The sequence below is a fragment of the Taudactylus pleione genome, unplaced genomic scaffold (genome assembly GCF_031769625.1).
Source record: "Taudactylus pleione unplaced genomic scaffold, aTauple2 ptg000518l, whole genome shotgun sequence".
NCBI classification, from domain to species: domain Eukaryota; kingdom Metazoa; phylum Chordata; class Amphibia; order Anura; family Myobatrachidae; genus Taudactylus; species Taudactylus pleione.
Window position 1 is genome coordinate 370,404 of NW_028284920.1, and position 59,917 is coordinate 430,320.

At 44.5% G+C, this 59,917-nt stretch overlaps 1 protein-coding gene across 1 annotated transcript; it reads left to right on the forward strand.

Annotated features, from left to right (window-relative positions):
* Nucleotides 1-6,792: 6,792 nt before the first annotated feature.
* On the forward strand, nt 6,793-28,373 carry CISD1 (CDGSH iron sulfur domain 1). Its single transcript, XM_088450382.1, has 3 exons — nt 6,793-6,920; nt 15,226-15,428; nt 27,877-28,373. Exons 1-3 carry the CDS (start codon nt 6,896-6,898, stop codon nt 27,964-27,966), a joined length of 318 nt encoding a protein of 105 aa, XP_088306508.1. The 5' UTR covers nt 6,793-6,895; the 3' UTR covers nt 27,967-28,373.
* Nucleotides 28,374-59,917: the final 31,544 nt, after the last annotated feature.

The window sequence follows — 59,917 nt, forward strand, 5'->3', positions numbered from 1 at the left end:
CAGAGCGGCCAGGAGGTCCCTTTGAGAATGGCGGCTGCCTGAAAATTACCGGCAGCCATCCAGTGGGCGTTTCTGACTGGTCACATCAGATGCGACTATGTCAAGGAAAGCCCTCTGCTAAAGTACCAACCAATCAGCTCCAAACTGCCATTTTACAGGTTTTGTTTGAAAAATTACAGTTAGGAGTTGCATGGTTGGTACTTTACTTCTATGCACTTTATCACTCTCCAATGCTTAGTACATATCCCCCATAGTGAGATCAGCTTCTAAAGGGGAATACACACTAGATGATGTGCTGAAAGATATTGGTGAAAGATATTGGGTGCATACACTGAACGATATCGTTAACGATATTGTTCAGTGACATCATCCTGCCACATCTCTGAACAGGCACTTTCTGACGATATCGTCAGATTGGTCTGTATATTTGCACAACAGCAAACATCGGTAACGACCCGCAGGAGCGCGCATCGTTGGTCGTTCATTGCATACACACTGGATGATATGAACAATATATCATTGAACAGTATCGTTATCGTCCATATCTTTCAAAAAAAATTGTCTAGTGTGTATGCGGCTTAACTATCATTTCAAAGACTGTGCGAGATAAATGACTGGTAGAAGCTGATTGGTTGCTTTGGGCAACCTCCACTTTATCTCTCTCCAAGGCTTGATACATTTACCCCTATATAATGGTCAGAATGGAATACATTTGAGCAGATTAACTCATTGTGGTGTCAGTGGATACAGCATTGAGCTCATTGAGCTGGACTCAAATTGCTTTACTGTTTTCAAATAAGTACAAAATATACAGAGCAATTACATTTATTGTCTGCTTCTGTATACTGCTTCTGTATAGTGCTTCTGTATACTGCTTCTGTATAGTGCTTCTGTATACTTCCAGAAAGGGCATTTCTAGCACTGTGCAGAGAAAAGAGTTTCAATCTGTGATTCATACGGTTGAACTTTAAAGGATTGTAGGTAGACTCTTAGGGCCCGATTCAGACCCGCTTGCTAGGAAGTGTTTGCACGCAGCCAGAAAATGTTTGCATTGTGCGCATGCGTACGCATCGCAATGCGCGTGCGTGAACCAGTGCGAGCGATCGGGAAGCGTACACTCGCTGCGCATAGACTGCCCTGTGCAATGAGTGACAGGAGAAACCGTTTGTGGGTGGTGACAGGGGCACGCCACTAGAAACGAGGGAGTGGAGGTGCGAATGCAGGCGTGCCTGAGTGTCCTAACGCCGTTTCAGAGGCGTGCATAATTAACAGGCAGCGTCATAGGACACATCTCTTGGTTGTATTTCACACTGAAGTGCTCGCAGTAGGGTATAGTCAACCACAAGCACTGCATTCACTTCCGATGGTACTCGATGTACCGATGGTTGCATACACATCTTGGAGATGACGTGCGCAAGTGGGCGTCTTAAGACAGGCTGGTGGGCATATGCATACACAGAGTGATCGCACGCCAAGACATAGTGAGCATGCTAATGCCTTGCCGTGTGATCGCCTGCCATGCTGGGAGTGTGCCGGATTTGCATATGCTGGGTGTGTGCGAACACATCTAGCGAGCGGATCTGAATCGAGCCCTGGGTACCTAAAATATCCCTCACCCAGATTCTTAATAATCTGTTAAGTAAGGACCTTTAGTAGCCCTTTACTTTAAGTTATATAGTAAATAAAAACCTAGGTAAGAAAAAATAAAACATGTATTGTTAAAATCACCACTAGTATACATCTTAAAAGAGTGTAAGTTAAAGTTTATTACTAATTTGGAGTTCTCCTTTGAATGTATTGTATGCATTATTTTAGAAACATTGAAATATAAATATAATATTAGAGATGTGCACTGACCCCCTTGTTTTGGTTTTGGATCTGGATTCATCTTCGTGTTTTGCTTTTGCAAAACCACCCTCAAATGTTTTGGTTTTGGATCTGGATTTTTATTTAAAAAAAAAATAGAAAAAAAAGTTTTCAAAAACAGCTAAAATCATGTAATTTATGTAATCCAAAACCCGAAATTCCAATTTAAAATCCGAATTCCGAACTGAAAAAAAACCTGCAACTTGGATTTACCCGCATCTCCTAATGAGATCAGAACCGCGACTCAGGGTTTATCCGGATTCACGAAATTCGGGTAGATTCGGATTTCTGGAGAACCAAACCGCACAATTCTAAAGTATAACCAGTTGCAGTGCAACCTGCAGAACTGAAAAGCTAAGATCAGCATAGGACATAGGACATGCACTGTAGAATTGTGGTACAAGAAGTGGGGAAACAGCATAGCTAGGAAACAGAGCCCAGGGCCATAACTAAGGGGGTGAGACGTGCCACCACACAGGGCAGGGGGCACTGCTCGGGCCTGTTAATTTTCAAATTTCTGTTTATAACCATTCTCACTTGTAGCTTCCTTTTCTTTTATCCCCGGCATCTCCTGGCCGCCCCTATCACCTCCCTGGCCAACTCCCCATCCATCTGGCCATCTCTCCAAGCACCTTCAGTCACATTCTCTTTAATTTAACACACACATTTCAAAATACTATCAAACTCGGACTCAAACCTATCACTTCTCACATGGAAGTCAGACACCATACACATGGAGTTATCTGCCCCACAATTTCTGATGGCAGCACAGTACAAAGCCACCGATTCCAGTGGCTGTGTACCTCGAGTACCTTTGCCAGAACTGGTTAGTTATTATACTGCATAATTATTGTATCATCACTGCAACCATTAGATTCACACTGTGTTTAGCAGTGACACCTGGATAACAGTGGTACAACAAGATCAGTACCCTTCATCATCGTACGGGACAAATAACATTTGTCAAGTCCCTTCCCCATAAAGCCACCCCCCTGTCCCTATTTCAAAAATGGGGAGGGGGCACTAATGCTCTTTCTGTCCTAGTGCACCAAAAAGTCTAGTTACGTCTTTGACAGAGCCATAACCACAGGTTGGCCAGGATGGCACTTGCCAGGGGCTGTGGCCAAGGAAAGGGGTGCCACAAGAGTCATAATTTATCATTACATTAGATCAATTAGCTTTACATGCCACCAATGGGCAGATTGTCGCGATACCAAACCGTCCTCCTCAGCTTCATTTCAATCTCAGGCTACAACCCCTCCGATATTCCCTTGCTAGTTATGTCCCCTCAGCTCCTGGCTCCACCTTCTCCTTCCCTCACTGACTGTGAGGAGAGACCTTATGGGAACTTCTCTGGCAGGAAATACTGGTCTGTTGCAGTCATGTATCTGTGTCGGAGATGAACAGGCTAGTGTGCATCTCAGTTTGAGATCTTTGTGCAATCAAGAAGAAGGGTGTCCTGGACCTTTCTACAGAACTTGTGGCAGCCAGCCAGCCTGAGCCATCCTTGGGTGATGAGACAGCACCTCCTCTGTAGCATTGACAAATGTAGAAAAATACAAATAAAAAAACCACTATTTTGTAGCCTGGAAATTCAAGACAAGACATGTACTGATGATACCACTTACTAGAGCAGCACGGCTAATAACAATATTCAGAATACTTGTATGCAGAGGAATTAAGCTACATCTAGGCTGCTAACAAACAAAAATCTACTTACTATTAAGAATATTTTCTGACCTTGATATAAGTAAATGTACTAATCATCTATGGGATAATTAAACGCATGCTACTAAGGTATCTACATCACCAGTGGGGTATATCCAGGGGCAGACTGGGCCAGGTGAGAGGAGATCTGCAGTTACTGCCCTCAGTATACTCCCCTGTCACCCTGTGTTTCCCTACTACTTCTAATTAGCTGTCACCTGTGTCCACACTACCAGCGCTGCAATGTCCCCTTAGCGCATGACATCATGCCATAGGGCGGGCCACCAGTGACCAGAACAACAGCTCTGCCCGGAACATCCTCAGGAAGTTTTTTCGGGGGGGGGGGGGCAGCAGTTATGGCTGCAGACTGCTTTAGAACCAAAAACCAGACTGAGTTTTCAACCCAATAATTGTAATTTCTTATCACCACTATTCACAACAATAAGAAATTAAATTCCGCCTGAATGTATCAATATTCAAAGCAGAGACAGGGGCTCCGGAACGACTCTATCACTGCAATTTGTTCAGAGTGAAGTGACTGCGTAACCTTAGTGATATAATAACTTTTTCAAAGACTGGGTTCTGAAGCAGATATGAAATAGACTAATAAAGATAACTTTATTTACAAAAGGAAGCACAATGCTTAGATACAGAAATTATATAAATGAAAAGGGATACAGATTACATAGACAAAGGTGTCTTGCAATTTCAAAATAAAAAGGAAAACACCCACACAGAATTACACTTGGCTTCTTCTGGGCCGAGAGAGATGGCATGAAAATGCATTCCCAGGCTTCAACTTAAAATTGATCCCCAAAGTCTGAAACAAAGCAAAATGATACCATACATGTTATCAACTGTCCCATAGCCCAGCATATAGACTTTGGGTATATTTCTTAATTTTGGGAACTCCTAACTGTGGTCAAAATAGAAACTTTTAGTGAAAAACAGATAACATAGGGTGAGGCCTTTGATCTCTGCCAACATTCAGTCACACCTGGTGAGCAGACTGCTGTTTGCATTCCGTTCTTCATGCCAAATACACATCTTCAAGTAATCTAAATGCAGACATAGACAAAGGCCATGTTTACCAATATCATGTTCAAGTAATTGATTTGCCTTGCTCATAGGAAACTATAAGGAATATACATTTTAATTAAAGTACACCTGGCCCCCTCTTAGGCTTCCTCAGTGATTTACATATGTGCTAATGAACAACCTTCCATTTGCTCTCTGTGCAATAAACTTTCATATTCCTAGACCCCACCTTATGTGGGTGATAAATGTTAAAGGATGACAAAACTTAACAAAAGGGCATTCAGATCCCTGCCCTCAATGACCTTAAATCTACAAAAACCAGTTCATCTATACAGTTATCAGTTAATCAAGTTGAATTTTTTTTAATGGAAGACATTTTTATCTCTACAATGCCCTGTCACATTTACCAATAAGTGGATACTGATATTTAGAGTGCCCAAGCACCAGACTAACAGACACCCTTTTCCCCTGCATTCTTAAAATTATGCTTACTGTCAGATCTAAGATCAGGTACATTTATAGGATGATAGTTGACTCCTGAATGTTCACCCAAACCCTACGTCCCCATGCTTAACATTTAAATAAGCATATGCAAGAGCGGGGGTGACAAAAATAATGATGACTGCCACAGTGATGACTGCTCTCTGGGAGAAGACAGTATGGGTACTCTCTAGGTCATGGGGGAAGAAGGCCCTATTATATACTGTAGTCTCATATGCATCCATAAAGTCAAGGTGGGCATATAAAACTATATTGACACATTAGTATGTCAGCATACTGGGTATATGCTGTCATTTGAGGCTTTATAGAGGCACAGGGTGGTATACGAGACTATATGGAGGTATACTGGCTATGTGCTGGCATATAGGCCATATGGGAGGCTGTCCAGATACACACGGTATAAGTGTATCTTTATGCAGCCACATACTAGATATTTCAGTACATATAATCAATTTGATGATGATTTTGATTGACAAGTAAAGTATACTGTATATTGAAAGAAGACAAAGGAGTAAGCCCTTGCCCCCTCCTGTACAAAAATTATAATTGGACCAAACTAGAATGCTCTTACCTGGTGGGTGGTTCCAGTTAATGCAAGGGGAGTTAACAGTGTTGAATTCCCCAGCCAAAATCTACAACCAGCAAAAGGCTGGGCAAGGCTGGGGTAGTCCCTTTATAGCAGGGAAACCTGCAGTGCGTGCCAGTGGGGGGCTGGGGATTGTGCAAGATATATTATTTCCCCTTGTACTGAAAACTAGTCCTGTACTCATAGCACTAGGGCTCTTCCCAACCTCTCTAGAGTAAAAAGTAATGATCAACAAGCAAATGCATTTGGAGAAAAACACATTAGCCTTTGACATAAAGTTTTACTGGCTTATGTACTTGTATATTTTATCATCAACAGTGCACTAAGTATCTGCCCTTACCAGTTGCATTGTAATTTGTAACATAATTTCCCTCTCAGGGATTGTACACTCATGTGCCGAAATTGGTGGCCATCGACCTCCGAAGGCTTTGCAACCATCAATGGTTGTCATCGATGGAAGGACACCAATTTCACATCACCAATGGTGCTGCCCTAATGTCGAAAAACATCAACAGTGCTGGTCTGACACTCAGCCACCGATGGTTAAACCATTGATGCTTTTCTGCAGATGATTTAAACCATCAATGGTAGACCCATTGATGGTCATCACTAAATTCAGGAGTTCAACGTATCTAATTGCAAATATGAATTAAATTTAGCAAATATGAAAGCAAACCAGGAAAGTATGCATTATACTTTTCCTTTCAAAGCAAGGATAGTGTAGTTTAGATTTCTGCTTTTGTCATTTTAATCAACATGTTGTTAGTCAGTCACAAACAAAAACACCTTTCAAGTAAGGACATAAACGAGTTATACATCACTAACTTGTGTAGCCAATACTTTGCCCAAACACAAAATGTCCCCTTCACCTTCTCTGTCATTGATGTAGGCAGCGTCGGCTCTCTACGCGCGCACTAGAGACACAACAGTACATAAACAGAGCTGACACTGCAGGAGCCATGTTTGCGTAGATAATTTCACATTGATTTAACGGTAAAAGACATTTGGTAGTTCGCGGAAACATAAGACACTTTTGTGGCCTATTGTATATTCCATAGTAACTCTAGTAATAAGCTTTGTAGCAACTATTAATTCCTTTTCTCTCCGGCTGAAAAGTAATGTGCTGAGCGCCGTGTACGTGATCTCAGCGAGTCTGCACCGGTGTCCTTGAGACTTTCCTACTGACCAGCCGAAGCCATGAGTTCCAGTTACGGGGTACGAGGTGAGCGGACAGCGTGGACCCTGTTGATTTCCTGGGTGCACTGTAGTGCTAGGAGCAATGTATTATATTAGAGATTTTCCTGCTCTGTTATTATACAATCCAGGCATAATAATACTGCTGGACTGGCTTTAGGCAGTCTGTCCCTCGATAGCTCTATAGATGTCAGTATAACTCCCAGTATGCCCTGAAGCTACAGTTCTACAACACCTGAGAGTCACATGCTGCCTAATGCGCATTGCTTAACTGCGAAATGTCATAACATTTATACATTTATAAAAAAAAAAAAAAAACACTGCAAATATTTACTTTTTAAACCTAATATTTACTATTATCTGCATCTACTAGTAATGGAGCGTACACACGGTCAGATTTGTCAGACTTGTCAGATTTGTCAGATGAACGACTGAACGATTAAACGATTTGAACGATTTGGACGATTTGACCAAAGTTTTGAACGATTTGAACGATTGAACGATTTTTGACTGCATTAAAATGAATGGAATCGTCCAAGTCTGACTGCAAACACATCAGATGTCAGATATCGTTATCTGACAAACGGGAACGCGCATCGTTGATCGTCCATCGTTCAGGCATGTCAGATATGAACGATTTTCCATCAGATATGAACGACTGAACGATTTTTAAATCGTTATCGTCCATATCTGAAGAAAAAATCTGATCGTGTGTATGCACCATTATGGAGCGTACACACGGTCAGACTTGTCAGATTTGTCAGATGAACGATTAAACGATTTGAACGATTTGACCAAAGTTTTGAACGATTTGAACGATTGAACGATTTTTGACTGCATTAAAATGAATGGAATCGTCCAAGTCTGACTGCAAACCCATCAGATGTCAGATATCGTTATCTGACAAACGGGAACGCGCATCGTTGATCGTCCATCGTTCAGGCATGTCAGATATGAACGATTTTCCTTCAGATATGAACGACTGAACGATTTTTAAATCGTTATCGTTCATATCTGAAGGAAAAATCTGATCGTGTGTATGCACCATAACACTCAGTTGTGGAGAGTGATAAACGACCAGCCATTCAGCTGTTACAGACTGAAAAATGACAGGAGCTGATTGGTTAGTACTTTATCACTCTCCAATTTATCACTTTCCAGAACTTAGTACATCTGCCTCTAATACTGTTATTGCATTTCCGCATACATGCTATTGGGGTAGATGTATTATAGCGGCACTTAACGTGCCGCTATAACGCTTCTTGCTTCGCCTCTTTACCGAGGCGAAGCAGGAAGCACTACCGATGAGATGTAAGAACATCTCATCGGCCGGAGAGGGGGAGCGTTAACTCCCCCCTCCGGCGCTACCCGTTAGAGACAGCAGCGCATCAGCCTAGTGCAGATGCGCTGTGTCTCTGTCCCGGCCGGCTCCACTGAGCATGCGCGGGATCTCGCAAGTATCGTGACATCCCCACGTGGAGCCCTGCAGCCGCCGCAACAGAGACAGTGCTGTCCCTGCTGTGGGGATAGGCTAGCGCCAGGCTGTAGATGTCGATAACGACAGCTACAGCCGGCCGAACTGTCATGCAGTATGACCGTTTGTACATAGCCCTGCCGCTCGGCGCTGCTAGTTTGTAGATAGTAGCGCCGATAATGACGGGCGCATAGCACCCCTGTAATTTACCGCCCAGACCCCCGATCATACATCGGGGAGAAGCGGTATCAGCGCACGTAACGTGCGCTGATACCGCTTCTGGGCTTCTTACATCTCCCCCATTGTGTGGGGGTGTTTTTTGTGTTTTTTTTTTTACAGCATAGTCCAGATAATCTTAACAATTTTTTTTTTTTGCATGGGATCGAAGTTAAACCTGAACTGGACGTCGACTTCTGTTTAAATCATTAATTTGACACTGTCATCCTCTTACCGACTACAAGTTACTGTATTTTAATTCTGCTAAAATAGAACTTGTTCAGCCTTAGAACAATACCCTACTTAGAAGAAGGAACTTTGGGGGTGCTATCGAACACAGATTAAAGAACACTGGTATATGCTGGCCATTCACACTACAATTATCGGAGAGATCCGCCCGATATCTGCATATCTATCCGATAATTGAAGCGTGTGTGCGGGCGACCGAGGGTTAAATATCGCTCGGTCATGCCGTATTGACCAGCATGCCCGTCCGATGCAATATTTATGAGTTAGAATGTCAGCTGTAACGGGCAGTGTATGCCCAGCCGCGTCCGACAGACAGACATTTCCTGTGTTACTTCCAATGGAAGGAACAGGGAAATGTCTCCTCCCCTGAGGGCGGAGCACAGATGTCGGGCTGATACACTGTGAGTAATCTCACAGTGTATGCCGCTTCTGGCATGCTGCCAGATAAAATGTCTGCCGGTCTGACATGCATTTGCCCAGCGTTAGTTATTTCCTTTCGGCAGCTTGATTTAATTGCAGAAAACCCATGGTTGACTTTAGATAATTGGAAAAGGGTTTTTATTTTCTTGTGCCTGTTAACCACTATACAGTAACTCCTTGTGCATAGAATTGTGTCTAAAGTCACATGCCTTTTTATCTATGCTTGTTATCTGGCATAAAGGCTTTGTTCTATCAGAACTAGTCTTGGGTGTGAATAGTTTCATGTTTGCTTCTCTTACAGCAATTGATGGTTAGCAGTAAAGTGCCTGTCTAGAAAAAATGTTATAGTGGACATTTATAGAGACAGATTTAATTTGTGAGTATGTAGCTGGTAGCAGCTTCATATGTTATTTATCCACGTGATGTTTAGGTAATAATATTCACTCATTGCCAGCAAAATTAAGTGACGTTTTCATCACCATAATTACCGATAGTGTACAGAGCCTGTGCTAAATCAGTACAATCACCGTATTCTTATGGCTGCAGCTAAGTATTATGGTAATTTTAAGCTGGGTACACACTAAACGATGTGTGTACCCAGCAATGTCGCCGACGATCCCAGGGCTGACGTATCGAGTGGACTGTACACACTGGGCGATCTGGTGCACGACCACCTGATAAGCTGCCCACCCCCACATAGCGCTGCATGGGATCGTCAGCCGCTTTGCGTGATCTTACATGCTGCACATAAGATCAGACGATGAGGCTGATGACCCCACGGGAGCGCGCAGTACAAGATGTAGTGCATTTTTTAACAATTTAGTTCAGCAACATCTGACTTTATACAAATAAATAGGAGTCATGGGGTTTTCCAGCACTATTACTCATTTGCAGAAGTGCTGTATCATGCTTACCTGATATTGTTTTGTTGGAGAGATGCCTGTGAGATATTTATGCATTAAGTAAATTCTGTATAAAGCTCATGAACATTATGGGAATACCAGAGTCATTGGTATATTCTATTTCCGCTTATGATTTTATAGACTTGTAGTTTTTACTAAGTCTTAGAAACTTTGAGGTTTGAGTTGACCATGACTTGTGCTAATTATACAGTTTCATATATATATATATATGTGTGTGTGTGTGTGTGTGTGTATATATATATATATATATATATATATATATATATAATGTGTGTGTATATGTATGTTGGAGCTTGATAAAAATTTGGGCATCAAGTTTGCATGCACAATGTGCACAGTAAGGGGCAATTGCTTTTTCGCAGCCACAACTCCAAGTGACGAGATATTCAGTTTGTGCGGCGGGCGGGTGCCCATTATTTCTGCTCACACCCTCCTGAGTTGGCGAGCAGTAATCCACCCAAAGTGTGGCTTTTGGGTGTGCAAACTGACGTTTGGGTAGGGCACCCAGTGCTTTGCACGGATTTAGCTACTTTAGGTAGCTAAACCCAGTACGTTTGGGCGAGACATCAGAGATAAGTAATGAGCACCTGCAGCAAACTTCGGGAACGCCTCCGTTTGGCCAGTCACCCCCCCTGCCCGCCTACCAAACAGGGAGAGCTGTCAATCACCATCGACGGCTCGCCCCCTTTGGTGCAAGACCCGGAGCGACGGAGCACCCATCGCTAGCCGGGTCTCGCGCATGACGGAGCCGGCTCCGTCGTGCGCATGCCCAGTGGGCAAACATCGACCCAGTTGCGAGCGCCCAGCGCTTGCGACCGGGTCTGAATCAGGCCCTGAGTGTAGAGACTTGACTTAGAGTATTATACGAAAGTGCCTTTTGGTAAGGTTTTTTTTAGGTCAGTGTTGCCTAACTCCCCATTTTACTTGGGTCAGTATAAATTGGTTCTTCATGCACAGAGCCCGATCATAAATTATGTTAGTGAATTCCTAGTGTATCAAAATATTGTATGTTTTATGCATTTCCCAATACACACTGGTCGATATAGCGTTCATTTGATCGACAAAGGACTAGTGTTCCCACTAGGCTGTTTTGCCTTGGCGCCGTGCCCTGCCTGATTTTAAAAGGGCAAAATGTGCCCCGCACTTTTAGCGGCGCCCTGCTAAAACAGCCTGTCCTTTTCCCACAGGCGGGATAGAACTCCTCCGGGTGAATAGATGCACGGCATCTTTTCACCGTGAGGGGAGAGCTTAGGGGAAACCCAGCACCTCTAAGTGCTGGGCACGCCTACAAGTTTGATGGATTGGGGGAGTGTGACAAGGATACGCCCCTCCTTGGTTGGCCACGCCCTCTTTCGGGAGCGCAAACTTTTTCAGTGCGCACTGGACCCCTGTGCCCGCACCCTCAGTGCCCTGCCCGCAGTCCAGCGGGAACACTAAATGATATATCGCCACCGCATCGGTGGGTGAGTACACCCATATGTCTGTGAATGATGTGATTCGCAGACATATCAGGTCAGCCCTTGCAGATACTGTATATTGGTACATCTGGCTGTGTGTACAGATGACCTGCCGATCGCCCGTACACTGGCTGCAGGGATCGCTAACTCTGACATCAAAGTTTAAATGCCCATCCAGTTGTGATGTCAGGCCAGACATATCGAGCAGCCGATTGGTATGTGAGTATAGCTTGCAGATCCGTCTGCCAACCGATCCGTCGTAAAAGTGTGTACCCAGCATGAGACAGGCCATCTTTCAATGATTTTCTGCAAAGGTGACTGGATGGGTCATTGATCCAATCGTCAAAATGAAACATACTGAAGACCTCACCAATTGGGGCACTTCAGTACTAATCTACCCACTGAACATGTATAATCCTTTCCTGTTGTTCTTCATGATAACAGGTCTTTTTTTTTTTCTATATTGCTGAATCTGTTTGGTGCTTATTTTTCCTTTGTATACTAATGACATTGACTATAACAGGGGTAGGCAATGAGTGGCACTCCAGCTGCTGTAGAATTATACTTCCCAGCATGCCCTGCCACAGTGTTGGCATGCTCTACCAATAAAACTGTGGCAGGGCATGTTGGACATGTAGTTCCACAGCAGCTGGAGTGCCACACATTGCCTACCCCTGAGTGAGAAAGTGTCGGCAGGAAGCGTAGATATATAAGTCTGATTCAGAAAATAGTATTGACTCACTAATCCTGAAATATAGGTTTCTATGTGTTACTAATAACCTTTCCAGATACATATTGAAAGCTTTGAGTTTAACAGAATTAAGATTAAGAGAAATGTTAGGGATAGTTGTGATTGTGGGAAACCTGTTTACTAAATGCAGTAGTCATCCTTGTTTATAAAGTGAACCTCTCACTGTCTGACAAATGTCTAATAAGTAGCTTCTTGTAAGAACCAAGGGCCTGATTTAGAGATGTATGGTAACCCGATGATTGACATGCTGCGGCGTTTGGTGGGTGGAGTGGGGGCTTGGCTGTTCCCGGAAACGGGGGTGTCGTCCCTGTTTTCTGGGAGGGACGAGGCCAGGATCTGCGCCAGCGGACGCAGATTTCCTAGCTTTGTAAGTGACAGGAACTGGCCAGGCTGTGGTAAGCTTCAGCCTCCGCAGCCTGGCAAAGGAGCGACTATCGGTCACGATGGTGATCGTAGGCTACAACCTCGATCGCAGATGCAGTAAGGAGGTACAGTATCTGTTTCCTACAGACACTTCCTGCTGCATTAGCATTTTAGGTGGATGGAATTGTACAGCCTCTTGTGTGGTGCTCTGCAATTCCGTCCATCTCTGAATCAGGCTCCAAAGTACCCAGGCAGTGCTTGCATCAAACGGCTCCTGAACTCATCCCCCATCATTACATAATAAATGACATAACCTCAACACATTAAAAGTATGTTACGTGCATCAATCAACCTACATTGACACAGTAACTCTGTGTTCCTCCCCCTCTCCTCTACACTAACTTTATGTAGGTTCCATCATTTGTAGACATAAACCTATATATGTACCACAAGGTCCACCTTGTTTTTTTGGGGAATTTTTTATATATCATATGTCATGAAAAATGTTTAGTATGTACAGTGTTCTTACATTATGATATACTGTGAGAAGATTGAAAATCCCATTGTAGGTGGATAGCGTTCCCACTAGGCTGTTTTAGCAGGGTGCCGCGCCCTGCCCATCTTAGTGGCGCCCCGCTAAAACAGCCTGCCAAATGCTGTCCCCACCCATGGGTCGCAGTGTACCGTGGGTAGGGAAAATAGCGGTACATCGGTCACCGCTGGTGAATGGATGCATACGTTCACTAAGTCAGCAGCGCATGGGGGTAGCCCAGCATGTCCGTAAGTGCCAGGCACACCCCCAAGAGTGACGAAAAGCGTAAGCACCTTAAAGACACGCCCCTTTTCTCATGATCACGCCCCTTTTCTCGTGGCCGCGACCCCTTTCTGGATGCACGAGTGCCCCAATTTAGGTCGGGCGCCGGACCTAGAATGACCACTAGGTGGAGTATGCAAAAGTAAAAGCCTGTCCCAAAAGACTATAGGCTCGATTCAGAGCCGCTGGATAGATGCGTACGCTCGCACCCAGTGTAGGCAAATTCGGCAAAGTGACGGCATGGCAGGCGATTGCACGACAAGACATAAACACGTCAACTATGTCCAGGCGTGCCATCGCTTTGTGTATGTAGACACCCACCAGTCTGTCTTAAGATGCCCACTTGCGCACGTCATCTCCAGGAAGTGTATGCAACCATCGGTACATCGGAAGCGAACGCAGCGCTTGGGGTTGACTATACCCCACCGCAGCACTGCGAGCACTTCAGTGTAAAATGCAACCAGGTGACGTGTACTATGACGCTGCCTCTTAATTATGCATGCCTCTGAAACAGCGTTAAGACGCTCAGGCACGCCTGCGTTTGCACCTCCACTCCCCTGTTTGTAGTGGCCAGCCCCTGTCACCACCCACAAACGGCCTCTCCTGTCACTCACTCTGCTGGGCTATCTATGCGCAGTGAGCTAACGCTCTGGTTTGTGCACTGCGATGCATGTGTAGAATGCGAAAATTGGCCAGCTACGAGCGAACGCTTCTTAGCGAGCGGGTCTGAATCAGATCCTATGTTTTGTAGCACTCACGTCATCTCCTCACTCTCCTGCAGGTAGTCAGGAATGGGACATTACAGATGTGTCCTCATTCACCTTTGCTCAAATCGCGTTAAACATAACTATTTGGCACGCCACTAACTTCGCAACCAAGCATCTTTTTCTTATATATACATCTTATTTGGTTAACTAAAGAGACAAAATACATTGCAAGGGTGCACTAGCTACTGGGGCTGGCATTACTTGTACTTTGTGCGCGACTTATTCTGGGTACACACTGGCAGATCAATTGATCGGCCAATATATTGGATGCCTGTCGGCCAGTGTGTACCAGCGATATGTCTGTGAACAACGTCGTTGAGACATATTGCATCAGCCCTGTTGCAGATATATTGGGCAGAGGCCACGAAAAGGGGGGCGCAACATGCCCCCCGGCCAGTGGGACCCGCAGCCAGAAGACAAATGATGGTGGTTCAGTGTATATGAACAACCATCATCTGCAAATATATATGTGTGTATCCAGCTTAAGGCACAAATCTGTGTAAAAAAGGCTCCGATGTGAGCAGGCGCACCATTCCTCAAGATGCATTTCGTTGTGCTTAATCTGCCATACAGTAAACCTTTTACACCAACTCCTATGTGACAATTGTGACAAATGTAACCCAGCTTCTCTGGTACACTGAGCGGCTTTATATGTCTCAGCGACGTGCATAAGATGCAAAATGTACACATCGCTGCCCTTGGCGGAGCATCTAAGTCACGCCGAGCATCTCATGGCATGGAGCGAAAAGAGGTGTATGAGGACACTACTGTACTTGTATATTGCAATTAACTTTATCCTAAGACACAGGAATTGATTTGCTTGTCCTGCACATAGCTAGCTATATATAAATTGCTTCACTTTGAACTGTGTGTGTAATTATTTATTGCTTTGATTGCAGAGTGGGCTGGTGCTGCTGCTTTGGCTGTTGGTACTGCAGCTGTAGGATATCTGGCTTACAGAGCTCTCTTCTGTAAAGACAAGTGCTGTAAATCCATGGTAAACCCAGAGATACAGAAGGACAACCCTAAGGTCGTGCATGCATTTGACATGGAAGACCTTGGAGATAAAGCTGTGTATTGCCGCTGCTGGAGGTCTAAAAAGGTAATCCATCCTACCATCTACAATGGCCAAAAAAGACACTGCACACCCATCATCTCCCTATTCCCTTTAGTACAAAATTCCAGTGTCTCTCAATCCACAGTGATAAAACAAAAGGTTGAATTGAATGGGGATTCAGTCCCTCCCTTTTCTCTGTGGTTACCAGTTTCAATAAAATTGTATTCAGTATTTGACGGTCAGGATGATTCCCGCAGTAGGATATAGCTTCTATGATCTGATTTCTCGAGGAGGGAGCTATTGTAACATTACCAGAAGCAGATCCCTGGGGGTATAGTTACTAAGGTGCAGGTTTTTAGAAGTGGAGTTGTTGCCCATAGCAATCAATCAGCTTCTACTTATTACACTGTACAACAAATTAATACTTTTAATTTGTTTCCTTTCTAAAAATAGTCAGACATTACTAATTTGAGGTCAAGAGAAACTAAAATGATTTCAGAATGTTTTTGCTAGCTATATTTTTGGAGCTACGCTACTTGCATTATACTGTATGTACATTAGTAATATAGTCATAGTGAAAAGCTATTTTAAAATAATTGATATTTTCTTGATTGAATTAAAACAACTTATTTATTTTCTATCAATCACAAATAAGAACACAAAACGAAACAAACATACAGCATAGGAAAGTACTATCTATTATAGTGGCCTATTCATGGGGGTGCTTTCTCTTTGCTTGTCGCTTGTACTCCTCTTCTGGGGCATCTCTTGTCACTGTCCAACAGTAGTGATCACCTACCCTGATATCTTTGTTCCATTGCTGAAATGTCTTGGTGGAATCGCTCACTATGCTTGTCACTCAGTGCACCACAGTTATCTTGTGTGGGTAATCCTGTGAAACGCATATATTTGAATAGGGGAGGGGACAAATAACTGATTCATTTAATTGGGTCATTAGGCCCCGCCCCCTCTGCGCGGAACGCAGATTGCTGGTAAGATTCTCTCCATTCTGCCCACTTCACTAGGAATACCCCTACATAGTCATAAATGGGCTATATCTCGGAACTCAGAGTTAACTGAGAGTTTTAAATGTCATATTCATTCTTTGCATGCTGAAATCAATTAGAAGTAACTATTTTCACATCGGAAACATTTTCATTGTTGTGCAGTGTTATTTATCGATCACCTTCTAGAAGATAAAAGTTAGAATCTGATTGGTTTCTATCGACAACATCTACACTTCTAAAAAAAAACTGCCCTTTATTAAATATACCGCCTGGTGTTAATACTTTTAAGGCAAGGGGTATTCAATCTGAATGTTGACATTCATAATGCCGACACACAATTGTTGAAATGTTGACACATGATATGTCTACATTAACATTATGAGTAGTAGTAGTAGGGTTACCTTTAATAATGGGTGGTCGACGTTGTCACTATGTCGACATGCTGAACTTCTCAACATGGTGACTGTCCACTTATTATACTGAACCCAAGATAAGATACTGTACTTTTGTAAAGATATTTAGTTTGGGGGAAAAAGTTTTGGGGAGAGGCTCCTTCGATAGTGGAAACCCTCCCGCAAACTGCAACTTCTTGGGTGAGGTAGGCGGTGCTGCCGATCCTTCTCTAGTGCTGTCTTCTGTGTTTCATTGTTCTATCACTCAGTTATAGAAGTGGCCCTCTCCTAAGACAGCTGCTGTTAGGATTGGATTGGGATTTAAAAAAAAAAACTTTAATCAATCCCCACATGCGCCAATAGGGGGTGTTGTTATACACTATCGATTTCATTTGCTGCTATAAAATTGCTCACGTATCCCTGTGCAGCATCACACAGACATCTGAACGGTAAATTACACCTAATGTCAAACAATTTCTGTCCATGTATGGATAATTATTAATATTATAAATTGTTTATTCAAGACAATGTCTGTTTCTCCTTCATCCACCAGGGGACACTGGAGCCTCAGTACAATGGGGTATAGGAGTGTGTTAACCGGGAGCTGGCACCTTTATATAAAAAACTACTTGTAGCTAGCTCCTCCCCCTCTATACCCCCCCCCCCCCCCCCCCAGGTCAGTCTAAAAAATGTGCCCTGGGAGACGTAAGCCTCCTTAGGGCTCTGAAAATAAGATCTCTATCAGCAAGAGGACAGACAGGCAGCCTACTGCCCCTGCCTGTCTGCACCGAGGGAGCTGCCGGGGAGATCCGCTGCTGCATGCGGTTTGCGCTGAGGTCTCCTGCTACAGAGACCTCAGTCTCTGGGGTACCCAAAGACGCGCTGCATGCAGTGCACGTCGCGGGACCCAGTAGCATATGCCCGCCGCCGGCAGCACAGGCAGGGCTAAGGTTAGTGTTCCCTGGCTCCCTGGTTAGCAGAGGAGCCAGGACAAGTGTTTAGGCGGGCATTCACAGTGCGCTCCGCTAGCGCTGAGAGCGCCATAGCGGGGGGGCGGAGCCTAAGTTTTCCTTCTGCTCCTGCCTCCCAGCAGCCTCAGCGCTTCCAGAAGGACGCTGGTGGCCATTTTACACGCACTACAGGGTGGAGACAGAGCTGTGTCAGGAGTCAGGCTAGTACTCTGTGTATCAGCACTTGCATTTTTATCCTTGTTATCAGCACTTTCTGTTAGCGCTGCAAGCATTATAGTTTATTTCCCTCTGTACCCCTTTCAGCAGTGTCTCTGTGTAGTGTGATTGTAAAATCTGTTATTGCAGTCTTACTGTCCTCTTTCTCTGTGTGTGTGTGTGTGTGTGTGTGTGTGTGTGTGTGTGTGTACTATAGACATGTCTACCAAGGGGTCTAAAGCTGTACAAGTCTTTTTCATGCAAGACTTGTGGTGAAAAATTCACACAGGGACAGTCTAATACTTCCTTACTGTGTGATAAATGTGTGTCTATACCTCAAGATACTGATCTTGTAGTCCAGCCTATGAGGTCTGATCAATTGACTTCAGTTATATCAAATCTGTCATCAGAGCTGGAAGCAGCTCGTAAGGACAGGGAGAGGCTGAGACAGACAGCAGCTGAACCAGATTGGGCTCGCTCTCTGGCCAGATCTGTTGAGGGACTTACAAAAGCAATGTCCCCGGGCCCCACCTGCTTCTTCTCCTGCTCAGGTCCTTAGTAAGAGATTGATTCATAACCCGTTACACTGGGATGAGTCAGATGAGGAGTTGCAGGACACTGAGGAGGGCGAGGTTCAGGAAGAGGAAACTTAGATTCCTGAGGACCCCGAACCTGCATCTCAGGGCGTGGATGCTTTAATTACAGCAGTATGCCAGGTGTTACATGTAGAAGATTTAGAGGTTACTGAAAAACCATCTATTTTCGGTAAAAGATTTAAACAGTCTGTTACCTTTCCAGCATCAGAGAAGCTGGATGAGATTCTTTCTTCCGCATGGAAACGCCCAGACAAAAAATTTCAAATCTCTTAAGAAATATTTGTCTTATTACTAGGGGTGTGCACCGGCCACTTTTCGTGTTTTGTGTTTTGGATCTGGATCTTTCTTCGTGTTTTGGATCTGGATTGGTTTTGCCAAAACCACCCTTCCGTGTTTTGGGTTCTGGGTTTTGTGTTTTGGATCTGTATTTTTTTGAAAAAAAGCATAAAAACAGCTAAAATCACAGAATTTGTAGGTTTTTCTGCTCCTATGCTATTATTAACCTCAATAACCTTAATTTCCACTCATTTCCAGTCTATTCTGAACACCTCACACCTCACAATAGTGTTTTTATGTCCAAAAGGTTGCACCGAGGTAGCTGGATGACTATGCTAAGCGACACGAGTGGGCGGCACAAACACGTGACCCATCTAGGCGTGATACTGCAGTGGCAGACAGGATGGCAGTTTGAAAAACTAGGCCCAAACTGTACATAATGCAAAGAAAAAAAAGAGGTGCAAGATGGAATTGTCCTTGGGCCCTCCCACCCACCCTTATGTTGTATAAACAGGACATGCACACTTTAACAAACCAATCATTTCAGCGCCAGGGTCTGCCACACAACTGTGGCTGAAATGATTGGTTCGTTTGAGCCCCCACAAAACAAGCTGGCAATGAATGTGTCCCTGCACAAACTGGCTCTACGGAGGCAAGATGTCATCCTCATCCTCCTCATCCGCCGATTCCTCACCCTCTTCAGTGTGTACATCCTCATCCTCACAAAGTATTAACTTGTCCCCACTTGAATCCACCACCACAGGTCCCTCTGTACGTTCTGGAGGCTGGTCTCCCTGGAAGAGCTGATAATTCATTTTGATGAACATCATCTTCTCCACATTCTGTGGAAGCAACCTCCTACGCCTTTCGCTGACAAAGTTCCCGGCTGCACTAAACACTCTTTCGGAGTACACACTGGAGGGGGGGCATCTCAGGTAAAATAGAGCCAGTTTGTACAGGGGCCTCCAAATTGCCTCTTTTTCCTGCCAGTACAGGTATGGACTGTCTGACATGCCTACTTGGATGCTGTCACCGATGTAATCTTCCACCATTCTGTCAATGGTGACAGTATCATATGCAGTGACAGCAGACATGTCAGAAATTGTTGCCAGGTCCTTCAGTCCGGACCAGATGTCCAAACTTGGTCCTGCCTGCCCTGCATCACCGCCAGCGGGTTGCTTAGGATACCTAAGTTTTTTCCTGGCAGCCCCAGTTGCGGGAGAAAATGAAGAAGGAGCTGTTGACGTGTCACGTTCCGCTTCAGCTGACAGTGTGTTCACCAGCAGGTCTTTGCACCTCTGCAGGCTTGTGTCGGCCGGAAAGAGAGACACCACATAGGCTTTAAACCTAGGATCGAGCACGGTGGCCAAAATGTAGTGGTCTGATTTCAACAGATTGACCACCCTGGAATCCTGGCAAAGCGAATGAAGGGCTTCATCCACAAGTCCCACATGCCGAGCGGAATCGCTCCGTCTTAGCTCCTCCTTCACTTTCTCCAGCTGCTTCTGCAAAAGCCTGATGAGGGGAATGACCTGACTCAAGCTGGCAGTGTCTGAACTGACTTCACGTGTGGCAAGTTCGAAGGGCTGGAGAACCTTGCACAACACGGAAATCATTCTCCACTGCGCTTGAGTCAAGTGCATACCCCCTCCTTTGCCTATGTCATAGGTGGATGTATAGGCTTGTATGGCCATTTGCTGCTCCTCCATCCTCTGAAGCATATAGAGGGTTGAGTTCCACTGCGTCACAACCTCTTGCTTCAGGTGATGGCGGGGCAGGTTCAAGAGTGTTTGCTGGCGCTCCAGTCTTCGGCACGCAGTCGCTGAATGGCGAAAGTGGCCAGAAATTTTTCGGGCCACCCAAAGCGTCTCCTGCACGCCCCTGTCGCTTTTCAGAAAATTCTGCACCACCAAGTTTATTGTGTGAGCAAAACATGGGACGTGCTGGAATTTGCCCAGATGTAATGCCCGCACAATATTGGTGGCGTTGTCAGATATCACAAATCCCCAGGAGAGTCTAAGTGGGGTAAGCCACTGGGCGATGATTTCCCTCAGTTTCTCTAAGAGGTTGTCGGCGGTGTGCCTCTTACTGAAACCGGTGATACACAGCGTAGCCTGCCTTGTAACGAGCTGGCGTTTCTGAGATGCTGCTACTGGTGACGCTGCTGCTGTTGCTGCGTAAGGTGATACATCTACCCAGTGGGCTGTCACAGTCATATAGTCCTTAGTCTGCCCTGTTCCACTTGTCCACATGTCCGTGGTTAAGTGGACAATGTGTACAACGGCATTTTTCAGGACACTGAGGACACTTTTTCTGACGTTTCTGTACAGTCTCGGTATCGCCTGTCTAGTGAAGTGGAATCTAGACGGGATTTGGAACCGGGGACACACTACCTCCATCACTTGTCTAAATCCCACTGCACTAATGGCGGATACCGGACGCACATCTAACACCAACATAGCAGTCAAGGCCTCAGTTATACGTTTTGCTTCAGGATGACTGCTGTCGTACTTCATCCTCCTCGCTAAGGACTGTTGGAGGGTCAATTGTTTAGTAAAAGTAGTGGAGTTCCTACTTCCTCTCTGGGATGATGAACGACTCCCAGCAGCAGCAGCAGCGGCAGCAGGAGGTATAGCAATGCAGGATCCTCCGGAGGAATCCCGGATAGGAGAGTCAGTCATGCCAGTGACATGGCCTGCACGACTACTTCCGATCCTGACTAAGGAGGAAATTGACGAGGAGGGAGTTGACGGTGTGGATTGCAGGCGCTTGGATACAACAGGACAACGGGATTTAGGTGTCCCTGGACTGCTTATGGTCTTAGCCAAAGTTTCTGAACTTGACAGTAACTTTTTATGAACGCGCTGCAGGTGCCGTATAAGGGAGGATGTTCCTAGGTGCTTGACGTCCCTACCCCTACTTATTTCACCTTTACATATGGTACATATGGCAAGACAGTTGTTGTCCGGATTTGGATAGAAATATTGCCAGACCAAAGAGGTGGAATGTTTGGTCTTCTGCCCAGGCATGACCGTGATGGGCTTTTTCATCCCACGGACAACAACTGTCTCCCCCGGAGCCTGATTTAAACAAATCACATCACCATCAGAATCCTCCTCGCCAACTTCCTCCTCAGCGCCAGCTACACCAGTATCCTCATCCTGTTGTACTTCAACAGTGACATCTTCAATTGGCATATCAGCAAGTGGACTGTGGGTGCTCCTTTCAGCACTTGCAGGGGGCGTGCAAATGGTGGAAAGAGCCACCTCTTCCCGTCCAGTGCTGGGAAGGTCAGGCATCGCAACCACCACCACACTTGGACTCTCCTTGGGGATTTGTGATATCTTCTTCGCTGTGCTTTTGCCAGCTTAACTCTTTTGATTTTTTTAGTGGGAGGAGGGCTTCCATCGTCATGTGAAGCTGAACCACTAGTCATGAACATACTAGGGATCGACCTTAGCCGTTCCTTGCCACTCCGTGTCGTAAATGGCATATTGGCAAGTTTACGTTTCTCTTCAGCTGATTTAAATGTTTTTTTCAAGGTCATTTTCCTGAACTTTGTCATTTGGGATTGTATGTGCCCTCTATTATGACATTGGGCATCGGCCTTGGCAGACGACGTTGATGGCATGTTATCGTCTATGTCATGACTAGTGGCAGCAGCTTCAGCACTAGGAGGAAGTGGTTCTTGATCTTTCTCTATTTTATTTTTTTCGGAGAAAGTTTGGTCCTCCATTTATGTTATATCGATTTGATATATACGTGCGGCTAAACACAGAAAATATTTTTTTATTTTTGCTGGAGAGTAGTGCACTTTGTGGGTTACACCAGCCTTTAAGAAATGAGCCAGCCGGCTCTTTACTTATGAGACACAGGCGCACGCTTGGCGCTGCTCCTTTGTTGATGCACGTGCGGCTACTGCGCACACAATTCACAAACACAGAAATTAATTTTTTTTTTGGTTTGGACTGGAGTGTACTTTGGGGGTTACAGCACCCTTTAACGGTCAAGCCAGCCGGCCCTTTACTTATGACACAGGCGCACGCTTGGCACTACTTTGTTGATGCACGTGTGGCTACTGCGCACACAATTCACAAACACAGAAAATAATTTTTTTTTGGTTTGGACTGGAGTGTACTTTCGGGGGTTACAGCACCCTTTAACGGTCAAGCCAGCCGGCCCTTTACTTATGACACAGGCGCACGCTTGGCACTACTTTGTTGATGCACGTGCGGCTACTGCGCACACAATTCACAAACACAGAAAATATATAATTTTTTTAGCACTTGGGGGGAGCACCCCTGATGGACAGAGCACCCCCTGGACAACACTACAGCACTCCTTTAGGACTGGGACACTGCACAGGACTTTGGAGTGGACACAGCCCCTATGGAGAACTGACTGCACAACACAGTCCAGCCAGCCCCTATGGACTTTGAAGTAGTGGACACAGCCCCTATTAACAACAGCAGCACAGCACAACACAGCCAGCCCCTATGGACTTTGAAGTAGTGGACAACAGCAGCACTACACTACACTACACAGCCCTAACTCCCACCCTCCCTCTTCACTGTCCACAGCCGAGTGAGAAAATGGCGCCGACGCGGGTACCTTATATAGGATCCAAAACCCGCGAGACTCGGAAGGCGGGATGATGACGTTTTGCCTCGATTTCAGATCCGAGTCAGGCGGGAAAAGTCGAGCCTGACTCGGATCGGACTCGGATCGGGGGGGCTCGGGGGGGTTCGGATTTCAGAAATCCGAACCCGCTCACCCCTACTTATTACCCCTTTCCACCTGACAGTAGGAGATTATGTGAAACTCCTCCAGCAGTGGACCCATCAGTAGCCCATCTTTCCAAGAAAACGGTGCTTCCGGTGCCTGGCGTGGTTTCCCTAAAGGAAACCTCGGATAGGAAGATGGAACACACATTAAAATCCTTGTATAAAGTTGCAGGGGTTTTGATGCGTCCAGCTCTAGTTAGTTGTTGGGTAAATAAAGCCATTGAAGCCTGGGCGCTGCAGCTGGCAGAGGGGATTAAGACAGGTACGCAACCTGACGACTTAATTCAGTTAGCCGAACAGATTGCAGAGTCGGCTACTTTCCTTGGAGAAGCGTCTAAGGACATTTGTAATCTATCCGCCAGATCTTCTGCATTAGCTATATCTGCTAGAAGGGCTCTGTGGCTGCGTCAATGGCAGGCAGATGCAGAGTCCAAGAGAGCGGTAGAGGCCCTTCCTTTTACTGGGGAGGTACTTTTCGGATCGGAGTTAGATAAGTGGATCTCACAAGCTACAGGTGGGAAATCCACTTACCTACCATCTACAACTCCTCCTCCTACTAGAAGACCATTAGCAGGTCCCTCCTTTCGATCCTTTCATGCCTCTGGAAGATTTAGAGGACGTTCCAGAGGAGGCCCAGCCTTCTCCAGAGGGTTTAAATCCTTGAGATTGAGTATGGATCTCATGGAGCCGTCCGGTTTGGGCACCACAAACAGGCTGGAATAAAACCCTTGACCTCTCTGGTGGGTCGGAACATTCACTAGAACCAGAGGCCGAGGTAGAGCTTCAGCATCAGCCGCCTCCAACACTCAACAGGACAAGGCAGCTGCCAAGCCTGCCGCATGACGTCCTTCCTTCTCATTTGGGGGATCCCAGGGTTGGGGTGCGCCTTTTACGTTTCAAGGACATTTGGATCCAGTCTTGCCAGGACGCCTGGGTCAGGGACATCATTATTCACGGCCTGAAATTGGACTTCAGGGTCCAACCTCCCTTTCGTTTTTTCAAAACCGGTTTACCTCTGGCTGCAGAAAAACAAGGAGAAATTCAGGAGGCAATACAAAAGCTGTTACTGTCTCAGGTAATAGTGAATGTTCCGACCCACCAGAGAGGTCAAGGGTTTTATTCCAGCCTGTTTGTGGTGCCCAAACCGGACTGCTCCATGAGATCCATACTCAATCTCAAGGATTTAAACCCTCATCTTCGAGTTTTCAAATTCAAGATGGAATCTCTCCAATCCGTTATAGCGGGTCTCAAAAGGAACGAGTTTCTGGTGTCCTTAGACATAAAGGACGCTTATCTCCACATCCCCATCTGGCCCCCCCATCAGGCCTTACTTCGTTTTGCGGACCTAGACTCGCATTTTTAATTCCAGGCCCTACCTTTCGGACTTTCAGCTCCAAGAGTATTCACAAAAGTTATGGCGGCAATGATGACCCTACTGCATGGTCAGGGGGTCGTCATTGTTCCATACTTAGACGATCTATTGATAAAAGCCTCTTCGGAAGCTCGGCTGTTAAAGGACATTCGCTTAACTCAGAGCATCCTCCTCCAACACTGTTGGATACTAAATTTCAAAAAGTCCTCCCTGATCCCCACACAGCGTTTACTATTGCTGGGCATGATACTGGGCACAGTGCAGCAAAGAGTTTTCCTGCCTCAAGACAAGGCTTCCTCCATTCATCATATGGTGCGCCTGCTCTTACAACATCGCCGAGTGTCTGTACATCTCTGTATCCGCCTTCTTGGAAAGATGATAGCGGCCTTCGAGGCGATTCAGTATGCAAGATTTCACGCCCATCCCTTTCAACTGGATCTCCTCTCCCAGTGGTCGGGATCCCACCTCTTTCTCCATCAGAGTTCTCCTGGCGCCTCAGACTCGAACATCTCTCATTTTGTGGCTGAACCTGCTGGCGGGGAAAAGGTTTGCGGTGTGGGATTGGACCCTCCTCACCACGGACGCAAGTCTGAGGGGCTGGGGAGCAGTGACTCTGGGAAAGCATTTTCAGGGGCACTGGACACAGCAGGAAGCCAGATTGCCCATAAATATCCTAGAGTTGAGAGCGGTATTTTATGCTCTCCAGCTGGTGCATCCGCTGCTGGAGGGTCAGGCAATCAGAGTCCAGTCGCACAACGCCACTGCAGTGGCATATATAAACAGACAAGGCGGCACAAAAAGCAGAGCAGCCGTAGGGGAGGTATCCAGGATTCTGCTTTGGGCAGAGGAATTCGCAGTAGCGATTTCTGCGATCTTCATCCCAGGAGTAGAAAACTGGGAGGCCGACTACCTCAGTCAGCAGGACCATTCATCCAGGGGAATGGTCACTCAATCCTCAGGTGTTCCAGCAACTAACTCTGAGGTGGGGCTGTCCTCAAGCCGACCTTATGGCGTCAAGGTTAAACTACCAGTTTACTACTCCAGAACGAGGGACCCACGGGCAGCTGCAGTGGACGCACTGACGGCTCCGTGGAAGTTTCATTACATCTGCCTATTCTCTCCGTTTCCGCTCATTCCACGCCTGCTTCAAAGAATCAAGCGAGAAGGGATCAAGGTGCTCTTGATAGCACCAGATTGGCCCAGACGAGCATGGTACTCCCAGATAGAGAATCTGTTAATAGACGAGCCGTGGCTACTGCCTTTTCAGGACGACCTCCTTCTTCAGGGCCCGTTTGTTTATCGCGACTTAAGGAGGCTTCGTTTGACGGCCTGGCTACTGAAAGGGCTGTCCTCAGGAAAAAGGGTATTCCGTCTAGTGTGATTCCCACAATGATTCGGGCTAGGAAAGATGTCACTTCTCAACATTACTACCGCATATGGAAGACATATGTTGCTTGGTGTGAGAGACGTAATTCTCCTCCGTCAGTCTTTAAGGTGTCACATCTCCTTCTTTTTCTTCAGGCTGGTCTCACTGCAGGTCTTCGTCTTGGTTCATTAAAGGTACAGATATCCGCGTTGTCCATTTTCTTTCAGAGAAAATTGGCTTTGCTTCCGGATATACAGACTTTTCTCCAAGGAGTTGTGAGGATTCAACCCCCTTTTGTGCCTCCCACGGCACCATGGGATTTAGATTTGGTGTTGGCCTTCCTCCAGTCTGATACTTTTGAACCTTTACAGAGAGTGGAGATAAAGTACTTAACCTGGAAGGTGGTTCTGCTGTTGGCACTCGCTTCAGCAAGGCGTGTGTCAGAACTTAGTGCTTTATCCTGCCGCCCTCCTTACCTTATTTTCCATGAAGATAGGGCGGAGCTCCGTACACAAAGGGCTTTTCTCCCCAAAGTGGTGACCGCTTTTCATATAAACCAGCCTATAGTGTTTCCGGTGTTTAAGGATGACTCTTCCAATTCAAAATCCTTGGATGTAGTCAGAGCACTCCGGATTTACGTTGACAGAACTGCCTCCCTCCGTAAATCTGATGCCTTGTTTATTCAGTTTGATGTGACCCGTCCAGGTTGGCCGGCCTCCAAACAGACCATTTCTAGATGGATTCGCTTCACTATCAGGCAAGCATACGTGGCGGCTTCCAAACAACCACCGGGTCCTATTATGGCGCATTCTACGTGCTTGGTAGGTCCTTCATGGGCGGCTGCTCGCTGGGTTTCATTAAACCAGCTTTATAGAGCAGCCACTTGGTCAGGCACGCATACCTTCCTGCGATTCTATCGGTTTGATACTTTTGCGGCCTCCGCTTCGGAGTTAGGCTGTGCGGTGTTGCAGGGCTCTCAGCGCTCTCCCACCCGGGATGTAAGCTCTGGGACGTCCCCAATGTACTGAGGCTCCAGTGTCCCCTGGTGGATGAAGGAGAAAATAGGATTTTGATACTTACCGATAAATCCCTTTCTCCGATTCCACAGGGGACACTGGACACTCACCCTACGCTGTTCTACCTGCATTGTTACTGTTTTACAGGTTCAGACGCTGATTTGCGTTTAATGTTGTCTGACTGAACTGTTCTTGTTTTCATGTATATGTTGTTTTCTTATGTATATGTGATTAATGTAGCTTTTCTGTCTCCTTCTCCTTACTTTCCAGCTCCCCTTGGGCACAGTTGTTTTTAGACTGACCTGGGGGGGGTATAGAGGGGGAGGAGCTAGCTACCAGTAGTTTTTTTATTAAACGTGCCAGCTCCCGGTAAACACACTCCTATACCCCATTGTACTGAGGCCCCAGTGTCCCCTGTGGAATCGGAGAAAGGGATTTATCGGTAAGTACCAAAATCCTATTTTTATGTTTTCTGTTTGTTTTCTAACCTTGTATCTTTTCTTTTTTTCTTCCACCAGTTCCCATATTGTGACGGATCCCACACCAAACACAACGAGGAAACTGGGGACAATGTGGGTCCTTTAATCATAAAGAAAAAGGAATCCTAAATATGAGAGGAAGTTCTTTGATCCCTGACACTAATAGTTTCCAATAAAGCCACAGTGAATGTCATTGGTCTTATGCAGAAAGACCTCCTATTCAAGAAAGCGCACTGTCTCTATCTGTCATCTGCCTTAAATGTTTCAGTACTGCAGTAATAAAAGTTCTCATGTTGTTTTGTTTTCTGTCTGGCAGGGAATTCTAGTCTTCATTTGCACTGTGCGGGTTCCAGATCTACTGTGTATAAAGAGAGTTCATTTTGCGGAGTAATACAATGCATTCTTTCCTGTTTTCTCAGTTTGTGAAACACTGTACAAAATCTTAAATAGACAAAAAAAGCTTATATGTATTACTACTACTCAGTTTATTGATAACAATGTGACTGACAAAATTAAATGAAGGGATTGTGGTTTAAGTTTCATGTGTGTGTGTTTTTGTGATAGAATTCAGACTCTGGACCTTGCCAGACCCTGGGCTTTCTGATGGCTGTACGCTCTGTGGTAGTGTAAACGCGCTTTCAGAGATCAAAATCACAATAATGTGTTGTAACTCATGGATGCTGCTTGGTTGACGCTGTTTTAACACAGGTGTTTACTTAAGATCTGACAATTTCACCCACCCATACACATAGCTAATCCTGTCTTCATATACTTCATATGTGTGGCAAATGACGTGTTACTGGCTAGATGGCACCTGCTGGGACTTGTATTTTCATAGAACAGAACTGTCACCAGCTCCATGTTCCCGCCTGTAACATAGGGTGCATAGTAGAGTGTAGGGATATTTAGAATGACTGACAGTAAGCAGTGGTTCTCAATTTTTTATCTGCTGTGACACACCTAAGAGAGACATCCACATATGTGACACAACATTTTAAAGGTCTAAAAATAAATGTAATGAACCTTTTTGTACCCAAAGCACACAATTGTACCCATAGCAGACACTACAAGTGGTTCTCTATATACCTACCACCCTCCCATTCTTTTTAACCAATGTATATAATTTACCTTAGGACTCCTTTCCTCTACATTTAGCCTTGGTCTCTGGTCCTGAGTCTGCCTATTCCCAGCTCCTTTCTGAGACAGATGTCATAACGCTGAGACGTCTGCACTGCTGTAGCTGCCGGCCTGCTACCAACTCCTCTCTGCCGATTTGGTCAGAGTGCATCCTGGAGCAGGGAGGAGAGTGGGAAAGAGCACTTATTGGCCTGAGCATGTCCTGCAGGACCTGGCTTTTTTCTCTTCAGTCACCCTCTGTTATCGTTTGTGACGTTTCCGCATCATGAAGTCTGTCACAGAGAGGAGCTGGGTACAGCCACAGACTCGAGACACATCAGGGATCAACTCGTGACACACTTAAGCTGTATATACATTTGTCCAATTCTCTGGGGATCCAACGCCTGAGCAGACTGTGGACACAATCCTACCAGAGACCTAGGTTGCAGATACAACCCCCAATCTATGCATACACACTTGTCCAATTTTGCTGCAGAACTCCAATCCACATCTGCTGAAACCATTTGCTTGAAAGGTTGGAGGTTGGATTGGATGAGACTGTGACAAGCTGTGTACCAGCCTAAGGTGTTGTGGCACACAGTTTGAGAAGAGCTGTGTTGAAGAATATTGGATGGACTTCAGATCTCCATACGGTCTGCAGAAGTAGGGTATTAGGGAAGTGTTAATACATTAAATGAATTCACTTACAATAATAGAAGAATTGGAATTTAAATAAATTACAATACTACTTGTACTTCCGATATGAGGTAATGGGTATTACTGTGTATGAAGGGTTTTAATGTTGCTAAATGTGTTACTGTAGATATTGACCACTGTTTTCCTAAAGCAAAAACTTAAAATTGTTAGTCTATCCTCAAACTCTTGTTTTTGTGTCATGTCAATTCAGATATTCTATTTCTGAGGTGCTCGTTCCATCTCTACACTGAAAGCAACTGTTTTTATTAACACAATAGCAAACCACATCATTCTGATTAGTATGGTACAGTGCTAGAATTAACATTTTCATTCAGCCCATGACTGAATGCTATCAAACATGCAGTCAGGTGCATAAATATTGGCATGAAGGAGAGAACGGTGTCATGAAGTAGAGTAAAATAGGGTGTCCAAGGCGTTAAGTATGGAGAAGACCTGCCATATGACCTACAGCAGGAATGACCATATGGAAACCTATAGGCCAAACACTAGCAGTCTCAGTGTGTCATCTACCAAATATCTCAGTTCTATAACTCCAGTCAGGTGAATAAATAATGGGACATTGACAGAATTTTCATATTTTGGCCTCTATTCACCACCACAATGGCTTTGAAATGAAACAAACAAGATGTGCTTTAACTGCAGACTTTCAGATTTAATTTGAGCGTAATTACATCCAAATCAGGTGAACGGTGTAGGAATTACAACTGTTTCTATATGTGCCTCCCACTTTTTAAGGGGCCAAAAGTAATGGGACTATCAACTCAAAAGCAATTTCATGGACAGGTGTGGGCTATTCCCTCGTTATTTCATTATCAATTAAGCAGGTAAAAGGTCTGGAGTTGATTCTCGGTGTGACATTTGCATTTGGAATCAGTTGCTGTCAACTCTCGATATGAGATCCAAAGAGCTGTCACTATCAGTGAAACAAGCCATCATTAGGCTGAAAAATCAAAACAAACCCATCAGAGAGATAGCAAAAACATTAGGTGTGGCCAAATCAACTGTTTGGAACATTCTTAAAAACAAAGAACGCACCGGAGAGCTCGGCAACACCAAAAGACCACGGAAAACAACTGTGGTGGATGACAGAAGAATTATTTCCCTGGTGAAGAAAAACCCCTTCACAACAGTTGGCCAAATCAAGAACACTCTCCAGGAGGTAGGTGTATATGTGTCAAAGTCAACAATCAAGAGAAGACTTCACAAGACTGAAATATAGAGGGTTCACCACAAGATGTAAACAATTGGTGAGCCACAAAAACAGGAAGACCAGATTAGAGTTTGCCAAACAACATCTAAAAAAGCCATTAATAGTTCTGGAACAACATCCTATGGACAGATGAGGCAAAGATCAACTTGTACCAGAGTGATGGGAAGAGAAGAGTATGGAGAAGGAAAGGAACTGCTCATGATCCAAAACCATACCACCTCATCAGTGAAGCATGGTGGTGGTAGTGTCATGGCGTGGGCATGTATGGATGCCAATTAAACTGGTTCCCTTGTATTTATTGATGATGTGACTGCTGACAAAAGCAGCAGAATGAATTCTGAAGTGTTTCGGGCAATATTATATGCTCATATTCAGTCAAATACTTCAGAACTCATTGGACGGCGCTTCACAGTGCAGATGGACAATGACCCGAAGCATACTGCAAAAGCAACCAAAGAGTTTTTTAAGGCTAAAAAGTGGAATGTTATGCAATGGCCATGTCAATCCCCTGGTCTGAATCCGATTGAGCATGCATTTCACTTGATGAAGACAAAACTGAAGGGAAAATGCCCCAAGAACAAGCAGGAACAGAAGACATTTGCAGTAGAGGCCGGGCAGAGCATCACCAGGGATGAAACCCAGCATCTGGTGATGTCTATGCGTTCCAGACTTCAGGCTGTAATTGCCTGCAAAGGATTTGCAACAAAGTATTAAAAAGTGAAAGTTAGATTTAGGATTGTTTAGTTTGTCCCATTACTTTTGGCCCCTTAAAAAGTGGGAGGCACATATAGAAACAGTTGTAATTCCTACACCATTCACCTGATGTGGATGTAATTACCCTCAAATTAAATCTGAAAGTCTGCAGTTAAAGCACATCTTGTTTGTTTCATTTCAAAGCCATTGTGGTGGTGAATAGATGCCAAAATATGAAAATTCTGTCAATGTCCCATTATTTATGCACTTGACTGGAGTTATACAACTGAGATATTTGGTAGATGACACACTGAGACTGCTAGTGTTTGGCCTATAGGTTTCCATATGGTCATTCCTGCTGTAGGTCATATGGCAGGTCTTCTCCATACTTAACGCCTTGGACACCCTATTTTACTCTACTTCATGACACCGTTCTCTCCTTCATGCAGTCCAACATGGTTTTGCCAGGTGCATATTCTATTTATTTTTATTTTTTTTATGCTTTGCTTCCCAACTTTGAATCAGCTGGCAATACAGAGTAAATAAAAGATGATTAATGGACCTGAAAATCCAAGTTCGTAATAAACAAATTGCCTTGTTACTTTTAATATAGCCAGAATATGCAATAAGCAGCCTTCTAGATGAACCAGGAGCTAAATTATGACCTACTTGTTAAGTGCTTAAAAAGTCTAATACATTTCCAGGTTTAGTAGTAGATGGTGGATCCACTGATGATTGCTAATATATAGTAATTATATTAATATTTTCCATGAAATGAATTAAGAACTTCATCCAGATATTTTTTATTAGAACAGCAATATATGCATAAAGTCTCTTTTCATAAGAACTTGGGGTGTGTGAGTAGATTATAGTGCCTTTAAGGATTAATGCAATCTGTACCAAAATTAGATTTGTGGGTTGGCCGACACTGATTGCTTTGTTTTAAGTGGACCAAAAAAAAAATCCGGGTGTGACCCGGCATTGTGATGTGAGAGAGGTACAATTGAGTTGTGTAGATCACAAGCTGTGGTTGGGTTTGTGTAGAATGCCGGGTTCATGTGGTGTCCCACAAGGACTAACTACATGTAGAATAACATTACGAGTAGTGAGGGTTTATACTTTAATACGCATTTCAGCTACTCTAATGTGTGCTTCCTCAATTTAAACTTGAGTAACTCGACCTAAAACCACTCTATTATATGCAAAAGGCTACTTGATGTCTAGCATTGTGTGTGTTTTTTTGAACAGACGTGAAATATTTATCCATGCCCACTTTATTCTATATACCTGCTCGTAAATACCATATCTAATCAACCAGTCATGTAGCAGCATCACAATGCATAAAAGCATGCAGACATGGTCAAGAGGTTCCGTTGTCATTCAGAACAAACACCAGAATGGGCAAGAAATATGATCTAAGTGACTTTGACTGCGGAATGATTTTGTGGCGCCAGGTGGAGTGGTTTGAATATCTAAGAAACTTGATCTCTTGAGATTTTCATGCACAACAGTCTTTAGACTTTACGGAGAATGGTGCGCAAAATTAAAGAAAATCTAGTCAGCGTCAGATATGTGAGAGAAAAAAAATGATCATAGGAAATTGGCCATACTCCTTCATGCTAACTGGAAGGCATAAGCAATTCAAATCACCATGCATTAGAATGGTGGTATGCAAAAGGTGATGTCAAAATACCGGAGGCCGGGATGCTGTCTGTTGGAATCCCAACCAGGACTAAATATAGGCGGCTAAATCCCGAAGCCAGCCTACACCTCGACGCTAGACTCCTGACAAATGGCATCCCGATCGAAGGTAAGCGGGGCGCCCTTAGCTGTTAGTCGCGGAGGGGTTAGTATACTTACCTGACCCCTGTCTAGATTCTGAGCTTTGGGATGCCACCGTCAGCATTTTGCCACCAGGCATCCTGATTGCCAGGATATCATACCAAGCCCATGCAAAAGGGCATCTCTGAAAGCAAAGGACATTGAATCTTGAAGTGGATTGGCCACCAAGTTCCACTCTTGCCAACTAAAAACTGGGACCTGAGGCTACTGTGTTAACCAAAATTGGACAGTTGAAAATTTAAAAAACACATTGTCTGATCTGACAAATATTGATTTCTATTGCGACATGCAGATAGTAGTGTCAGAATTTATTGTAAATTTAATCCACGGACCCATCCTACCTTGAGTCAATAGTTTAGGCTGGTGATTGTGTAATAGTGTGGGATATGTTTTTTTGGCTCACATTAGGCCCCTTAATACCAATTTAAATGCTACTAACCTGAGTAGTGTTGCTGACCATGTGCATTCATTAATGGCCACAGTCTACCCATCTTCTAATGTCTGCTTTCAGAAAGATAATGTGCCATATCCTAAAGCACAGGTTCTCAAACTCTGTCCTCAGGACCCCAAACAGTGCATGTTTTGCAGGTCTCCTCACATAATTACTAGTGAAATAGTTAGCTGCACCTGTAGATCTTTTAAAATGTGTCAGTGAGTAATGAATATACCTGTGCACCTGCTGGGTGACCTGCAAAAAGTGAACTGTGTGGGGTCCTGAGGACCGAGTTTGAGAACCACTGTCCTAAAGCAAACTGGATCTATAAATATTAGTGTTAGATACTTGGCATGAGCATGCCTTGGGAACCAAACTTTAATGCGTTTTTTTCTTCCTATTTATTACAAGTCTTCTCATCCATATGCTTGAAGATAACCAACGTGCATAAGTAGGTGTGTCCGACCAGTGGCGCCATTGAGGGCTCGGCTGCACTGTCGTTGCCCCACCGTCCTTCTGGCTAGTAGGGTGCCTGGAGAATCACCCTGCAGCCGGTATCACTGCGGCAGTTCCACCCACAGCGTCTTTTGAATACTCCGAGCATGCCATGCATCATACCGCCTGTAAGTAGAACCGATCGGAGCATCCAGAGGATGTCTCGGGCAATCCTGCATTTCCCGGTGCTGGCCCCGTCCCTTCTGTGTGATATCATGCGCTCAGGGGGTGGGGCCGGCACAGGGCACTCGGAAGCCCTGTTACTGCACTGATGACCAATACTAAAAGTGAAGGTCTACTAATTGTGTCCCGTTGGTATTATGTAGACACTAAGGTGTATATTTACTAAAGTGAGAGTTTTTAGAAGTGGAGATGTTGCCCATAGCAACCAATCAGATTCTACTTAACATTTATCTAGCACCTTCTAGAATATAATAGCTAGAATCTGATTGGTTGCTATGGGCAACATCTCTACTTCTTAAAACTCTCACTTTAATAAATATACCCCTAACAATGCTAGTGTTTGTTTTTGTCTGCTGCTGTGTATGATGCTGAATATTTAATATATAGTTCAGATTTTGTTCTAGCAGGTGTTCATTTTGAATTTAAAAAAAAGTAATCTTTAAAAAAAAAAAATTATTCAAATTGCAACACTTTGGCTTGCCATGGATAAACACAAGAAAACCTATATTGACATTGTTGGGACTTGTTCAGTCATCTGTGCAATAATAAAAGGACAGAAATTTTAGCCGACGTCCCCAGTCAGAGATTACCATGGAAACCTGTGCAGGCTGTCCTTCACACCTATAAAACTGTCCTGGATTAGATGTGTACACCACACGCCAGATATTTAGACCTGTAGTATTTTAGAGTATAAATGGAATTTGTGAAAACATAATATTTTGTGTGTACCAAGTAGTAAAAAAAATATAGCTTTTCTGTTTGAACTTGTTATCAGAGTGTATGTCTGGATGAAAATGCAGAGAAAAAAAATAAAAATATCTAGCACAGAGTTCCTCCTTTTCAGCACTTTTAAACATAAAGTTCCCCGTGACTTGTAGGTGATAAATATGTAAATTATATTGCGTACCAGAAATATAAAATATTGATGCTCTCTGTAATCTTTGGGTAAATAATGACTGTGGTAGGGTAACTCCAACCCAATTCACAAAATAACAGAAATAATGAAAACATACATAGTGTAGTATTTCTTTAAAAATGTAATGCACAGACAAAAACAGGCGTACAATTAGAAACAAACTCCAGTCCTCACGGAGCCCTAACAGTTCATGTTTTTCAGATTTCCTTACAGAATCACAAGTGAAATAAAACACCTCTTTAGGGAATCAACTAGCTCAGTCAAGGATGGTCCAATGGGCGGGATGTACTAAATGGAAAACGCGGTTAAAAACCCCCGTTTCCGGGGTTTTACCGCATTTTTCGTATGTATTATCAGCTGGCCGCCTGGTCTCCGATGCGGAGGGTAACGCCAGCTTTTGCTGGCGTTACCCTATAGAAGCCTAAGGGCTTCTACCGCATCGTGCTGCTATGAGGGATCCAATCGGATCCCTGCCAACATGCCCCGCATAAACCCGGAAGTCCACGGCACAGAGCAGATCGCAAAGGACACCTCTTATCGGAAGAGCTGTCCTTTGCGCTGCTGATCGCATATATTAGCACTTATGCAATCAGTAGGAATGCGAGGCATGGCGGGATGTACTTCGCAAGGTAAGTACATCCCGCCCAATGTATGTAAAGATGTTAACATTTTTAGGGACCAGGAAACTTTCCAACTGGTCACCTAAGGAGTAGGCTATAACGTTTTAGAATTTAAGCCCTGCTCTAAAACTTTTTGGACTGCTGAAATTTCCTGGTCCCTAAAAATACCATCATCATCATCATCATCATCGCGGACCCAAAATTACAGAAAAGTATTTATCTTCCCACATATGCTTTTCCTTTCCTAACTTATACTATCATCTCCTCTAGTTTGCCATCAATGGCACTGAGACTTGGGGTTTAGCCGGCACTGCATTTTGTGTGTATTATGACGGCATGTGTGCTCTTGTAAACTGTGACACTATAAATTGGACACACAATAAATTGTGTGTATTTGTTGTCATCTATAGGGCGGAATTCAATTGATTCCAGCCCCTATCGCGCCCGACGGAGCTATTCAATTCTTGCTTTTGTCGGGCGCGGCCAGCGCTACATTTCAGCTCTCAGCCCCAGGGGGATGAGAGCTGAAATGTGCGAAAAGTGACCTGTTTGGGCGCCCAAACATCACTTTTCGCGGTCGCGCCCAGCACTTTGGTCGGGTTTAGCTGCTTTACAAGGCTAAACCTGACCTCTTTGGGCGCGTTCAGCGCGAAAAACGGCATCAATTGAATAGTGGCCTGCGATCTCCTGTCACTTTAGACGGGAGATCCGGACCGCGTAATCAATTGAATTCCGCCCTTAGGGAAACACAGCCTGTGACATGGCAGTTAGGAGCTGATTGGCTGGTACCTTATCTCATTTCACTTTGTCTCCTAACACTGCTTAGTAAATAGACCCCAAAGTCTGTAACATGACAGTTAGGAGCTGATTGGCTGATAGTTTATCACCCTCCAATTTATTACTTTCCAGAGCTTAATACATCTCCCCACAAAACTTGGCGAGCCTGAGTTAGGACTCAGTTCTACTTGGAGCCCCAAAGTGACCTGAGCTAGGACTTGGTTCATCTTGGAACCCCAAAGTTCAGGTGTATTCAGTTTTCAGCAAAACCAAACCGTTCATATCTCTTTCTTTTCTTTTCTTTTCTTTTCTTTTCTTTTCTTTTCTTTTCTTTTCTTTTCTTTTCTTTTCTTTTCTTTTCTTTTCTTTTCTTTCTTTCTCTCTCTCTTTCTTGGGCTATATACGTTTAGCGTTTTTATTTACAGTACATCTGTATTGTCCCTTTTCTGTTTCAGTGACACAGATCTAGTTTCACTGTGAGTTTTAGGCAGTTTTCAAACAATAGTTTGTGTGCTTTTCATATAGCCACAAATGAACAAACAATCTGGCAGCACTTTGAGATAAATCAGTTTACCATAAAATATAATCAGATAGAGTCAGTGTTTAATCACAAAAAAAATTATTTATATTTAGTTGACAGAAATGAATTACTTAAAAATGCAATCACATCCAATTGCAGGATGTGTACTTCATTCTCATACTCCTAATAATATACTCCCACAAGTACAAATGTTTATTAATTAAAGATCTTTTATGTAATTGTATTCTAAAGAGGTTTTTGGAGATAGCTAGGGGTATATTTACTAATGTGTGAGTTTTTAGAAATGGAGATGTCGCCCATAGCAACCAATCAGTTTCTAGCTATTGTCTTCTAGAAGGTGCTATTTAAATGTTAAGTAGAATCTGAATGGTTGCTATGGGCAACGTTTCCACTTCTAAAAACTCTCACTTTAGTAAATATACCCCCTAGTATTAAATGTTCTTCCTATAGGAAAAATGTCCCCAGTAAATTAGAAGATCTACCGGTTCAATGGTAATGTTCATCAGTCTGTATGAAAAATCCCGTTAAGCTGGGTACACACTTTGCAACGCCGATTTTTGGAGCAATCAGTATGCACCCTGTTCAATTGAGCTATTTTTAGGTCAGTGTGTGCTTTCTGCAAGGGGATCAGGAGATCAAGCATGTTTTACGTAGAAAAGGAAGGAAAGATGGGGTAGGCGCATCAAAAATGGCAATAGATAAATCTAGGAGTGGCTAACCCCTTTGAATCCTTATGGAAAAACAAAAACAACAGAGTGCTGAATGACACTAGTAGTGTCTAAATTTAATGTACGCAGATATGGTCATGAAATCACAAAACTACATGTAATAAAATTCACATATTAAATAGACCTTAAATCAAATCTATAGATGACTAAAGAAAATAAAAAATAAATAAAAATAAATCAAATCAAAAAATATGAAAGGAACCACTGTGGCCACAGAAAAACAGACAAAGAAATCTGCATGCATAAAAAAAGGGGGTTATTTCCCAATGAATAAATGTTAGTATAGATGTGAGTTTTTTCTTTTTATCTTTTTGTCTCTTTATCCAGGACTGTATGGACATGAATCAAAAAGTCTGGTGGATTTGACTTAAATAATAAAAAATAAAATCAGTGTGCACAGCTACCGCATGATGGGCTTATTCCACGAAATTAAAATCAATTTGTAGTGGGAGTGAACATTAATATAAGTCACGTCTGGGCATCTATTGCTGAATCCACTAAATCGTGACTAACACAGTCTCTGTGTAACCAATAAACTGGTACCGTATTGCTGCTTAGCAGCGTAGATCTTGGGAGAGGCCTCTCCTAAAAGCATCCAGCAAAAGAATCCTCAGTGCCCGACGTGTCCAGAGACGCTGACCGTGGTGCAGCGGTGGAGTTCACAGACTGCTGTAGTGCATACCACGTGCTGGCTAGGAAATCGGCAGTCTCATCCTGTGGTGGAGCCGCGGTCAGCTGAAGATTCAGTGGGATGTAGATGATAGTCCCAGGTGCACCAGCGTGTGGGGGTAAAAAACCTAACGCGTTTGTCAGCCTGTAATCTCCGGCTGTTTCCTCAGAGGTATAACCCTTCTCTTTAGTCCGGGACTTTAAATAGGAGATGCTAGTTAACTATTTGAGAACAGTTGTGACCCACTTATTGCACACATGGGACTCGGCTTATAGAGAACTGAATATAATTGTAACATATTTAAATGGATGGACAGTTGCAAGGAAACTAGAATAATTAGCATAAAAAAAGAAATATAAGAAACACATGAAATGAAAAAATACAATAAATTACTATAAAATAGACAAATGACTTATATTAAGCCTAATGGTTCATTATGAAAATGAAAATAAAAAATTAATAGAAGGTCTCCTTGATAGAAACAAGTATCAACAAAAAAACCTACTAAAAAGTACTTTTAGAGAAAATCTATGTATTCATATTTTGTGGCGGCATCATAGTCCACAGGCTAGTACAAGAAATTATAATCCAGATTGATCTATATTATGATGCCGACAGATAACTGAAACATACTAAACAAAAAAAGGGGGATATAAGTATATCAAACTAGACTTAACCAAAACAAGGTGTGATGTAATGTCAACAGACAATAGGAACACATTTTAACATATAAAAATTAAAAATAATAGGGAAAAATGTGACAAGGAGGCGAGGATGGACCACAGCATCCCACCATCAATGTGATATATTTAAACTCAGAGTAAAGGTGGACGGTGGTATCCACATCCACCTTCCAGACACAACCCCTAGAATGTAGAAACAAAGTGTTCCAAAAGGCTGATTAGTAAATAGATGGTAAGCAGTGATATAAAGCACTTAAAGAAAGTCTCTGTATTCATATATTATAGCAGCGTCATAGGCTAGCATAAGAAAGTTGAATTAAATCCAGAGTAATTTGTATTATGATGCCGACAAACAACTAAAACATACTAAGCAAATAAATGATACAAATGTATCAAACGAAACCTATACAGGGTGTGATGTAATGTCGGCAGACAGTGGAGCACATATATACATATATATATAGAGAGAGAGAGAGAGAGATAAAAAATAATAGGGAAAACCGTGACAGGGAGGTGAGGATGGACCACAACGTCCCGCAATCAATGAGATTTATTTAGACTCAGAGTAAGGGTGTCCACATTCAGCTCTCAGACACAACCACTAAATGTGAAAACAATGAGTCACAAAAAGCTGGTTAATGAACAGATGGTAGTTAGTGATATAAACCTTAGTGTATTGACATGGAAAGGTGTGTAGAAACTGGCCAAACATAGGGATCGGTGCTGTCCCCCCCAAATTCCCAGATAGTGAACTAGGAGTGGAGAAAGACGGCAATAGAACCCCACCGGAGGGTGAGGAGAAGGACTCAAAAGAGATGACTAAATGTAATCAAATAGGTAGCACATAGGTGGCAGTCAGCACACAATCTCTAGGGACCTAGAGTCCTGTGGACAACCGCAAGCCAGTGTGCTAGACATTGTTGAGTTCTATGGTATCATTGAGGCCACGAGGTGACAAGGTATCAAGTTGGAAAATCCAAAATGCTCCCCCTCTCTGTGTGGTTTTAATATGTTCAATGGCTGTTATTGTGAGCCCTCTGGATAAAGAGACAAAAAGATAAAAAGAAAAAACTCACATATCTATACTAACATTTATTCATTGGGAAATATCCCCCTTTTTTTATGCATGCCAATTTTTTTGTCTGTTTTGCTGTGGCCACAGTGGTTCCTTTCATATTTTTTTAATTTATTTTTATTTATTTTTTATTTTCTTTTGTCATCTATAGATTTGATTTAAGGTCTGTTTAATATGTGAATGTTATTAAATGTATTTTTGTGATTTCATGTTTTAAGTAGGACTACAAACCCCGATCTCCCAATTCAACCATTGCAGGAGCGTTTGAAGACATTTATTAGCTAACGCTTCTGCATATATACCAATGCAATTAACGGCTGATTGGTAGATGTGAACTTCACAATCCAGGCCAGTTCGATAAAACTGATCAATCATTATGTTATGGTGTACATGGGCACCTGATTGAACTATTGCAACATGTGTGTGGTCATCATTTGACCATTCCAATCTGCATTTCAACCTCATGCTAATTCATCAGTGTATTTAAATATATGTAATTTCATGATTTGCTTGTAATTGATATTACCTGTGTAGGGAATGTTGTTCAGTGAAGCATAATTTATTGTAACATACAGTAATTGCCTGGTGTTTAGTCAAGCACAGTGCAAATTATCTCATCTTTCATCAGCTGACCAATAGGAACAGATGTAGGCCTGTATCTTAATCAGGAACGCTATTTCTTTAGAATCAGTCTTGGGGGCAGCTGGATGTTTAAATGGATGAAGTGTAGAAATCACAGAGTAGAATTCTGAACAGTTAATTAAACAGCTGCAGTGGCAAATGCAGGATTTTGAAAGGGGGGTTTCCAAATCCTTGGTTACCGAACCAATGAAAAAACATCTAGCCACAAATAAACAGATAGATAGATAGATAGAAACAGCTTACACAGGATTTAGGACCACTACAATAAAATATACCACTCAGCATATGACGGGGTACACACACACTGACACAGACACACACACACACAGCAGGGCCGAAACTAGGTTTTATGTCACCCGGGGCAAGGCAGTAATTTAGCGCCCCCCACCCCCAAAAAAACCAAACAAAAACAAAACATAGAGGATGTTCTGAAAAGGGAGTGTGGTTTTGTGACACAGTAATGCCCCTTACACATTATGCCACACTAAGTAATGCCCCTTATAACACATTATACCACACAGTAATGCCCCTTACACAGTAAGCCACACAGTAATGCCCCTTATAACATTATGCCACACAGTATCTTCCCTCGCTAGATATTTGATCCAGGTTATTGGAAGGTTATTTGTAAATACATTACTGATCAAGCAGGTATAGCAAGGAATATAAAAGGGCAAGAATGATTTAAATGAAAACACTGTCAGTCTCCAGGAGACTGTGCTATAAGCTCCACCAGCACCACAGTAAGCCACACAGGACTGCAACTATTTGGCATTCAGCCTGGTGCCCTGTGTGGTTTATTCAGCATTACCTGGCAAGGCAGCATTATGTATAAAGTTCAAACCCTCTCCGTAATTGTATGCAATATAGCGCATGACAGTCACAGTCAGTGACAGCACTGAGAGTTGCGACTTGTGTAGTTAGGGCAGAGTCATGGCGAGAGGCTGGCTGAGCTGTTACCTGGCCACTGTGTGGCAAGTGCAGCATCTGAGGTGGTGGAGGCGGTGGTCAGGGCCATAGAGAGCGCTGCCGGGCCCAGGTAAAGAGGGGGCATGGCCTAATCACGGGAGGCGTGGCCACGCCCGCTTGAGAAGAAAAAAAACACTTTTGCAGCACCGCGCGCGCTGGGGAGGGAGTGCTGTGAGCCCCTCAGCCCGGTGCAAAGGCAGGGGGGGGCGCAATCAGTGTGATCGCTTCCCCCTCAGGCATAGGAGATTGCTGTGGCTGCTGCTTTGCAGCCGTGAGCAATTTCACACTGCATCCCAGCACACGCTGTGTGCTGAGCTGCTGCGAGGGAAAGAGGAGGGAGGGGGGCGGCGCTGGACCCGTGCCCTTGCCGGTCCCTCTGGAAGCCCTGGCTCGGGTAAATTGTACCCGCCCCCCCCTCTCGGCGCCCCTGGTGGCGGCACAGACTTTGTTCTATTGCATCCCCAGCATCAATTGCAGAAGGAAGGCAGCTGCAGTGCACACACATACACACGGCGATCGCAGCTCACTCACCTTCCCTGCAGCAGAGTGGGAGGCCCAAGGGTACTTGATCCGGCCTTAGTGTTGGTGCGTCGCACCCTCAGATCCTGCGCCTGGGTCACTTGCCCCCCCCCCCCTTTGTTGCAGCCCTGAACACACCTGTATCACTGAAAACATGAATGCACCAGGAAAATAAATACAGCCAGCATGATTTATTAAAGACCCCCCTCCCCCCAGTAGTGGTTCCCCCTTTGCAGTACCCCCAGTAGTAGTCCCCCTTATGCAGTGGCCCCAGTATTACCACTTATATAGTGCCCCTAGTAGTAGTCCCCCCTATGCAGTGCCCCAAGTACTGCCCCCAGTAGTAGTCTCCCTTATGCAGTGGCCCCAGTAGTACCCCCTATATAGATCCCCCAGTAGTAGTGCCCCTTATATAGTGCCCTCAGTAGTAGTCCCATCTATGCAGTACCCCCAGTAGTGCCCTTTATATAATGCCCCCAGTAGTAGCCATCCCTTTGCAGTGCCCACAGTAGTGGCCCTTATATAGTGCCCCCAGTAGTAGTCCTCTCGATGCCGCCTCTGCCTCATGCCTGGGGGTTCTCCACTAGTTGGAGACTTATGATCTAACCCTTCCTGTCAGGACTGCGACTATTTCAGTACATAAAGATGGACTACTTTTGCCAAAGTTCCATTGTGGTCATTGGAGGTGCTATCCTGCTTGCTGGCATGCTTCTCATTCAGGGGATAGAGTGTTAAAGTGATCATCTGTTTCCCAGGTGTCCTCAGGATGTGGGATTCCTAGATTGCTCATTATTTCAAACCTGATTCCATTTGGGTCACATGTTCTAAAACTTCCTATGGATCAGACCTCTAGTATTAAGCCTGTTACTAACTGTGGGCCTGATTCAGAGCCGCTCGCTCTGAATCAGGGCCCTCCTACATGAAAATGGAGCGACCTCTTGGACGCTCGCATAGCTGTGGGTGGCCACCCACAGCTATAGCGAGCATCCATGATGATGGTCGCGATGGTCAAGACCATCGCGACCATCGGGCTTGCAACGGAGACCCTGCGGTAGGGTCTCGCTGCCACAAGCCCTGGAGTGATTTTGGCTCTATCAGAGCCAAAATCACTCCCACTGACATCACTACTGATGTCAGTGGGGCCGGCCTCAGACGGTAGGCGTTCCCATGGGAACGCCTCCGTCTGGCAGCCACGCCCCCGGCACGCCCACCAAAGGGGGCGTGCTGTCAATCAACATCGACAGCACACGCCCTTTGGTGCGAGACCCGGAGCGACGGCTATCCCGTCGCTAGCCGGGTCTCGCGCATGCGCACGACTGAGCTCCCTCCGTCGTGCACATGCACAGTAGGGCACCATCGACCCGCTTGCGAGCGTCCTGCGCTCGCGAGCGGGTCTGATTGACCCCCTGTGTCTCAGTGTCTGTGCAACATTGCTTTCAGGTCTTTTCTTGGACTCCTGCCAGATCCCCGCTGTGCCTGTGGATTGTTGCTTTCATCATTTTGCTGCACTTTACCTGTTGTCTTTTCGTTCCTGTGGATATTGAACTCATCCTTGTTACAGTTGTCAACTGCACCGTTACAGTGTCATCTCCACCCCCACTGCATACGATGGCCACACCACAGGGCTCACCCCTGCTACAATCTTCTCCGCATTAGGGAGCTCAACCCCGCTCCGTACTCTAGCCACACCACACGGCTCAACCCTGCTGCAGTCTTCTCCGTGTCATGGGGCTCAACCCCGCTACAATCTTCTCCGCATCACGGGGCTCAACCCCGCTACAATCCTCTCTGCATCACGGGGCTCAACCCCGCTCTGAAGTCTAGCCACGCTGCAGGGCTCATCGGCTTACAAGGCTTAACCCTGTTCCGACTTCACTACTTCACAAGGCTCTCACTGCACCGCAGGGCACGGCCCTGTCCCGGAACTATACTATTCTGCAGGGTCCGCTCTGCGCCGGATTTCCATTACTACAGGGTTCTACCCTGGCAAAGGTCCTTAATGTCATCCTGAGGTGTTAGCCTCATTCTGGACTCGGGGTTCCCTACCACGTTAGTTCTTATATGCTAAAGACTGCTTATCAGTGGCGTATCTATAATGGGTGCAGTGTGTGTGGGGCACACAGGCCCCCGGGTCCAGGGGGGCCCCGCACCGCACACACTGCACCCATATTTTTTTTAAACTTACCTGTCCGAGGTCCCGCGTCGGGTGTCACTGCTGCTCAGAACACTAGAAAAATGGCCACGGCGGCCATTTTCCAGTGTTCTGCGCATGCGCAGTACACTCTGGGCACTTTCTAGTGTCCGGAGTCTACTAATGCTCCGGTGGCTGGCCAGCCACGTCAGTCGGCTGCCAGCCACCAGGGAGAGAGGAGGGGGCCTCACACGAGGAGTGCACACGGGCCCCCTCCTCTCTTAAAATGCCCCTGCTGCTTATATATATTTGGGGATTCTCTCCTATACATATGTAAACCTCTGTGCTGTTTGAGACTTTATTTGAGACCTTGCTGTTTATAATCCTTATGTGAATAAATTCTATTTTACTTTTATCCTGTGCTACTGAGTTTCATGAAAAGGTCATTCCTAAGACCACCCCAGTTTATTGTGCCTAGTAGGCCTGCCTCCCTCCAGGAGTCTCAAGTGTCGGCAGTTGTGACACTTCTGCTGTTTTAAAAAAAAACCTCATTAGTTGAACCTCAAGAATGGTCCTGGTTGACTGTTCGGTTCTTGGCCTTCATGTATACTCTTTGTTAGAGTCAGCTCTGATTCTGTATGATTATACATACTCTGGTTCTGTATGATTATACAGCCTAACCCTCAACCTAGTGCATAACCCTAACCTTAATACTTACCGTCAGGCTCTGTTAGGAATTGTGACAGTCGGCATCCTGATGGTCAGGATCCTGACTACATCCCCTAGGAGATAAAATTCAATAACTAATTGCAATGGTGACAAGGGATGATCTGGATATTGTGGCTATTACGGAGTCATGGTGCAATGAAAACCATGACTGGGACATAGTTATACCGGGATATACTTTATTTAGAAGGGACAGAATGGGAAAAATAAGGTAATAATCATGGGAGACATTAATCTACCTGTGGTAAACTGGGAGGAGTCTTTTGCAAGTTCCACTAGAAGCGAGGACTTTCTAAATTCCTTGCAGGAGCATCCCTCAAGCAACTGGTGAGGGAGCCCACTCAAAAAAACACAATATTAGACTTAATACCCACAAACAGAGGCAGCTCCTACCCTCTTGGATGAAGGGGGCTCCCGCTGCCGAGAGGGGGACTGGGGAGACATTCACCTCACCGGGGAGCCGCGCATGCGCGTATATCCAGGTACTAGGGGTTGCGTCGGCTGCAGCTCCTAGTAGCCCGGTAGGGCTGGCCGAAATGCAGAGGAGCAGCTTCCTACTGAAAGTCACTCTCTGCTAATAGCAGCCCGGACTGGCAGTACCAGGGGGGCTGCATGTTGTGTATGTGACTGGCAGGTAGCGCTTCCAATGGAAAGCTGCTGCCAGTCACAGTGTAGCCAGTGCAGTCACAGACTGCAATTGGCTCACCGAGGTGGCAGATTTTACTGGGGGGGGTGCAGCCCTGAAGCCCCTAGGTAAAATCCACCACTGCTCACAAATAGTGACAGGATATTAGAAGTAAATGTGGATGAGAACCTAGGATCCAGTGACCATCAAGCAGTATGGTTTAGTATACAGACAGGGACCGACTCACACAAAGACGAAGGTGTTAGATTTTAGGAAGACTGACTTTGTAGAGATGTGTCACTGTAAACAATTCATTGGCAGAGTAGAGAAACTTGGAAGAAGTGTAGGAGAGGTGGAAAAACTTAAAAAAGTACAATACTAAAAGCAACAGACCTTTGTATCGAAAAGCACATAGAAAAGGAGGCCAGCGTGGTTTACAAAAGAAGTATCAACTAGTGTGAAAGCAATTAGGAAGTGGAACTATGAGCAGACTCAAAATAATAGACAAAGAGCTGTATCTTATCAGATGGAAGGAGGCTAAGAAGGTAATCAGATGTGCAAAGGCACAAGATAATGCCCAGTCAGTGGGTAAAGGGGGCAAAACTTTTTAAAATCTATAAGTGAAAGGAAAAAACCAAACTGAGGAATAACAATACTTAATACAGAGAGTGAGAGTCTGGTGGAAGGAGACAATGCAGTAGATCATCTAAATAATTATTTTTGCTCAGTTTTCACTACAGGAGGAGAGGGGAAGGGGGTCACTGTTAAGTTGCAAGTATATTCATAAAAATGAGGCAGATACAAGTACATTTATAGAGGAAAAGGTCCTAAAAGAACTCTCAAAACTGATGGTGGATAAATCAATGGGGTATCATGGGATACAGTATATACATGGATACAAAAAGAGCATAAAGAGGTGCTGGTAACACCATTAACATAATTATTCAACTAGTCACTAGCTTCAGGAGTAAATCCAGAGGACTGGAAAGAGTGAATGTAGTCTCACTAGACAAAAGTGAGGCAAGTAACTACCGACCGATGAGCCTTACAACAGTAGTTGGGAAATGAATGGAAACACTATTAAAATAAAGAGTTGTAAAATAATTCAGATCCAGCAACTTGCAGGATCCCAAACAGCATGGATTTACTGGGGGAGATCATGCCAAACAAATCTTATTGACTTTTTGACTGGGTGACTAAAGTAATAAATCAAGGGGGAGCCGTAGATGTAGCTTATATAGACTTTAGTAAGGCTTTTGACACAGTCCCACATCGCAGAATGCTTAATAAACTGGAAAGCATGGGATTGGATTCTAAGATGGTTGAATGGATAAGAACTTGGTTGCAGGATAGTTGTAGTAAAAAGAGTGCAGTCACAGGATGGAAAGGTTACTCGTGGTGTACCCCATGGATCTGTACTTAGATCAGTGCTTTTTAATAATTTTGTAACTAGTGTTGAATGGAAAGTATGCCTGTATGCGGATGACACAAATGTATGCAACAGGGTAGACACACCAGGAGGAGAAAAACAAATGATTGATGATCTAGATCACAGTTTCTCAAACTTGGTCCTCAGGACCCCAAACAGTGCATGTTTTGCAGGTCTCCTCACATAATTACTAGTGAAATAGTTAGCTGTACCTGTAAATCTTTTAAAATGTGTCAGTGAGTAATGAATACACCTGTGCTCCTGCTGGGTGACCTGCAAAAAGTGAACTGTGTGGGGTCCTGGGGACCGAGTTTGAGAATCACTGATCTAGATAGACTAGAGCACAGTGCATGTATTCCAGGTCTCCTCATAGAATGAAAAGTGAAATAATTAGCTCCCTCTGTGGATCTTTTAAAATGCGAGTGAATAATGAATACACCTGTGCACCTGCTGGGTGATCTGGAAAACGTGACCTATGTGGGGACTTGCGGACAGAGTTTGAGAACCACTGGACTAGAGGAATGATCAAGAACATGGCAACTACAGTTTAATGCCTAAAAAAAATGCAAGATCATGCACTGCATGCTGGGGTGGGGGGTTCTGTGAGCCCCTCAGCCCGGCGCATAGCCAGTGGGGATTGTGATTAGTGTGATCGCTCCCCCCATACACATAGGAGACTGCTGTGGCTGCTGCTTAGCAGCCGCGAGCGGTCTCCCAGGGCAGCCACCACACAGCAGCACCGGGTCCAGGCCCCTCCAGCAAGCCCAGGCCCGGGTAATTAGTACCCGCTCCCCCTCATCTCGGCGCCCCTGACTGTACAAAGAAAGGCAACTAAAATAGTACATGGCCTACATCACGAAACTTACCCAGAAAGACTAAAATATCTTAATATGTATAGTTTGGTGCAGAGATGGGAAAGTGGAGACATAATAGAAACTTTCAAACATATCAAGGGTTTTAACAAGGTGCAAGAGGGAGACATTCAAAGGAAGAGAAGTACTAGAACACGAGTACATGCACTGAGACTGGGGGGAGGGAGGTTCAGTGGAAATTTAAGGAAAAATCACTTCATGGAAAGGATAGTAGATAAGTGAAATAGCCTCCTGTTAGAGGTGGTAGAGGCTAAGACAGTACAGCAATTTAAACATGCTCGGTATAAATATAGGGATACCCTTAGGAAGAACTAGGTTTGAGGTTACCAAAAAGGGCAGACTAGATGGACCAAGCAGTTCTTATCTGCCCTTAATCTCCATGTTTCTATGACCTGTAAGTGCAATTTGGCTATGTAGCAGTACCCTCCCGAATATCGGGTGCCGCTCCCGGCCCCCCCGGAAAGGCAGGCAAGCTTCCCGACATTCCCCAACCCTCCCGACCTCCCCCCAGAATACACTAGAAATCCCTGCAGCGGGGGGTGGGGGGGCACTGAATCGCGTCATCGTGGCCCTGCCCCCTGCTTCACAGTGCTGAAAATAGCGGCATTGTGAAGAGGGGCCTGGCCACGATGACGCGATCGTGCAGTCCCGCCCCTGGATCCACCCCAATGTGCCACTGCTGTCCGGACACGCCCCCCGCTGTTAGCCGACAATCAGCTCCCTTCTGAAAGGATGGAGCTGATTGTCGGCAAGTATGAGCAGTACGATTTGGTTGTTCAGTATGTATAGACATTGATTAAAATAGTTATTTTGAGCTGGACAAATCATCAATTATATTTTTGCAAAGTTCTGTAACCCCTTATATTTCTGAAGAATTGTTTTGACTTTACTTGAATTATTTCCATAATTGATGATAGTGGTAGGATGATAGGCAACAAAACCGAAGTGCCATTAATGTAACATGGCACAGTGCATCTAGTGATAAAGCTCCTGATTCATATATTCAGTTTACGCAATGCCGAAATGTACGCAGTTGAGTGATTATTGGCCAATTGCGCATGCGTCTTAGCCACAATGCGCACGTGCAGCAATTGAGTTGGGATCACATGTGACTACAGTTGTAGTGAGGATTTATTCACAAGCGAATGACAGACAGAGGCTGTTTTGTGGGAAGTAACACGGATGTGTCTGGCTACATTTACAATCTTCTACGCAGAAAATATGGTGCCAGCATCTCAATTCCCACCGCCAGTCTGTGGGACCATAGAATTACAGAGATGGTCGATTATCGAATGATCTGCGACTGCTGCTGTGTGTTTGAACGCACTTGTTGGATAGGCAAAGCCGTTGGTGGATGTCTCAGTATATTCCCAGATGGCTGCATGCTATAGCATATAGTCACACAGCAGCTGCATATGGGATCACAGCTACAATTACATTAGCTTGCATCTCTGAATCTGGCCCACAGTGTCTTACGTTCGCCATACACTAAGCGATGACAAACAGTTGTGAGTGCAGAAATAAAAGTGAGAAGTTGTGTAATACATGTCTATGTGATATAACTCAGCACAGTGATACTAGTGCAGAGAGCATGTGACACAGGGCCTGATTCAGCAAGGAACGCAAGTGTGCGCACACATGCACTTGGCCACTGCATATACTGTATGTGCTAATCAATGCATACGCATGGCAACCGCAGCATAAGATGCAGACACCCAGCACTACACAATGCCGCCCACTTCCCTTTACTCAAAGCCTGAGTAGTCCGCAAGACAGCGGAAACATTGGTAACATCGAAAACCATCGGAACCATACGCACAATAGAGGCTGACCTGATCTCGTGCAGGATTTTGCCCACTTCTTGCGTGCATCGAGTCGTCTGGCTGCATATGCCACTGCACTACCTTAATTATGCATGCCCCTATAACGGCATCCCAACACACAGGAACGCCTGCGTTCACCTGACCACCCCCCATCACCACACACAAACGGCACTTCCTGTCATGCAATATCGGAAGGGTCTGCGTACACACTCCGTGTAGCCTGTGTTCCCTTACCCGCTCGCACTGGCTAATTCGCAGACTTGGAAGCATGCACAATGCAAAAACATGGGCCGGGTGCATGCAAATTCTAATCTGCGTTCCTTGCTGAATCGGAGGATTTCATACAGTAAGTGGAGGATTGGTGTAGCAGCTGTCTAGATAGTGAGGGGGTCATAGTTTTATGTGTGTGGTTTGGTGGTGTATTTAATGGTATCTGTAACCCAGGTCTGTGCAAGTTTTGGTCGCTGTGGAGACTAAAGCTAGGTACACATTAGACGACTTGCAAACAATACGATTTCGTCAACGATTTTGTCTGATCTCCCGGGAAACTATCTAGTGCATACACACTGTGCAATCTAACAAACAACTAAACGATATATTGTGCGATGTTTGGTGGTTAGATCATTAACTATATAATGTAACCATATCGCCTGATTGTTCGGTAGTGCGTACACACTGCGCGATCTGTGGGGAATCGTTAACGAGAGTGACAGATCTTCCAGCATGTGCAAAAGATCTGAAGATGCGATGAACGATGCAGCGGGAGCGTGCATAGTGCGTACACATTGGACGATTTGAACGATTTGTCATTTCAATGCGTCTGAATCGGCCAAATCGTTCAAAATATTGTGTGTAGGGGCCTTAAGAAAAGCACTCTGGTTTCCAGATCTTCTACATTTTCCTTAAGTATAATTCTCCATCCATCTGTGCCTCATCTATACTTCATAAACTTCCAATGAGAGGCATTCTGTAATGCTATTCTATTACAGCAGCCAGAGCAATATATGTCATGCAAGGTCGTAACTTGGGTGTGCGAGTGGTGCAACCTGGAACGGCACCCTATAGCCGTTAGCGCTACTGCAGAGCCGCCCTGGGCGTGACGTCATGACGTCAGGATTTAGCAGGCAGCGCTGGCGCAGAGCCCTGTAACGGCACTGATGTCAAGCAACTGCTGAACCCTCCGTCATGCGCATTAGGGCACCATCGACCCGCTTGCGAGTGCTCAGCACTCGCGAGCGGGTCTGAATTAGGCCCAGAGTTTGGAAACCACTGATTTAGACTAAAAATGTAGTCTTTGAGGAGGTCTTCGTTGTCTTTCAGGATAAAAGTGGTGAAATCATAGGGGACTACAGTCTGTAAGTTGTAATTCCTTTGGAGACTGTACCTTCTTCAAGTACAGTTGCAGACTCACATTTTTGATGGACAACTGGCGTTACAACTAGAGTATCAGTAGTTACTTTTTGCATAGACATAGCTGTAGAATCAACCTGAAGCTGTTCAGCTAACGTTACATATTCTCTAAATTAAATTTTCTTTTTTTTCTTTTAGCCCCGGGCAAGTTCCCCTTCCCCTTCTTCCTTCTCCTCCTTTAAAAATTAAAGTTTTTTAACAATTTTGATATCTTTCAAAAATATGAATAAATCTTTAATTTAGCATTTTTCAGATTTTCAATGTTTATTTTTGTTCCTGCTATAAATGAAATATATATTATTGTATTATACTTTTTGTTTTTGTTCACTAGATTTATTTCTCATTGTTATTATTCTTTCGTAATATTACTTTGAAAATAAAATAAACAGTTTAAAAAAAAAATTCTCTGAAATTAGAAAAATTTAGCCCTTTTAAATGATTTCACATTTGAGACCTCTTTCTCTTGTGCACCAAAGATTTGATCTGTTTAACACTATTAGCATCCTCCAATATGGACAGTACACTTTTGCTGCAGATGTCTTGTGTAAATAGACGCCTCCTGCTTGTCTCTGTGATCTGCTGCTGCGACAGATCATTGTGATCATTGGTCAACTGAGTTACCTGGAGGTTACTCAGGATGGCCGTAGTTTTCGCGCAGTTGAAGGTGTGCACAAGGACGCAGCCACTGGCTTACAGCATGCACAGGAAACCCGGTTTCTGGGATGCTGCTTAGCACTGCCCCAAATGGCCACAGCCTGTCAATCAGGGGCCTCGCAAATTGGCCACAATCGGGTTTGCATACAGCTGTTAATCAGGGAAGGTATACATTAAGGGCCCAGCCATTGAAAGTTTTTCTTCTTCACTACATCATGGCAGCCATTACTCTGGGATTGCATCCCATCCCCCTAGTTCTAGACAGGAGGTTTTTTCCCCGAGGAACCGCCCACTTAAGGTATATAGGCTCACTCCTCCTCTTCCTCCCTAGTCTTTTTTCCTGTCTCCTAGTCAGGACAGAGTATGGAAGTTTGTTATTTCGATTTCTCCAGGACTTACCTCAATTTATGGCCCGCATATACGCCTCTTGAAGCCGCGGTCTGGATGGGATGGCACCCTTGGGAGAGGCTGGTGCATGGGTGCATGTAATTACCAGCGGAGGCTGAACGAGCAGTCTGTTTGCTGATTCTCACCATACGAAGCCCGGCCATTATTTCCCCCGCAGTAACGCTGAGATGGTTCTGGCTTCGAGTGTAAGTACCAGTGGCGTGGCCATCCCAGCAGGCTATACAGGACGGCCTGTTCATGCGCCCGCCTGGGTACAAGGGTTAGAGGCATTAAAAAAGAATGCACCGAGCGGCTTGTTGCCCTCTGCTCACTGCAGAAAGCTGTTGTTGTGTCCATCTACCTATTATTGTAAATAAAACCAGCATGGAACAAAAGCCTTCTCCCCAAAAAGCCAGCATGTGCCCCAGAGGTTAGTCCTTATAGAGGGCATTTTCTTCTTATAGTCAGGGTGTATAGTAGTGGATACTATCTTAATATGCATTGTGTCTCCAGCTACGGGAGCTAGGAAGAGAGGGCCTGACTCAGAGCCGGAGGCTCTGACCAGAGCGCTCACTCTGAATCAGTGCCCTCCTACCTAAAAATGGAGCGGCCTCCTGGCCGCTCTCATAGCTGTGGGTGACCACCCACAGCATATGCGAGTGGCCAAAAAGATGGTCGCGATAGTCAAGACCATCGTGACCATCGAGCTTGCGACGAGACTCTGCGGTAGGGTCTCTGCCCTGGAGTGGTTTTGGCTCTATCAAAGCGAAAATCACTCCCACTGACATCACTAGTGATGTCAGTGGGGCCGGACCCAGACGGTAGGCGTTCCCGTGGGAACGCCTCCGTCTGGCAGCCACGCCCTTTGGTGGGCGTGCCGTCAGTCACCATCGACAGCACGCCCCCTTTGGTGCGAGACCCGGAGCGACAGCTTGGCTGCCGCTGTCCGGGTCTCGCGCATGCGCACGACGGAGCTCCCTCCGTCGTGCGCATGCGCATTGGGGTAACATCGACCCGCTTGCGAGCGTCCTGCACTCGCGAGTGGGTCTGAATGACCCCCAGAGTTTGCAAGAAAAAACTATGACTTTTTTCATATTCCAGTATGCAAGATATACCAAAACATTTCTGAGACTCTGCATCCAAGGAAAGCATCTCCAATTTACTTGTCTTTCTTTCGGTTTGGCAACAGCTCAGAGAACATTTATTATGGTCTTGGTGACTCTTTTAAGAAGACAAGTGATAGCAATCTGGCCGTATCTAGACGACCTGCTAATTTCTGAAAGCTCAAGAGAAATGGTAAAAAATGCTGTCGACGAAACAATAAAATTCCTACAGTCTCAAGGCAAGATAATAAACTGGGAAAAAAGTTAGTTAAGACCAGTATAGCAAATTTTTGGGTGTTGGTCAAAGGTCATGGCCCGGGCTGCGTCTGAGCAATCCATAAGAGCCCAGCGCTGCCACCACCTGAAGTTTTAAGATAAACTGGAGGCGGATACACACTTGCAGCTACATCTCCAGCGGCCCACTAGTGTGCCAAGGCTGGTTGAAAAACTCTGCTCTACAATATGCAACTACATTGTCAGAAGGAAGATGTAAATAAAAAAAACTAGCCTCCTTCGTACAGGCATACATTAAAATACCATTATGGCTCGGATCACGTCTATTGGGAATTACATTCTCCACCATAGACCTAGTCTCTTGGGCAAAGTGAAGGATGAGAAAGTTACAGTGGAACTTACTACTGTACAGTCTAGAGGGGATCCCTCTGTGTTACCAAGTAAACCGACATCAAAGCACAAAAGACTCTCTATTTGGTGGACAAGTAAAGAACTAAATTACAGAACAATGTCATTGTCAGAGCCCCAGTGTTTGGTATTAACTACCGACGCAAGCTCAACAAGAATGGCATGAACATCTACTGCAACAAAGACAGCAAGGATTCTGGACTTCCCAGAAGATGATTTCCTCAAATCAGCAAGAAATCAGGGCACTTTGGAATGCAAAAAATTATTTCCAGAATCAATTAATAGGAAGGCATCTAAAGTAATCTCAGACAATGTGGCCGTAGTGGCCTATTTAATTCGCCAAGATGGCACCAAGAGTCCAGTTCTAATGACAGAACTGACAAGAATTCTGGAATGGGCAGAAGACAGAAAAAGACGACATTACTGCAGATTTTCTCTGAAGACCAGGTGTTACCAGGAGAGCGGGAATTGGAAGTGCAAGTGTTTCCAAACATAGTAGGAATATTTGGTCAGCTACAAATAGATTTGATGGCGACATCAGAACACCAAGGTACCTCTTTTTTTCTCTCCAGAAATCATCTGCCATGAATGAACAGGATGGAAGTTTCATGGTAGGGAGACTACCATGGAACTTTAAACTGGGATATGTGTTACCACCATTTCCTATTATTGCTCGTATACTAAAGAAAATCAGGAGAGCGTGAGTGGAAGTGGCAATAGTCCTTCCTTACTGGCCAAGAAGAGTATGGTTCCCAACAATGGTGAGAATGGCAGTAGAGGATTTGTGGATTTTACCGATCACACCAGGACTGTTATATCAGGACTCCTTCCACCTAAATCTGCTAAATCTTCATTTGACGGTGTGGAAGTTGAATTGGAAATACGTAGGCAGGGGGTTGACTGAACAAGTGATTTGACTTTTTATGCAAGCAAAAAAAAAAGTATCCTCAGAAATCCATTACAGAGTCTGGAAAGTCTTTATTTCATGGGCCAACTCGGGATTTGATGTTATGAAGGCTGAAATGGCCCAAGTGCTTCAGTTCTGCATGACTGGTTCAAAAAAAGGTTTGGTGGCATTAACCTTTAAGGAACAGATAGCAGTGTTAAGTGTTCTGCTGGACGGAAGGTTATCTGAAGAGAATCTTGTCAAAATGTCCTGCCAAGCGATGAAGAGAGTACAGCCTCATATCAGGTCAGTCTTAGCCTCAGTATAGTTGGAACAGTTTAAAGGAAGCTAGAAGTTATAGACCTGGATGGTAATATAGTAGAAGATACTCTTCAGGGATGACAAAGCAGTCCTTTTGCCAGTCCTACAAGAGAGGCAATCAGAGACAATGCTACAGGTTCCCGGTATCCACGCCAGTAAAGGGAAGACTCCTGCAATTTGGCAAGCAATGGGAGTAGTCTGTTTAAGACAGATGGGTTCTGGATGTGGTGTCTGAAAGGTATCGGATAGAGTTTTCAGAAACTCCAAAATTGAACAACTTTGTGGAATCTGAGGTTCCGGTGGTAACTTTGGAAATCGGGACACTAGAAAACAGTTTAGAAAAGTTGATCAGCTGTGGAAAATAGTTATGGGCAGAAGAGCCCTACCTGAATATCTTGTCAGATAAAGTTGTTCTAAGAACAAATCCAACTTTCCTGCCGAAAGTAGTTTCAGCATTTAATTTGAACCAGGAAATTATGTTTCCTTCTTTTTCTCACAACCTAAAGATAAGAGAGAAGAGATTGGATATGTTGGACTTATTGCGGGCAATTTCTGTGTACTTAAGAGTTAAGGAGCATACAGGTGCAAGGAAAGGTGGTGCACCCACGAGACAGACAATCATAATATGGATCAAAGAATGTTGTACTGGCTCAAGAAAATCTGAAGGCACACTCGACCAGAGTAATGACAACTTCATGGACTAAGAAAGCTCAAGTATTATTGAGAGACATTTGTGCCGTGGCTACCTAGTAATCTGTTCATACTTTCTCAAGCCATTATGCTTTGGATGTTTCAAACACGCACTTTGGAAGTAATGTCCTAAAAGGAGCAGTGGCAGACTAGGGAGGAAGAGTACCTCCGTTGATAATTACATGCAGCCACCGCCCAGGGTACCACCCCACCACGGCTTCAAGAGGCATATACACTGGGCATAAATTGAGGAGAGTCCTGGAGAAATCAAAGTAACAAACGTCCCTAGAGAGGAAGAGCCTATATACCTAAGTGGGCGGTCCCTGGGGGAAAAAAAAACCTTCCTCTCTACTAGGGGGATGGGATGTAATCCCAGAATAATAGCTGCCATGAAGTCTCAAAGAAACAAAATTATCAGTAAGCGTAATTTGCTGTTTTCCTGGTTGCCATTTGTCATCTTGATTACTCATAACACTTCCAGACCAGAAGCAAAATTTCTAGTCAGTGTTGGATACATAATTTTGTATTTCTTGTTACATACTTCTGGTTTCAGTAAGTCAAAACAAGATAGTATATTTGCGGTTTATGACTGAAACTTCTGGAATGTCCAAACAAATCTTTGCATACTAATCCATTGGTTTGTGAGATGTATAGAGCCGCAGTGGAATGCTTTATGTCATTACTTTTCAAGAATATCTGGAATTCTTCTAAAAATAAAAAAACTGATCATCATCACTATAAATCCTTCTTTAATTTAAATATTTATTTCTCTGGGCCCATAATAACTTTTGCATTTGGCCGTGTATGCCCACTTTCATTCACTGATATTCTACATAATCCAATGAATTAGGAACCAATAATATAATACGCTTATGTTTTTAGGAACCAATATCCACAATATTAGCTGCTTCTCCTGGGTGTACTCCCCACTCCTAACTGAATTCCTCCCTAAGGATACTGAAAAAACAACAAAGCATCATTTGTGTGGGTACTGCATAAATAAGTCATTGATGTTGGAATGTGATGAGCACAAATGTGAAAAAGACCTCAGCTCAGGGGTAAGAAAACCCTCAGCAGCAATGAGGTAATCAAAGTGTGTAACACTTTAAAAAAACAAACAAACAAAAAAAAAAACACCCACACACTCTTAGCTAACCGTGGCATTTGTCACAAGCAGAACAATTTGTAACATTTGATTTTTTTTGAAACTCTCAAAGCATTATATAGAAGCAAGAAAACCATGTTCTCAGAAATATAACAAATTTCACAACAGGCTCTCTCCAATCCCTTTTCCGACAGAATGACCGATCCTTTCCTCCAGACACGAGCAACCACAGGAACCTTTATCTGAAGTGTCACTGCACTTAGGGACAGATTTATCTTGATGCTTGCTCTCACGAGGCATGAGCTGCTCGGCCAATAGTCATGAGAAAGCAGTCTTATCATTTCCATAGTAATAGTACCTTGTGAATATTAGTCTTTAAGTGCCTCTATGAGGTCACTGTTTCTAGAAACCAATATGATTCATTCCCAATAATAAATTGGTTCAATCTTTGAAGAATACTGGTTAGTGACAGGTACACTTCGTTTCAGATAAGATGCCCCTCTACTTTATTTTTGAGATGGCGAAGACTTGAGACTCCAGAATCAAGCTTTGATCTTGAAGAGGAACAATTTTTGTAGCACTGTGTACTCATCCTCTTCCTAAAATCTGATTTTCTTTTTTTGTTTTATATTTGGTAAGCCTAGATGTCCAAATGATAGAGGGGCCCATATGAATGAAAATGGCATATATACTAGAATATTGGTTATCTGGTGCAAAAACGGAAACAGTCTTCCAATTTACTATTGCAGTTTGACATCTATTCAATTCAATGAAGATTAAATCACAATTGTTGACTGTAGCATATTTTTCTTTTAAGTTTTGGTAATTTTTAAGTGGCAGCATAGACAAGTAATACCCCTTTTCCACCTAAATTCCGGGTCAGCGCCGCTCACACCGCAGTCGGGTCTGCATAGACCCGGCTTTTGCGGAGTGAAAGTGGACGCTTGGAGATGAAGTCATCTCCAAGCGCCACTGAAGCCGGACCAATCGGCCGGCTAGCAGCGCACTCCAGGTCTTCGTGACCCGGAGTGCGCTGTTCCCATAGCAGGGTTTCACGGGCTACGCCCGTGTTAAACCCTGCTAGTTACCTGGGTTGGATTGCCGGGTCACTCGACCCGGCGATCCAACCCTCTGCCCTTTTACACCAGGGAGCTGCCCGGGTTAACCCTTCAAAAACCCGGGTTTTAGCTCCGGTGTAAAAGGGGTATAACTCTGCACTGACCAAGTGAAAAAGATCATCCAGGCATGATGTAAAATTAAATGTTCAATTTTAATTCCCTATCCCAAACTAGACCAGATAATCCTGGTTTTAAGGATATCCATGCTTGGCCACAGGTGAGTTAATCAATTTGAGTTAACCACCTGTGCTCAAAGAATCTCTCTAAAACCTGAACTGTTGGGGGTGCCTTGAAGAATGCGTTTGGGAACCTCTGCCCTCTTCCAAGAAGTTATGCTGGGTTCACACTAGATATTTCATTCATTCAACCAGCTAACGATCTATTGTCTCAACCGCCAGTGTGTACACACAAAAAAAAAAATATATATATATATATACACACACGACACGTTGTCTTGAGAAAGGGGATGCAGCCCCCGAAACATTGACCTGTATGTCACATTAAAGTTACCCCAGGGAGGGTCCTTTTTCACCTTATTTCCAAGTCTCTGAGTGCCGCCTTGTTTGACTGTGGATTATCTCTGTGGGTGAGCAATACCCCCTAGGAGGGCACCGGAGCACGTTTAACTTTATGGAGTTGTGAGTGCCAGGTTTTTATGGAAAATATATATATATATTTGAATATACACAATACCCATGCGCCATCACCTTCAAGCTGTCCTTATATATAACGTTCTCAATAGTCCAGCAAATGAACCCTCCCCACAATATGTCAGGGCAAGTGGCACTCAGGTCCTTCTATACAGACCACAGTTCCCCTTTTGTTTACCCTGGATTCAATGGGCATAGATAATCTAATGTATAAAGGGGGCGCTCTATCGTGCATGAATCAGTTTAATATAAAAGACATAACTAGACAACTCCATGAAACGAGGTAATGGACTCGTACCAATTCAATTAACACTGGACTGGATATCACTTGACAAATGGCAATGCTCCGTCTCGGCCGCTGGTCTCCCGAGTTTCCACACCACACTGTGGCCCGCTCACACGCCACAATCGCCGGAATTCCACACCGAGGACGCCAAGGGGTGAGCACACTGCGCCAGTCAGGCCACACACTAAAGCGTTTCGTAGTTCACTTCGTCAGAGGGGAGGCCTGGCTGACGCTCTAACTCCACTATAAGACGGCCAGCAGCCAAGCGCTGAAAGGCTCAATACACTCATTTACATATATAAACAAAGACCTCGTCGCTGCGTGTCTGAGTACTATTCTGATTTCTATTAACCTCTAAAGAGTTCCCAATCGACTTAACTCAGACAGCCAGGG

What these genes read in the sequence shown, in the direction of transcription:
- CISD1 (XM_088450382.1), top strand. Translation starts at nt 6,896, where the DNA reads ATGAGTTCCAGTTACGGGGTACGAG. An exon ending in TTCCAGTTACGGGGTACGAG is followed by an intron (nt 6,921 to 15,225) that starts GTGAGCGGACAG and finishes CTTTGATTGCAG; the next exon opens with AGTGGGCTGGTGCTGCTGCT. An exon ending in GCTGCTGGAGGTCTAAAAAG is followed by an intron (nt 15,429 to 27,876) that starts GTAATCCATCCT and finishes TTCTTCCACCAG; the next exon opens with TTCCCATATTGTGACGGATC.